Source organism: Pseudonaja textilis, chromosome 2 (assembly GCF_049901715.1).
Source record: "Pseudonaja textilis isolate UNSWEBS1 chromosome 2, rPseTex1.2, whole genome shotgun sequence".
NCBI lineage: Eukaryota > Metazoa > Chordata > Lepidosauria > Squamata > Elapidae > Pseudonaja > Pseudonaja textilis.
In genome coordinates, this window is record NC_141991.1 from 70346426 (window position 1) to 70404280 (window position 57855).

Genomic DNA, 57855 nt, shown 5'->3' on the forward strand with positions numbered 1-57855 from the left:
ATAATGGTTTCTTTGGGATTAAAGATGGACAAGAAGTAAATATACAATTCATTTTTATTAATTACATTTTAGTCTATTTCTCCAAATAAAAAACAATGATAGAATTTTTATTTGTGCCTTTAAGTAAGTCTTGATTCCTAACCACAGCCTGGACAAGTCCAACACAGTTTTCTTAGCAACATTTTCAGAAGTGTTTTGCTATTTTTTTTTTTTTCATTCTAGGGCTGACAGAAAATACTATAATTCAGTGGTTGCCGACCAGTGGGCCGGGGACCACCGGTGGTCTGCAAGAAATTTTTGGTGGTCTACAGAGAAATGTCACCCCCAAAACACCCCCCAAATCAATTAATCTAAGCTGCATGGGAACACAAGGCTGTGCCGCCCACATGGCCCGCAGCAACACAAGGCTTGTGTCACTTGCATTGTAAACAACACATAGTGAGGGGACAGGGAAAATGGCAGGAGGGGGGACCTTGCCCCACTCGCCTCGCCTGGCCACTGGGTTGCTTCTTTCCGCTTCTTTCTTCTTCTGCTTTTGGCTGCATGCAAGGAAAGTAGCAAAAGTCTTTCTTTCTCTCCGCCAGAACTGAGTGTTTGGGACCCTGCAAGGCATCCTGTTCAAAGAGGCTGCGCCGGCCCGACAAGTCTCACAAAGACTCATTTCTGGTAAAATCTGGGGGAGAGAAAGAAAGACTTTTGCTCCTTCTGCTGCATGAAGCCAAAAGTCTCTCTCCCCACCCCCCGAGAACAGAGCTAGAGACGGTACCCTGTGATCCCAAATAAAGAATGATTGATTGATAGGAAAACGGGGTGGGGAATTTTCCTGCAGACTTTTTTGGGGATTTTCCCAGGGTCTGTGCTCTACAGGATTTAAAATTATGAGTTTGGTGGTTCCTGAGGTCCAAAAGGTTGGTGACCCCTGCTATAATTGACCCAAAGTGACCCAAAGGCTGGCTTGGTGGCTAAGGTAGGACTAGTACCCACAGTCATCTTATTTTTAGCCTGGTGCCTTCAAGAATTACACTAGAGTCTTGGAATTTTATAAAACTATTTCACTGAGGAAAAATAAAAACAAGGTAATCCCATTTCAATGACTATAGGTTTTTTAAATTAGGAACTTGGTCATTTTTGCTATGCAGCTAGAAGGCAGAACATTGTTCTATTTACTTAGTAAAATACCTCCCCACCCCTTCTTTGTGGTATGCTGTTGTTTTTGCTCTCCAAAGTCAGGATTATTATTTTTACAGTGTCCCTTTGGCTCAAGTCAGCTTTTTTTAAACTGCTTTTAAATTCCTGCTGTTTGCAAAACATAGGCAGGCTGTAAATTGTTTTTGGGACTCTTTCCCAATGCAGCTACACTAAGCTTCCTCCTCCCTCATTTCTACAAGCTTGATACTTCTGAACCTTTACCCTTCTCTTGTAATTCCATCTTCACTGCAGTTTAACAGCCCTTTCTCTTTTCCCCACTGTTTGTAATTCCCTCTGTAGACAGAGAAACAAATCAGAGGTTTGCATATCTTTCCTCTGAAGGACAAAGGCAAATTAAAATAACACAAACACTCAAGCTCTGGAAACCTTGCTTTGTACTCATATTTTTTGCATCAAACTGGGTATTCTGCCTTGAGAGGATTTGCTAGAAAAACCCATTGACAGAAAAACCCATTACCATTCATTATCTTGAGACCAGTGGTGTGTGTGTGTGTGTGTGTGTGTGTGTGTGTGTGTGTGTGTGTGTGTGTGTGTGTGTCTGGTGAGGGGGATGAACCTTGTTGAGAATCACTGCATTCATTTACATGTAATTGGAGAGAAATGAGAAAAAGCTATTTGAAGGATGCATATTTGAATTCCTGTAATTTTTCAAAGAAATATGTCAATTCGTAAGAAATGGAGCCAGGATGAGCCCACATGACATTGTCATGGATCATCAATAATATGATCATCATCTTGCAGTGCTGTAGCAAGCGATAATAGAGGGAGGAAAGGGAGAGGAAGGAAGGAAGGAATAGCTATAGACCAAAAGTGATTCCTAAGTTTTGCTTTTCACAAAGACAAATGATTGACCTTAGCTTTTCGAAAGTGTTCTGTTTGGGTCACAAGACTGACTGCTCCTTGTTTAGATTGGCATCTGAAAATATGAAAGCAGCAAATATGTGTATTATTCAGGCATGCTTACTGAGAGAGGTGACTGGCTGCAGCTTCCTATTGAAATGACAATTCTAGATTTCCCTCTGCATCAGGTTATAAAGTGACATCGTTAATTTCTGGTTCAGATGCCCATATTTATGTATGCTTAATGGCTACTGAAATAGATGACTACCGGAGGACATGACTGGACAGAGGATTGCAGCCAAAGGGAACATATTCATCTTAATGTTTTGGAAATTCTAGTCATTGCACAATGGCAATTTGGTCAGAGTCTCACACAGAGGGAAATACATTGCCTAGAACTAGAAGCCAAGATTTTAATAGGAACCAAGGGGCCATTTTACTCAAGCAAGCAAACAATGTTGAGCTAATATGCTAGTTCAGTTGTTCTTAGGCAGTGGTGCTGAAATTATGTGGTTGTTGACTTATTCAACTGGCTTACCATGATACTGCAGATCCAATTACAGATCGGAAGCAGTATTATTTCTCTGCATGGATGGATGATTAAATCTAAGGCCATTTAATGCTTTCACAACTTCTGTGTTCCCATTGTGCTTTCAGAATGGCTGGCTATTCTGCATTGTATATATTCCATGCCTGTCTCACTCTGGATGTCAGCAGGTGTTTTTCAGGCATTTCTCTCTTTTTAGCCTTTATGGCCTTTGTAGTTGATATTTTATGTATAAGCCAACAGTTCTACTCACACTTGAAATGCTGCACAAATGGAAGGAGGCAGGGTGGAAGGGGAGGGAAGGCTAGCAAACAAGCCCCAAACAATGATTCCTTTTACTTTTTGAAGTGAATCCAGTGTTGTTTCCTCCAGCCTATTTATGTATGATGGAGTTTGCAGACTATCTCTTTTATGAGGGCGTTCTCAAGCTGTAAGCATTTTTGAAATCTAAGAGGGTGTCAGTCATTATACAGTATGAAGATTCTAAGAGTTGCTAATTCCCACCCTCCTGCCCACAGACCCTAGCACCCCCCAACTGTAATCAACCAAGTATTCATAATTCAGTGTGATCATACTTGGCTGATGTGGCTATTTGCTATGGTAGCTGTGAATAATGGGATTTATATTTCGGCATATTTAGAGAACACCAAATTAGAGAAGACTTTCCCACACAGGAGAGGTCTACCAATAGGTCTCTAAACCAGACTATAGTGAGTTTGACCTTTGTAGTCCAGGACATGTATCAGCCTAACATAAAACGTTTCCTTACATGCACCATCATTTACTCCCAGACCTCCTCTATACTGTAATGGTGACTTTGCCTCACTATTCTGCTTTCTCTACTTCCTTTTCCAGCTGTAAATGATATTTAACCCTTTGCTGTTGAAAGCCCCATTGACATTACCTGTGATGTCCTGCAAGTCACTTTTCCATAGGTCAACTGACAGGGCTAAAGTCACATTGAATGCTGAAGTTTTTATTCTGATTATGAGTACTGGAGTCCCAGCCAACTGGTCTAATGGTGTGAGATGCTGGGTGGCACACTTCAGCAACATCTGGAAGGTCCCCAGTTTCTCACTTCCTGCCCTTCTTTTCCCCCACATTCACCCCATGTAACATGTTTGACTTTCAACACCTGTATCACTCAAGGGTCACACAGACACTTCTGAGTTTTTTGGTTCAAGTTTTATGATAGCTCTCCCTGATGCACAGATGGTGGCATTTTGGTACCAAGGCTTTCTTTCTTTCAGAAAGAAAGGCTGTGACATTTATATCTGGATACTATAGAATGCTAATTGTATTCTCTGACCAGTAAGCAGTGGAATAACTAGGTTCCTGGTCATTATATGTAGACAGACTCTGCAGCAGAAGCAAAGCAGGCACACGTGTTAGTTGAACAGTAAATACATCTGATGTGAAGAAAACATCAATAGCAATTGATTCAGCGGCACAATGAATCCAGATTGACAATGATTGTCCATCCTCTTCCCCATCAAACTCATGTTTGGGCCATTGGCTTGCCATTTTTGGATATGTGTGTGCCCTTTTGTGCTCAGAAAACTGATGTGGCAGACTTTACATGGGAAACTTGGAAACTTAGCATGGTTCTAGCCCACACCCTATAAAATGCAAAATGACCACCACCTAACCATAATTGAGAAGTCCATTGCAATGCAATGTGTTGCAGCAGGCCAGCTTGCAGTTTCTCTACTGAGGCAGCAGCTCATTGTGGGTAGTAGAAGAGATTTAGGCCCTCAAGTCACCATGTAAGATTTAAGGCTTTCTTGGGAGTCCCTCTTGACCTTCATGATGAGTCCTCTGTGTAGGACAACTGTGCTGCCATGAGGCAGCTGATAGTCCAAAATACTCTATCACCTTCCAAGGCTAATCAGACATGAACCTGGACTTCTTTGATCAGAATACAGTCTTAATCCATATCATTATCTCCTCCTACTTCTCACCCTTTCTCTATTTGCTTTATATCTCTCTGGCAGCACTAGGATATAAAGCTAACACTTCGATTACAATGATGTGGATAAACCTGGGAGCCCAGCACACCTACAGGAAGAAGAGAGAAGGATTTGTTTTGATCTTCAACTAATTTTAGTTTCCTGTCATGTCTGAAATGAGTACTGCTGCTAATTTTATCTAGCTAAGATTATGTACATGGTTTGTTATGATATATAAAACAGTACAAAAACCAATATCAAACAAAATCATAATCTTATGAACATATGATAAACTTGAATACTTATTTGTCCAGCTAAGTAAAATAGTTCAAGGTTGCTAGTTTTTTTTTTTTAAAAAAGATATATTTTGGCTGACATGATATTGTCTCCATGTTCCTCAAAACAACAGCTGCCTCTAGCGTTAAATGCATATAATTACAATTAAAAAAAACCCTTACATTTAAGAAAGGCTGAACTGAATATAAATATATGATTACCAGCAAGGTTCCATCATTGGCTGAGTCTACAATGATTCTTTATAAGGAAATGGGTGAGCTAATCTAGCTGAAAATAAGCCCCACAAAAATAAATGAAATCCAAGTATGTTGTGTCTCCCCCAATACATATGTGCAGATAACCAACAAAAGATAGACACAAATGCTTTATACAGATATTTTTCTTAGGTTGGAAGGGTTTATATGTTTAATGGTGCTCTAAGCCCACTAAATTCTCTTTGGATTTTGCTATTATGCAAGAATTGTGAATTTACCCAATTATTTAATGATTCATATTACACATTATACATTCTACTGGCTTGTTTAGCATTGTCAACCACTATATAATTGTCTCCTTTTGAATTGTATTAGATGATCAAACAGTGTGAATGGAGTGAAAGCAGATACAGTAATAGTATTTTAAAGTACCCATATGTACTCACAGATAAGCTCCTCCTTGGATAAGCCAACCCTTGAATTTTTAACTCAGATACCGTGAAAAATGTGCCACCCACAGATAAGTCAACCGTGAAGATTAAAAGGTATATAAATGTTGAGGGTTAGGTTATCACAAGTGGCACATTTTTCACAGTATTTTGGGTTTTTTTTTAAAAAAGGTTGGCTTATCCAAGGATGGGCAATCTGTAAGTATACACAGCACTTTATCTTGATAAAGATTCCTCCAGTGAACTGTTGATTGTGCTATATCTTGATTTAGGAATGAAGAATAGATAGGAGCTTTCTGTAGTATTATATATAGTGCTTAGCAAATTTAAGCAAAGGGCTGAGTGTTGTGGATGAAAAAACGTTATGAAGCTAGGGTAAAGGCAGGATAAGATGTTGCTAAAGAAACAAATCCTAGAGAAAGAACCCATGAAAGATTTCACCTGAGAACTATATAGAAAGGCTGCCTAAAGAGTGAAGGGCTGCAAGGGCTTTCAAAACTGGAATAAGATGACAAGGAAGCAACTGTGTGCTCCTCAGTGATCAATATTCAGATACAACAGAGGAGTACCGTGTAAGAAATGAGAAAATGGAAGTTTAAAGCAGAAAAGCAGCATGGTACTTGAGGCTCCGCTGTGATCTCTGAGAAGGAGGTCATGCCATGTTTTTCTACTCAGTTATAATGGAAACTTTAGTTCAATATGTCTGGAAGATATCAGACAGAGAAACACTATGATGATATTAGACTGTGAGATAAACCAGAATGTTGGTGCTGCTATAGTTTCTATTTTTTGCAGTTCTTTCGATATGGACACACTAAAGCAAAATTCAGGCAAGCTTATTTGGTGATTATTTTTGCATTTTAAATCCCTATTGTTATAGGCATCATGTAATGCTTAGATATTTCAAAAGCAGATTTATATATAATGGTTGCTTTTCTTATTTTTCATGTAACCAGACAGAAAATCAATTAATAATGCATATCTTACAGAGGACCAACTGGCGAAAATTGCAGAAACCTACAAATACTTCTATATATAACATATGTAAATGATTGCATATGGCTGCAGGGTTTTAAGGCATAAAAATGGCATATAGGATATAGTTTACAGATAATAATACATAAAACCAGAAACACAGTTCAGGCATTTAATAGTAGATTTTATTGTTGGAAGAAAGCACCATTTTACTTTTATATAAAAGTATGAAATACAACTGTGGCAACTCCCAAGCTACAAATGTAATGCTGAAACCACATTTTGGTGAACAGAATTAAGTTTTCTAATATTTTCACAAAGCACTACAGCTAAAGAAATGAGAATACAACTTCATGTCTACTAATATAAATTAGTTTACACACAAAATGTACACAGGCAGAAACTCCAATCAATGTTCGGTAATAATACCTTTACGGCTGGGCTTTTTCCCCAATTATTCATAAAAATCTGTTGGCCATTTGAGAAGTCTTGCATTGTTTTTTTTCATAATGTTACATCAATTTTTTAAACAAGTACATACCACCCACAATAGTTATCCAAATATGTTCATAACACTACAAGAATATTTGGTAAAAATATATGCTTAAAAAAAAACTATCTACACTGCACAATATTTACCATGCATGCTTTTCACATCTAATCCATCTAAATTAATTGCTCATCTCCGTCCTGCCTTTGTTCCAGAGAAAGTGATGCAAACCAAGATCCTCTCTTTTTACAGGTTATACATAAAAATGATTTATAGGACAAAAAGAAATAGCATTCTACATTTACATATCCCTTTGCCAAGCTTAAGCCTGCACGATCTAGTTTGTTTCAGAAACAGAAACAAATATTAAGAAAATTAAGCTAAATATTGTGAGGTAAATGTTTTCTTAAACAATCTGTTAAACAGATGGGCATTACTGCCAATGACTCCAACTTCCAGGTGCCATTACTATCACTTGCCACCCACATGTGCTATAAACTTAACAGATTCCTTCAAAAATTATGTTTCTTCAACTTTTGCTAGAGCAAGAGGGATTTCATATCTATCATAAATTTAGACTTGCGCGATTTTAACTTTCTAGATTACGGGTCAAATATATTTGTCAGTTTTTTTAAAGCTAAAAAGGAAATTATGTGTTAAGGCTGTTGCCCCCATGCGAAAAAAAAGCATATATGAACTGGGTTAATTCAAATGGCTGGAAGAGAAAGGACAATCTTATTTTATTAGCAAATGTGACCTCAAAGTATAAGGAAGATCTGCTTATAGTAGATGATGATATAATGGATTGCATCACTGCAGTTATGTGAAGTAATTTTTCAGACAGCTAAAAGCTTCATACAAAGTTATGTGAGGGGAACAGCAGGCAACAATTGACCAAATGAAATCCTCAACAATTTAGTTTTGAATTTACAAGGTTTGTGTCTGTTTGTGAAATTTAACTATATTATTTCATAACTATAACCTGAAGCAGTAGCAATGGCACTTAAACCACTTCATAGTGCTTTACAGTCCTCTCGAAGCAGATTAGAGTCAACATATTGCCCCCAACAATCTGGGTCCTCATTTTACAGACCTCGAGAAGATGGAAGGCTAAATCAACCTTGAGCTGGTCAGGATTGAACTCCTGGCAGTCAGCAGAATTACTGCAGTACTGAATTCTAACTGCTGTGCCAACACAGCTCTAGTAAGCAATTACACTGCTGAACATGCGGAATCAGCCAAATGTCTGTATTAAAGTTGATTGTTGCGTAATGGTGTTGTTATTTGAGGTTTCGCCAGGATTTTTATTGGGGCCAGGCCAAATATTACTCCATAGATAACAATTCTCAGCCTACTTTTCTAACGGTGCAGCTTTTTTATCCAAATTATCATTGGCTCATGTTAACAGCTTCCCCCAGGTGATATTCATGGAACACTTAATAACTGCTATGGAATGACACTGTCTTCAACATTGGCCACTTAATATTAACAATTAAGAACACACTGCTCCCAGAAGAAAGCTGAAATTGTAAATGAGGTTGCTACAGACACTTCAAAATAGTCACCGGTACCAAAGTTGTCACTGCTTTTATCATAGTAACAGAGGGAACCTAAAGATTTTGTCATTTCACTGCAATGAAATGAAATAATATTCTAAAAGCTGATATTGTGAGTAAACCAAGAAAACAATCCTCATTTATGAAAATATTTAGCAATTGGTAAAATATTTAAGTGGTTTGTCCTTAACTGCAATGCAAAGGTTGCACTTGGGTTCTTATTTTCTAATGCAAATACTTAATAGGAACACAAATACAGACAACTAAATCTCTGGATATTTCATAAGTTTTTCACATAGTTTTCAATTGTAGCAATCAGTCTCCTTATAGCATTTTTTTTTCAAAAAGACCTATAATTTCTTATGCAATACACTTGTGAACTGTAATAAAAGAAGTTCTTTTAATAAAAGAACTGAGCACATATAAGAATTTAACTTTCTGGGTAGACATGACAAAAACGGTTTATATCAATGTATTACTTTGCTGTATCTCATGAACAGATAACTCATCAGCCTTCATTTTAGTTTTTAGGGGCAAGCAAAGGTGTGTAGCTCTTTTAGTCTTAGCTCACTGAAAAGGGCGGCGGCGGGGGAATCTCACAAAATCCCATTATTTTTCATGATATCATACCATCGGTGCCCCCTTTGCTGCAATCTTTCTCTCACAAATATAATAAACTGTACTACACCAGCCAACAAAAGTTTGTCCACTCTGTTATAACTGGAGTAATCAATAATTGATAGAAAGGATTTCTTGCTGCAAAATACTTCTAAGATTAGTTATAGTAAGAATTTTAAAATAACTTCATCTACGCTGATTTTACAGTCACCTAACAAAAGTTAAAACAAAAAACAAACAGGGATTATGCATCTGAGACTATGGTGGCATTTTCCCTTTTCTCTTTGAGAGCATTCTCCCAAATCAGAAGGAACATCATACAAGTAGCTTTGCTATTCTATTTGGATTCAGCCCTCAGACCATCCTCTGACGGCAGGGAGGGGACACTATCGTGAGAAACAGTATCAATGCTTTGTGCTTCTGACTGAAGATGGACAGATACCTCCACAGCTATTTCTTTGCAGTGGTCATTCACTGAACCATCATCTGAATCTCCTGCTGGTGAATTACTGCGCTTTATTTCTGGGTTTAAGGGATACAGTCCCTCTTGGGTACCAAGTGCTTGGGTCTGTTTCACTCCATCTCCTACTTCATCAGGGTCATCAACATGCACGGCTTCAAATATTTCTTCCATAAAGGCCCTGCAGTTAAGGATTAGAGGTGGTAGAGGGATACTTCTGGCAAGTTCTTCAATGTATCGAGCAAATTCCATGGTTTTAAACTGGGTGACTTTGGCCAGCTCTAGAGTTTTGGCAGAGGTAATAATAGGAATGCGTTTGGCTATTTCAAAAGCCTTCTGTAGTTTCTCAGCCCCTTCAGTTCTGAAGAACTCATTGATGGCTTTCTCTGTTTTACGAAGATGGCTGCTCATCATGCACAGGCGTGTAATATTTAAGATAAGGATGATGGTAAAAGCAACTAGGCAGACAATCATGTAATAAATACCCATGTCTCCAGAGGTGGAGACCACTCTGAGGGTGATTGAATAATAAGAGGTGCCATTTTCATTTGTGACACTGCAAGTATATCGTCCCCGGTCAGCAAATATTACACCTGTGATATTGAGGATATTGTCAGAAATCACCAGTCTTCCATCTAAAGACACAAATAGAATTTTTTAAAAAATATTGCAAGTTCAAGTTATGCTTTTATGTTTCTTAGAGCAGCATGCACAAAAGATGGGGCCATTTTAGTTATGGTCCCATCTCCCAATAAATATATGCCCAGAATTTCTCTCTAATTATTTATAAATTGATTTTAAGTATTCTTTTATTCTAGTCTGCCTTTAATTCTGGTAGCTGTTCTGAATTTTAAAAACTGTTGTAGAACACTTATAAATCACATGAAGCTTAGCAGGAAAACAATATTCTGTACCAGATTGTCTACAATTACTTTTTATTTTGGATTAATGTTATCCATTTATTTTCTTTTTCATCCCTATGAAAATATCCAATTATGAATATTTTCACTGCAATTGTAGTTAAATCCTATAGAGAATAACAGAAAGTGGATACTTGGATAAAATATCTTAATGCCTGCATGCAATGGGCTTTTGTCATCCAGAGTCTGTAATAGTCAAAATAATGATCTTTAAACAATACATTAAATCATTGCAGCCACTTTTATTTAAGCTTTCAATTTTCTTAAAAAACTCTTGTCTATACAATATAAACTTGATTCCTACAGATGGGATCCAAATTACTACTGTAGATTCAGTATCAGATTGGAGTTTCTTTAACTTGTTCTTTCTTAGAGAAAGAATTCTGCTGCTGCAAATCCAATCTTCCTTGCAACTGTTATAAATTCAGATGGACAATTCTTTAAAGAAGACTGTTTCAGAAAATGCTGTTGTTCAGACAGGGATTCAAAGATTTGCCTACGGATTCTGTTCACTCTAAATTCCAAATGATTTTAATGTTAAAGCAACTTGACTGAACAACCTGTTTATTAATCATTAAATTCTCTCTCTCTCTCCCTCTCTCTCTCAGCTATGCAAATAGTTGTCCACTGTTGTAATTTAAGAGATTTGTAATATATTATAATATAGATACCTTTAAGACTGTGATTGCACATCTGTTATTTTTACCCCTTTGTGCTTTTTACAGAATGTGACAAAGAAAACCTCTATGAGCATTATACATTGGGTCAAGCTTATTGTAAATTTAGACAAATATGCTCTTACCTCTTCCACCTTGCTCCAGAAGATGCCCCTTTGAGTTGTACCAGAATATGGTGTCCTCCTGGCTAATGTTCAAATTACATTCAATGAAAACACAGGTACCTTCTTTTGCTATGATATTCTGAGGAACTGGATATTTTGTCAAGACTTGAAAGATAGGGAGAACTGATATGTTGAGAGGCAGGGGCCTTGATCCCACAGTAAATGTCAAGTTGGAAGTAACATTTTCTTGAGCAAAAACACTGAGGTTAAGAACCAGAATCAACAGACAGCAGCTGAACTTCATGGAAGCTTATAAAGGGATTCTTTTGTTGAATTTAATTACTGAAGACACTGAAACAATATGCATTATCTTGATCACCAGAGAAGATATTGAGTGATGCATCAACCATTGTCTTTGAAGATGCCTAAAAAACAAGTACATGAGAAACCCAACTAAAATACTAAAAAATATGAATGCGAGTTATTAAAAATGCAAAACTATACAGGTTTGTTTAGCTTATGAAAAGGATATTAGAGTTAGAACCAGTGTAACTGCAACTAGTCTTATTTATTAGTAACCAAAAAAGACAAAAGAAAAAAATGCAAGAATATTTTTCTTACACAAGTAGCTGATTTGTAGTGGCAACATGGCCCATTTTCATTTCTATATTATAGGACTAGATACACATATACATACATATGCATACATCAATGGAACAAATACCTTCTATCTATGGAAGTTGGTATCAAAAAAGCAAGAATCTTCCCCTATTTCCCTACCTGAGCTTTCTTAGTAGTTTATTTGCCATGGATTCTTCTCTGATCAACTCCATATAACTGATTAGTTCACATTACATTTAACTGATTAGTTCACATATAACTGATTAGTTCACATAACACCTTCCTTCAACATTTTGGGGGAAAAAATAACAATACCGCTCCTATTTGTATTTTATTATTTGCTAAATGGAAATGAAAGATAAGTCAAAAGATCTAGTAACCGATCTCAAGTCTAAAATAATTTTAATACTGAAAAAACCAAAGACTTATATGATGCTTGAGTTACTAGTTTTAAGAAGTATTGGCCTTCCTCAATTTTATTTATTTTCGTAAAGCCTCATAGAATCTTATCAGAAGTGATAATTAGTCTCTTATTTCTGAGAAAATAACCAGCTTTCAGAAGCTCAAGGTAATTATATGCACCAATTGCATATGCTCTCTAAGATATGGACCAAGTTTGCATAACACACAATAGTTTTGAATGCTACTGATTTTTTTCATTGTTCCTCACTTTTTTTGCTATCTAATCTTTCCTAATCCAGTGATTGCTGTTATTTTCCATACCTTACAAACTGAATCCCTCACTACTAAATTATTTTGTACATTACCATTACATATTAACTAACAACTAATATAAAAGACAACAATTAATTAAAAATATACTTTTGAATTAATCTTTGGATTAAATAAAAAATATTTTTGAAGGCAACAAATATGTGCAGGAAGCAACAAGGAGCTGAGCTTGACATTTTACATCCAGTCCCCAAAGGTTTCTTAAGAATTATTAGCTATACTTACTAAGATTAACTGCGTCACAACACCAGCTTTCATAATAACTAACGCAATTATTCAGGCAATTCAAGATAATTGAACAACTCTGGAATCTAATTCAGCAAAGATATCACTGGGTACTCATATTTCATGTTACTGAAATAATCCAGAGGTAGGCAGACAATATTTAGGGGAAACAAGGTGTGTGGGGGTGTGTGTAGAGGGAGAGAGATCAAAATCACAATGCAGATGTTTCTGGAATCTCTGGTGTTAAATTTCTGGAATGCTTGTTGTCCAATTGTAGACTGAAGCTCTTATACACCCTTTCTTTGGATATCCTTCTGAGTTTATTGATTTATTTATTTGGGGTGACTAACCCTGGACACTGCTTGTACCTGTTCCTGCAGTTTTCTTGACAAGAAAACTTTGGAAGTGGTTGTCCTGGCCTTCTTCCCAATATTTGAGGGGCTGCCACAGAGAGGAAGGGGTCAAGCTATTTTCCAAGGCACCTGAAGGCCAGACAAGGAATAATGGATGGAAACTGAACAAGGAGACATTCAATCTGGAAATAAGGAGAAATTTTCAGGGAGAATAATCAACCAATGGAACAGAAGTTGCGGGAGCTTCATCCCTGGAGGCTTTCAAGAAGAGACTGGACTGCCATCGGATAGGAATGGTGTAGGGTCTCCTGCTTGGGCAGGGGGTTGGACTAGATGACCTACAACGTCCCTTCAACTCTGTTAATCGATCTAAGGCTGGGAGAAAGAATGACTGGCCCGAAGTCACTCAGCTGGCTACATATTTAAGCCGGAACTAAAACTGCAGGCCTCCCAGGTTCTAGCCTGGTGCCTTAACCACTATTACACCAAACCAGCTACATCCTTCTCAGGGTTTACTACTACTATGGTTATCATTACTCCATCGAGAGGCAAAGTGAGACTGCCTCGAGTTAAAGCTGCCTGAAAAATCTGTGGCCCTAGCTCATCTTGAGAAACCAGACTGAGATAGCCGCACGCAGGCTCCTTCTCCGACCTTTTTGAGTTAGGGCAGAGGTGGGAACGAGGGCCCTTTTACGACTTGTGGACTTCAACTCCCAGCATTCCTGAGCCTCCCAAGATCATGCTCAGGAATTCTGGGAGTTGAAGTCCACAAGCCATAAAAGGGCCCTCGTTCCCCACCTCAGAGTTAGAGTATCTAACCCAAATACTGTATCTGCATTACTTCTCCAATACACGGGCGAAGCAGTAACAGCATGGCCTATTCTCCGCGCAATAATCCCGCACTCCTGGCGGACAGCGATCCCACCAACAGAGCTCCGGGGGTGCAAAGACTATCAAAACCACAACGTCAATACATTTCTTCCTCCGCCCCGCCCCGCCCCGCCCCGCCCCTCTTGATTGCCGCGAGGAGCGTCGGCGGCGGATTCCCTTCTCGGGCCTTATGCCCATCTCCCCTAAGACAACCAGCCCTACCTGTCCAACTACCAGCCGGGTCGTTAATTTTTTCCTGCAAATTCGTCATATCCGGCAACAACAAAAAAAAAAAGCGAGGTCACCTGACTTCCGGTTTAGTGACGCTCTCTCCTCCTCTCCATGGTTGAGGTACAGTAATCTGGCGTGTTGGAGGCCATAGAGACGTGGCTGTTTCTGATGTGATATTTCAGTGGAGAAAAGGGGGGAAAGGCTGCAGAGTCCGGAGTGGACAGTCCCCGCGCTTCGAGTATGTTTCTATAACAAGGTGTATTTTTCTTACTTGAAAATGCCTTTTTTATGCCTTTGCTGCTTTGCTCTGGTTAGGAACATTTATTCCCATAAATTTCATTTAGTGATGATGCCAGTTAGAATCCATGCAAGCTGAGTGGAATAAATCTTCCCTTCGGGATGAGGGTCCTTCCTTCTGATTGAATATATTCCGAGACCCCCCCCCCCCTTTCCTTGCCTACAACTCCCAGTGGGCTTCTGGCTAGGGAGGGAGAATGGTAGTTGCAGTCTTCCGTGTTTTGTTTCACTGTTTCAACAGAAGGTTGATTTGCTGGAGTGCATATGCGTCAGAGTAAGAGTAATAAAAGATTTCTGTATTTACTTGTCCTGCCCACAGATTCTCAGAAGATCCTTTTGTTTTAGATTTTGATCTTTTAAATCCGACAGAAGTAACTGAGTTTGGACTGGTAATTACAATTTGGCTGGAGTCGATCTTCTAAATTCAGGTAGGTGTCTCTTCTTTCTCATACCAATGGTTGCATCCTGGAACAAAAGTGGCTTTTGTAGTTAAAACATGTTTTTACTTACTCCTACTTACATTTTGCCTATTCTTTACTATTTCCTCCTCCTCCCTCTTGATTGCTGCATTTAATAAACTTAACTTTATCCCCTTCTCCACATTGTTTTCTTCTTCTTTTTCCGCCTTATATAAACTTGTATGACTAAAGTCTTTGAACCTTATGCAATACTGATGTAATACTCTAAATATCAACAGTTGGCTGAAAGGTCATTTGGATAAGTGGGATACTCTATGAGTAAGCATGCATAATAAAAGCACGGGCCTGGAAAATAAGATAGGCATCATATGCTGCACTGGGAAGATTGTCTTAAGGAAACACAAAGAAAAGTGAGGGATGGTTACCGGTATATTAACTCTGGTTTTCTTTATAAAAGACAAAATTCTAGCATGAGTTCATATGTTAAGGGCAAGACACTAAATAGGTAATTCTCATTGTAACCAATGAGTAAAGGCAATTATTTCTCTGAAATTATGATTCATCTCTCATTTATACTCAGATATATCGGCTTATCCTACAATTAGGTTGGGGAGAAAGGGGCAAAAGCAGGAAAGAATGTAGGAATCTGATAATATAAATTACCTTGAAACACCAGTTCATTTCTATCTCTCAAAATAGACCGAGGTTTTTCACACTTTTTGATACATTAGAAGCACATTATTTTTCTAGTTAAACCAGAATACTGTTACATGCTTTTACTTTTGTATTTTTTGAAATGATAATGTGTGTTGGCCTTTGATTTCTGTTGTTCAAATGCTCATGTTTCTGACACTTTCCCACTCTTATTAAAACAACTTGGCATATCCCCTTGGGATGATATCATCATCCACATATATTAAATGAAAAGCTGCATAAAACTTGTCTCAAGAGTCATAGAGTAGCTATCTATTATGCAAATTATTCATATTCTTCCACTTTCAGATAATGAACACAAAACAAAACAACAACAGCCCAATAAGTGCAGAATATGTAACAAAAGCTCATATTAATTTAAGGTAGAAAGCTAGCAAAGAGGGAACAAAATAGATCACTTATAGTATTTTCAAAGTCTGTGTGAAGTAGAAGACAAGAACATGCTTTGTTCTATGCAAATAATTGGTTATATTTATTCTAAATGTATTTAATTAAACATTGAGTCAATAGCAGAATTTGTGTAGTCAATCTAAATAAGCAAAAAAGTGGAAAACATGAAGATACCTTGGCCCTGAATCCTATAAGGCAGGATATTATTAAATAATTAAACACATAAAAATAAACACTGTAACCTATATAAGGCCTTAAAAGAAATATGAAGCCATTGTTTTAGCAGTATAGTGATGTGTTTTTAGAATCAGATTTTGGTTTTAATAGCTTTCTTGCCATTATGGTCTGAAACCTCTGGGCATTGAAAATATTCAGCTTCATGTGAAATGACTTGAAGTGATGAAATGATCCAATTATTAATCACCATGGTCAGAAATATTTGAAACTGGTATTGTAGACTAAATTGGACAAAGACATTTCTAGCCATAGCTGCAGGATCAAAACTAGGAAGAGTAATTGTACCTATTGCGACTTAGCTGTTCACAATATTCCAGATTTAGGAGTATGTAGAGTTTAAGAATTGCTATCATGTGGGAAGCTCTATTTCATTTGAAATTATTTCTGCAAAATAAATAATGTGTTTTGTTATCTAATTGCTTTGCAATTAATTTCAAAGCCATTCTAGTTATTAATTTATATATATGCCAAACAAAGGACTTAACTATTTTTCGCCTCTGCCTGCTAGCTTAAGGGAGAGGAAAATAGCTATTTAAGTATGGAATGTTGAATCTAGAGATTCTCAGTAAAATATTTTATTTTATTATTATATTTTCTCAATGGAATTGAAATAAATAATTATTCTAATATGCCTGTTTTTGATCTTGCTCGAGTGATATCCCTATGCAAACCACTGAATCAGAGATGCTTCTGAGTAAACATGCATAGGATTGTATTATGCATGTGCTTTAATATTTATAATTGTCTTCAAAATTACCTAATGTTTAGATTGTCTGGATAATCTAGCAAATAATAAACTAGTTTCTATCAATCTCATTTTCCAGATAAATTGTGCTATAGGCTTTCTGGAAACCTTTCTGCATTCTGCAAACTCAGATCTGATTTTACATATTTAGTAGTATGTAAACTGTTTTACTGTACTGGTGTGCTTTTTTCAACTAGTCCAATGGGCTCAATTTAAGTTAAAAATACATGTTGCATTAAGCTTAAATAAATAATTATAATAATTACTTATAAAACAAGGATATGCTTTGGTCATGTCCCAAATGGAAAATGAATCACTGAGAGAAGATGTGGGTGAACCTGATGAAAACGTGCAGAAGACAGTGGATGAAGAAGTGATCAAGAATAATGGTGAGGAAGTCGAACCTACATGCATGACCCAGAAAAAACCAGAAGCCAAAATCACTGAGCTCAGCGGAGCACAAGAGCCCCAGGTGCAAAATATATTACTATTTATGCTAAAATATGTCAATAATTTTCAGTTTTATCTCAAAATATTCACTCTTTCTATCTTCCAAAGTGAAACATTTGCAGGGGGCGTGCTGCCTAAAGTAAGTTATTGTAACTCTGTAATTTAAATGGAATCTATCAATTTTAATCTGCAGTTGGATTGTATAGCAATAGCACTTAGGCTTATATACTGCTTTATAGTGCTCTACAGCCCTCTAAGTGGTTTACAGAGTCAGCATATTGCCTCCAACAATCTCGGTCCACATTTTACCTACCTCAGAAGGATGGAAGGCTGAGTCAACCGTGAGCCTGGTGGGATTTGAACTGCCAAATTGCAGGCACCTAATCGTAGAAGTGGCCTGCAGTACTGCACTCTAACCACTACGCCACCGAGGCTTTTCTTGGTGTATTGAGTATCCTTCTGAGATCTTAAGAAAGATAAATACATTATGTGCAATCAAGTTAATTACATGTTATTTTAGGAACTTAGAATAATAATTTAAATAAAATATATATCCTTACTTTTTATGGCATTAATTTGAAAGCAATTTGTAACCATTCTGTTACTGTAGGTCTGCTTGCATGGGTGACTATAACTGCTGAAACATAGAAATAAATACACAGTTTATTTATTAAGAGAATATTTTCCTATTCTTGACCAAATTGATTCACATGAGATAAAGAGTAGTATTAACACAATATAGTTAATATATCATAGTATTATACCATAGTATTGATAAATTTGAACATTAATGTTTTTAAATAATGCTTCATATTGTATTAATAAGATTAATAAGAATCCCGTTTTATTTGGAACAGAACATTATTTTTTATTTGAATGTCTATCAGCTTCCCCATTAAGCATCCAAATTTGCTAACAGAAAGAAAAGAATGTTCTGTAAAATAGTGATGTAAAAATGTACTATTTATTTTTTTCAATATATTTCCTTTGCTAGAAATTAGTTTTAATAATTTGGTTATTTAAAAAAGGAATAAATAACTGCTTACCTTGTTCTCTTTTACTTAGGTCTCAGGTCCCATTGAGAAGACTCAAACAGGATGGGGATATTGGGGAAACTGGGGGAAATCATTGCTTTCAAGTGCTTCTGCTACAATGGCCACTGTTGGTAAGGATAGCTAAAACTTAGCAGAAACAAAATAGCTTTCTTTACAAAAAAAAAAAAAAACATAGAGCAAGATCAAAATATTTTTTTTAAATATGTATTTATAGAACAATAAGTATAGCTTGGTCTTTTGATTATGCATCACTCAACCAATTCAAACCTACACAGCTTTTACAAACTCTTAAAGGTTGATATGTTATCTCTAATTGAAAATATAAAGGAACCGTATAAAATTGAGATCAAGCTAATGGCTAGACAGAACAAAACAGTAGAATACATCTTATTGACTTATTTTGCTTGCTTGGACAGTACAGACAGATTTACGAGGACCCCAGCCTTCCTATCATCAATAGATGCATCAATAGATGCATTGTCACACATTGTCACACAGCCATAGGAAACTTTGCTCTTGCCATTCTCTTCCCTTTGCAGTGTCAGATGGCAAATATAAAATAGTACAAAGTGTGGTTCAGGAGAGCTGCAATAGCAATAGCACTACTTCATAGTGCTTTTCAGGCCTCTCTAAGTGGTTTACAGAGCCAGCATATTGATCCCAACAATCTGGGTCTTCATTTTACTGACCTTAGAAGAATGGAAGGTTGAATCAACCTTGAGCCGGTCAGGATTGAACTCTTGGCAGTGGGCAGAGTTAGCCTGCAATACTGCATTCTAACCATTGCAGCACCATGGCTCTGGAAACCCTAGAACATGTTCTTCTTTGTTACTCCTTTTGAAGAGCCATTCAAACCAGATTGATTCTTCCTCTGATTAGTTAACCTGATTGTTCTGACCTGGCCTAAGCACAGATGAGCTGCCATTTATTGCAGTGCATATGGCTAAGTTTAGGTAGCAGCATGGAAGATCTGGACCTTGATAGGTCAAGCTCCTGCTCCAAAGAAGTATTTTATGTAATTTTAGATATTATCAAATTTTATACAACTTCAGATATTATCTCACTCCATGTAAATTTTAGAAATCGTAATCTTGTAATTTTACATGTTACGTTTTATGTAATTTTAGTTACTATCTCATTTATAGCTCAGGCATTGATTGTTTCTTTCAGCTCTTACTGGTGGATCCTAGTCAGGATGTTTTAATTTCATGATGTACTATATTTTAATTTTGTCTCAAATTTTATTTATTAAAGTAGTTTCTTAAGGAACTCCTTAGAGTTGTTGGTGCTAATAGATTCCTTATAGACACATTCCTTGTACTGGTCTAAGACTGTTAGAATCATCTCCGCCCCCCCCACCCCCCAAAAAAAAATTCTCTCTTTATATCCCGTTGATTTTACTTGCTTGGGCAATTTGTCTTATTTTTTTCTCCCTCAGGGTTAACATGATCTCTTCTTTCTCTAGGTCATGGAATCTCAAATGTCATTGAAAAAGCAGAAACATCCCTAGGGATTCCCAACCCTACTGACTTATCATCTGATGCCAGAGATGGAATAAAAGGTCATATCTTACCACATAAAATATTTTATGTATAATGACCCTTGTTACCTTTGAAGGGATTTATGCTCTATGGAAGATATGCTGAGCATCAGGCTGTCATATTACTGCCAAAATAACTATACTTAGAAATATTGGTGTTGCTAGTATCTTAGAAATATCCTGAAGGAAAAGCACCTGCAACTTTTTTATTGCTGTACTTTGTTCAGGATATAAAACTTACACCTGTGTTTGGATTAACTGTTGATTCTGTGCAGTGTGAAGATGGCAGAGTTTCAGTTTTTGACACCAGTCTAGATAGAAATGGATATTTATAACTGACAGCAGGAACTACTAGTTAGGTTCAGAGAATTGCTCTCTTTAGTTTTATATGCCTACAGAGGGTTTAGGATACTTTGAAATATTCAAGGGCAGTTTTAACCCTTAAATGAATGTTTTTGTTTCAGAAAGCCAGAATTCTGAAGAAGTAAGTGATGACAGAAAAGAGACTGAAAATCCCTCACCTCTCAGTGGTGCTTTTGGAATGTTTTCTACCATTTCTTCTGCTGTTCAGAGCACAGTGAGTGAGATTGAAAGGGTTATGTTAAGATATATCTTAGTTTGATCTTGCTGTGTCCTCAGTTTATGCTGTCAGCCCTTTAAAGTAGACCAGATGAGGAAATAGATGCCACCAAAAAGTAGAAGTATACATCCTGTGTTTGAGATTGGCTATAATAATAGGACCTTGCTAGTCTGCCTGTGCTTTTCCTTCTTTCCCTCTTACATCCCAGAGAGTTGGAGGTGCACACTAGTTGGTTTTCTGAACAGAAATTCTCATGAAGCAAAATATATCTTAATTTAAAATGTCAAGATATACCGAAGATGTAATAATAATAAATCATTAAAATACAGTATGGGATAAAAAACTTATTAACTTACTGTTATTTACTTATTTACTTACTGTAAATTCCACACTATAAGATGCACTCCCTCCCCGCAAAAGTGGATGGTAATGTCTGTGCATCTTAAAGCAAATTTTGCTGAAGCCCTGCCCACCCGTCGGCTCCCACCCTTTAGCCTTTGCCTCCCAGCAATTTGCCTCCTTGTAGCAAACAGTCTGGTCAGCTTCAGCACAGCCTGATTTAGCACGAGCAGTTGATTGGCGGTTTCCACATGTCCCATTTTTGGACTCCAGGCACCCCATTTGGGACTCTGCATGTTCCATTTTTGGCCCGTTCCAGGTGGCTGATCCCCGCCAATCCCTGCTGCTTGGAACGGGCTGAAAACAGGACATGCGGAGGCCAAAAATGGGACACGCAGAGGCCAAAAACACAGAGGCCAAAAATGGGATGGATGGAGGGAGTGATGGGCGGCAGTGATGGTGGTGGTGATGCAAATTTGACATTCATGATATACACTCATAGCTGAGCCTTTTTTATGTAGCCAGTTCAAGGGTTATAAAAGCATACTCTGGAAATTCATTCTGTCAACACATGTTCACTACTATTTATTTGTGCCCTGCTTTGCTACCTTGTTTCCCAAGGAAAATGATATAAATCAATCTTGTATTTTGAACATTTGGCTTCTGGAAGTTCAAATGTGCACTTACAGTATATCTATCATAAAACAAAAAAATTCTTTCTTTCAAAGCTATATCTTAAAAAGTGCAAATCTCTCTCTCTCTCTCTCTCTCTCTCTCTCTCTCTCTCTCTTTTAGGGGAAAACAGTGATAAGTGGAAGTCTGGATGCATTAGAATACATTGGTAAAAAGACTATGGACGTGATAGCTGAAGGTGATCCTGGATTTAAGAAAACAAAAGGCTTGATGAACAGAAATTCCACACTATCTCAGGTATGGATTTCCCTTAGGAAACCTGGGAGCGATTAATTTCTGATCCTCTTATTAATAAATTATCAATGAACAGAATAGTTCACGACCTAATTTATAGCTGCAACATTTTCTCTCTCCATGCCATTTTTTTAATGCTGCTGTTGTCACACTTCTTTATTTGTAGGTCTTGCGAGAGGCCAAGGAAAGAGAACAACAGAGGACAGCTGCTGAGGTTTCCATGACTACAGAGAAGAAAGCACATTATGGATTGCTTTTTGATGAGTTTCAGGGGCTTTCTCATTTGGAAGCCTTAGAGATGCTTTCCAGAGAGAGTGAATCAAAGGTAAATGACTTTAAGCAATTTTTTTTTTATGATCAAGGAAGAATAAGAATAGGGATCCATATAAACTCTGGGAGGTGAATCCATTTACAGATTCTTTGCAGTACCAGTAAATAAAAGCCAATCAAAGCAGGAGAAAGGGACTTCCCATGCTCACCTATTTCTTCTCTGCTTTAGGTAAGTCAGTGTGTTTTTAAATAAGAAGCCTAAAAAGGTTTGTTATTCCCAGATGTTGTAATCTGACTGGGATGGGCCAAAGAAAATCAATTCCATTGTATAATGCGGAAACACAAGTATATGGAAAGTCTTTTTGTTTTTTGCTCCCATTTTCCAAAAAGCATTTTTTGTTACTCAAGTCTTTTTTTTTTAATACTTCTGCTGTATTTGTCATATCAGATATGAAACTCCCGGATCCAAGTTCTTATTGTATCTTTCAAACAGGTGAAATCTGTTACAAGTACACTTTCTGGTGAGGAGCTTGCTACTTTAAAGGAAGAGCTGGAAAAGCTGAAAGAAGCATTTTCATTAGCTGAATTTGATGACGATGAAGAGGACGATGAAGAAAAAATAGGTAATTTGGTGGATCCAACACTTGCATACGGGCTGTGCAACAGTATATAAAGACCTCTTGATGTGGGTTGAGGTAGCTTTCTAACATTCTGTAGCATTCAGTCATTAATGCTTATATTTTAGAGGCTCTAGCTTTTCATTAATCAAGTGAAATAAATAATAGATATTAAAAGCTTCCACATACAGGTAGGCCTTGACTTATGACCACAATGGAGCCCCAAATTTCTGTGGCTAAGCAAGACAGTTTTGCCTCATTTTATGACCTTTCTTGTCACAGTTCTTAAGTGAATCACTGCAGTTGCTAGTAAGGCGGTTGTTGAGTAAATCTGGCTTTCGTCATTGACTTTGCTTGTCAGAAGGTTGCAAATGTGATCCCATGATCCTGCAACCGTCATAAATACCTGCCTGTTGCCATCCATCCAAATTTTTATCATGTGACTGTGGGAATGCTTAGTGGGTTCATGTGAAAAACGGTCGTAAGTTGCTTTTTTCAGTGCTGCTGTGATTTCAAATGGTCACTAAATGAATAGTTGTAAGTCGAGGACTACCTGTATTTTAAGGCTCTGTTTTTCTGAGCCTTAATTACCTGTACATTTAAATGAATGATCAAATGACAGCATGGGTTTCCCTAATTAACATAATGCTTGTTTTATATATTTTTTTATATTTTATATTTTTTAAAGGAGCCTCTGTGGCGCAGTGGTTAGAGTGCAGTACTGCAAGCTACTTCTGCAGCCAGCTGCCTACAATTTGGCAATTCAAATCCCACCAGGCTCAAGGTTGACTCAGCCTTCCATCCTTCCGAGGTGGGTAAAATGAGGACCCAAATTGTTGGGGGCAATATGCTGACTCTGTAAACCGCTTAGAGAGGGCTGTAAAGCACTATAAAGCGGTATATAAGTCTAAGTGCTATTGCTATAATTTAAAGACAAACCTGGTGGTCACAATGGCTGATTGGAACCTTAGGGAGGAGATTTATAATGGCTCCTGTATCTATAGATCAGGCAACTTATATGTGAAAAAGAAGACGACAAAAAACACTCATGCTTGTTCCATTAGATTGCTAGTATTATGTTGGTTGCACAGCTGTTGGCATGTACCTATTACCTTTAGAAAGCATCTAGAGATCCCTATCTTTCGATCACAAAGATGATTAAAAAGAGTGCTCATATTCTGAAGAACAGAGATATGCCCCACCTAGGTAATGAAAAACAACAAACAAGCCCTATATGTAATTATAATGAAAATACACAATCTACATCCTGTTGTTTTTAGAAGATGAAGATTTCACAATTGAAGTGGGCATACTCTTTTCACAGCTGCGCATCTCTCTAAAACCAGCTAAATTGCTCCAAGTGAGTAAATGCTTGTTTTTAGCTTTTAAGATTATGTATAGAGTTATTCTGGATGTAGTTTGGACTTCTGAAATTTGTAGTAACTTGTACTAACTAGATTAACTTTAAATTTTTATTTTTATTAGTGTATATTAAATTGATTAATAATTAGTTATATGTAACAGCAACTGAAGGAATTTTATAACTTAGAGACTTTCCACCTGAGAAAGCCAAGGGAAATCATCAAAACCATAAAAAAGCGAAAGTTAGAATATTTTGGACATGTGATGTGGCACCTGGAAAATACGGCATACTTCACTTAATCCACCAGGAAAAGATTGAAGGTAAATGAGGTCCAGGCAAAAGAAGAACATCATGGCTTCAAAATCTAAGGGACTGGTTTGGACAAAAATCAGCAACACTTATTCATGCAGTTGTTGATAAAAAAATAGGATTGCCAACATGATTGCTAACATCCAATGACGGAAATGGGACAAGAAGAAGAAGAGTGACTATCAAATATTAGAAGTGCTTTTCAGTAATGGACATCTTTTTCCAATACCTTTAGGCGAGATGGGTGGCATGCATGCATGCATGCATGCATAAATAAATAAATAAATAAAAAACATAATAAATAAATCCTTCAAGATGGCTCTGTTAGTGGTCATATTGTTGCAGTTCTTTAAAATATCCAGAATCTAAGCTAACTAAACTTGATTTCTGGATATTAGCTTGTTATCTTTTATATGCTAAAGTTTAAAAAGTAGCTTAAGGCAATAATCAAAGTATTTTTGTTTAAGAAGATTTTAATAGAAATAGAATGAAACAGAAAATACATTTTGTTTTGAATTTCAAATAAAACAGCTGTCGCTGAACTTTCATACGAATATTCTGCTCTATTCTGTCCTGCAATATAAGTCAGAATTGTTTAAATGTTCTAAAAAAAACCCGGAAATATTTTGATTTCACCCATAGGAAACAATGCTGAGGGCTGGCTTCTGCTCCCTTGTGTTTTACAAGCGGGCCAGAGAAATAAGGGGGATTGTAGTTCATGCATCTGTCACCTTAAGCACAAAACAGAAGTACTGTTGTAGTGCTTGAAATATTTCAAATAGCACAATTCAAAATGACCAGATTTTATTCAGTTTTAAAATTCTTGAAAAGTAGACTTTTTTCCAGTCAGAATATTTCAAAATTCAGACGCACTTCCTTGTAGTAATATGTACAAACAGTAAGCGGCGCTGTTTTCCAGGAGAGAATGACAAACCTCCAATTTAAGTCCGGGATGTGAGGAGTCTGTAGGCAGAGCAAGAAAAATGGGACTGAGCTGTTTCAGTCTTGAATGGGAAACATTACAGACTTCAGCATTATGCTTCAGCATTTACACATCTATTTTCCAACGCTTCATTCTATACCACTATGACTAAAGAACCATAATGGCATTGTACAGATACAAGCAGTTTTGATTTCCAGTGGCTAGAATTGGGAAGGTAGGGAGCAATTCATGTAATCTATGAATAGTGACTAATTACTTATAGGGAGATGTGTTGTGGTATAAATACACTGTTTGCATTCTCCTCAAAATCTCATTGAAATTTTGCTGAAAATTGGGAGTGGAGAACATAAAGCCTTATAGATATTATTTTCTCTGGCATCTATTGTCACTGGTCATATTGGCTGGGGGATGCTGGTAATTCAGCTGCATCTGGATGGCTAAACATTCCCCATTCCTCTGTAAGGAAAATGATGTATTTCTTTAAAGAAATCAGTTTCCTTGCCACGTAGCAGGCCTTTGACATTTTGTTATCACCATCATTTGAGAACAATTAAAAACTGGGATCTTGTACTTTTTCTCTGCTGAGCCTGGATATGGGCATTCTTCTGATCAGCAATTTGTTGATGTATCTCTTTTTTTTTTCTCTTGGGCAGGCAAGGAACTCTGCTCATGAATTAGTTAAAAACCTCAGCGTGCAAGTGGTCAAAGAAGCAGAACAGCATGAAGGAGAAGGAGACCAGGAAGTGGGCTCAGGAGATACTGAACAAGAGAATAAAAAGTCAGTGGAGGTAATAATTTTAATCAAAAGAATGCTGCACTACAGTTTAAATGTATGCATCCATTGAAGAGCTATTTCCGTATCCATCCTCAAGCTATGAGCTCTGCATTAGTTTGTGGGGTGGGGTGGGGGTGGAATTGGATGTGAAACTAATATCATGGCTTCCTCTTTTAAAGAAAATAGAATAATATCCATTTCTAACTTTGCAGGATATTCACATGGTTGCAATCAGAAGCCTGGCTGAATTGACAGCTTATTCCATTGAAATGTTCCACAAAACTGCAGCACTCGTTCTTCATGGACAAAAAGATGATGTGTTGGCTATAAACCGAGCTAAAACCCTTTCCCAGTAAGATTAATCATGCCTGTCTTCTCTATTTCTTTCCCTTCTTCTCAAAAATGTAAAAAGGTAACAAATACCTGGTACCTGCTAGCCAGTCTTGTTTAGGGCAGTGGAATAAAAGTCCAAAGAATCTCCTTCACTATTCTTTACTTCTGTTTGTCCATATCTAGTATATATAACACAATACCATGGGCTAATCCAGTACTTGCTATAGGAATTGTTCTTACTACCATGTTTACAGGCCTTCTCGTGCTTGCTTGTGTCTCTAAGAGGTTATAGAGTTCTTTCAAGGCACAGTTTGAAGGGTTTCCTTCAGTTCAACCTTCTTCTTGCTGTTTAGTAATGGAAGTGATCAGTCAAAATAATGGATGAATGAGATGAGGAAGGGGCCTCAGTGAAATGGTTGCTAGATGAACATGAGAGAGGGATGCTACAAAGATCACTGGCTGCTATGTGATTCAGATACAGTTATATTGTACAGTGTCCTGTGCCTGACCCATTTCCCCCTTTTTTTGCCTCCTCCAGAGGCAGAGAGATTGCTAAGCTGCTTTTCTTCAGAGCTCAGTGCTTCCCCGAAATTTGGTAACCCAAATTAGCCAATTCACCATTGGTGAAACTGACCAGACCTTAATCAGTTTTACACTGAAGACTTTTCTTGTCAGATGCCCAAAATTTGGTCTTAAATGAGTGCATTGGTTAGAAAATGAATTTTTAATTACCATTTATTGCTGTCATATTTATGAATGATCACTGATGTAATTGCTAAATGAGAAGTGGCAGTATATTGTTGGAAATCTACTAGGTATAGGGCTTAAATGCAAAATAAAAAGCAATATACTCTATAATTTTGCTTGATACCAACAATAGGAGAATCATGGGTGAGCAGCTTTCAAGGAAACACCCTCTCAGGTTTCATAGGCATCAGTATTTTTAAAAAAATATTCTTCGTTCTAGGAAAAAAAAGTAATAAAGAACACTAATTGATAAAGAATATTTGTAGCTGTGGGTTTAAATGAGAGGTCCTTGGTACTCTCTGAGCTTGGTTGTTTTCTTGCAGACATTTCAATACTCAAACTAGGTAACATAGCACAACATAGCATTGATTGTGTTAGCTAGTTTGGGTAATGAAATGTTTGCAAGAAAACAACCAAGATCAGAGATTACCAAGGAACCCTCGGAGAGCATTAAATAAGGCAGGAATCTTGTACCATCCTTTTTTCAACATCTCTCCCGGAAAGTATATCAATTCGATAACCTTGCTGAAAGAATTTACTGTGATTAGAAGCTAAACCTGTCCTCAGCACCTTTTTTCCCTTCTTTTTTCCACACAGAGCTAAAGGAACTATTTGCAAGTTAATTGGAATCTGTGTTTTCATATCCCTTCAAACCACCCAAGAACCTGCTTTAGAAAGGCTTGATTTTCTATTCATGTATTTTTCAAATCAGCTCATTATAGCAGACAAACCAGAGCATACCCCTAGTAGGTTCCCAGGCATACTAGTTGCCAATTATGCAGGATATTTAGAGACTGCCTGACTGAAAGCTTGTAGATCATCCTTAGTGCTATACATGGTAAAATAAATAAAAAAGATATATATTTTATTTATGATGTATTGTTCTTTTGTTTTAGAATGACCATTATGCTGTGCAAAGAACTATCATCTCTCTCTAAAGAATTTGCCACATGCTTAACAACTGCAGGGGTAAGATGATCTATGATGTCTAGTGGTAAAAAGCTTTTCATGAGAAAATAGAAAGATTCAACCTACAGGACACATATTACTGTTTTTGTTTTATGCTATTTTTAAAGAAGGGTGTCCTGCCATTTTCTGTAACTGCTACTATCAGCAAAGTATTTTACTTCGCTTTACTAGTAAGATATTAGAGTTTACCATTTTTAAAGGATTTTTCCCCGCCAGATAAATCGGAAATGGTTACTAAGGTTGGACTTTTTCATAGATTTCTTCATATCAGTTGTTTCCTCTATTTTGATTTAGATGCTCACATTACTAATATGAGAGGATCCATGCCAGATATTTAGCATCATTTCTACCTTGGCTCTGAATGCTATGCATAGTCATTTCAGTAGCATGGGGAATAAATAATCTAACTGATCAAAAATCAAAGGTTTTGGTATAGTTTTAGATATACGCAGCCTGTATTCTCTTTAAAAATTTTCTTTTTTTCTGGCTTGGTTTTTAAATGCAACTTAATAATATGTCCAATTTTTTCAGGTGGAAGAGAAGGCTGATGTGCTCAACCCTTTAATCACAGGAGTGTTTTTGGAGGTCAGTTAAATGCACAAATGCTTGCAAGGGATGGATTCTGAAAAAAACATTTTCACAACTGGCCTAATATACCTGTGAAACTAATACAGGTAGTCCTTGACTTGTAACTACAATTGAGCCCAAAATATCTGTTGCTAAGCAAGATAGTTGTTAAGTAAGCCATGCCATATTTTATGACATTTTTTGCTACAATTATAAAGCAAATTGGGCTTCTCCAATTAAATTTGCTTGTCGGAAGCCAGCTAAGAAGGTTATAAATACTGATCACGTGGTCCCGGGACAGAGTAATTGCCATAAATACATGCCAGTAGCCAAGCACCCAAATTTTGATCAGGTGACCATGGGGATGCTGCAATGGTTGTAAGTGTGAAAACTGGTCATAAATAACATTTTTTTCACTGCCATTGTTACTTCATATGGTCACTAAATAAAAGATGGTTAGCTGGGGACTGCCTGTATTTGGTTCATAGTACTTTTTTCTGAACTTTTATTGTGTAGAGAGAAGGAGAGTACATAAAATGGCCGATGTTTTGGGATGTTCTTTTTCTCAGGACAAAAACAATCCTATCCAACTTGAGATGAACAAATTGAAGAAATAAAACATTTGAAACATCACATTTCGTTCTGAGTTTATAACACAGTTTAGGTTAGAACTGATCCACTTCAGAATTCTCTTCTGTGATTGGAACAATTCGTTTTTGCTGCTTAAAACAATCACATTTTATTTTGAACTCAGACAAATGTCCATGTGATTTGGACTTTGTGCTCAAACATTCAAAATGGCAGTTCAGAGTTGAAACACTTTGCAAATTCCTATTAAAATATGATAGTGTCACATGTTTTACTGCCCTAGATACTAAGGATTATGAGCAATATAGAGATTTTATGCAAAGGGCTTTGGCTAGGGTTTCAAAACACTTCCTTCATACCATAACCTTATTCAGATTAAATATGTAACAATGAAGATTAATATTCCATTCTGCAATATCTATCCAACTGACAAAATATATAATTAATTCCCATAGATTAGAACAAAACTGAAATAATGTAAAAACAGATGGATGGCTTTTAAGTGAATATGGAACAACTTGTTCATGTAATATGCCCAGGTCCTAATCAAATTACTTATATATCTATTCTTCACTATTTATTTTATTAAAGCAATTAATTAGAGACTTATGCCAATCAAACTCTGATCTTTAGAATGTATGAATGTTCTTTATTCATATGACAAACCTTTTCATTCTCTTTTAAAGGCTTCCAACAGTGCCTCTTATATCCAAGATGCCTTCCAACTACTTTTGCCAGTGCTGCAGATCTCGCATATCCAGACTCAGAAAGAATTATCTCAGCAATAAATCAAAGTCTGACTGACTTGGAACATCACTTCCAATGGACCTGAATGGAAGTTCCAGAAGAAAATGAGAAAGCATCTTAATATAAATTAAGACAGATGTGATTTACCACTGACCAGAATAAGATGCTGAAAGGCCATGATGCACCTCGGTAGACAAGACCTATAGGCAGCATAGGAAGTTTGTAAAGCAATTTATTTGTGTCATTTTGCTGGTTAATGTTCTGTCTGCTTCTGCTCTTTAGACCCTCTGCATTATGTTCCTTGAGATTAGAGCATTATGAAGGAAAGACTTTTAGTGCAAGGGACACATAGCATAACAACTCATGGCATGAGACCTTAGATTATTGGAGTCAGTAACTGCTGCAAAATTGCATTAGGCTCACATTGAAATACTATTTTAAGTAAAATGCCTAGCACTCCAAATACTGAGAAAATTTGTTTCAGGACATGTGAGTGTTTTTTCAGCTGACTATTCTAGGATCTGGAGATCCCAAAGGGAAAAAAAAACCCCCGCTAAGGTTGCAGCTAAAGTTATTTGAAAGGAGAAAAGGGGCATTTACATTTATATATCTTGACTTGCTCCCCAGTAAGCATGATTATGTTTCAGGTGTGAAAAGGTTTTAGACAAATCTGATCTTTTATTGTTGTACACTCTCTACTAGTGCTACTTTAGAGATTTGGGTTGTTGTATTTTAAAAGAAAAACTTTTACATAATAGCATTTGACGTTTAAATAAACACATTTTGCTAGACCTCATTTAGTCAATAGATTTTCAGTGTCCTACTTCCTTAGCAGTAAATAAAAGGAGCCAGAAGGAGTTGACACGATTTGAAGAAAAGTAAGGCTTTTGGCAAATGCTCTGAGATAAGATGGCCAACCTATAAATTTTATAAATAAATAAAATGAAGCTGTCAAGGGAAGCTTACAACTTGGATGCAGCATCTTTTCCCCCTTTAGCCCTATTTCATGACTGGATACTTCTATGAAAATAATTTTTGAGGTTCTGGAACTTTGCCCGAATTCCCAAATTGTGATTTAATTCTTCATTTCATAACTCCAAAGACTTTAGAATACAGTTTCCTCTTGTCTTTTTTGTCCAATTGTTACTTGTACAATTTTGTCTTGTTCCATAATTGTATTTGTTTACTTGTTCCTTCCTAGAATCTGCTCAGGGAAATTCTACCAACTTTTATGTTTTGAACAAGCAGCTTGCTATGATTATAGTGACTCAATATCACTTCAGCAAAGAAAAAAAAGATGAATTGCAACTTGTTTTACTTTAGTGAATGCCCTTGCTTTTGCCTTTATTAGCATGTCTTTGTTCTAATTCCGATTCTGAATTTCCATCTGGTTGCTTGATGGTCTTAGAGTTACTAAATTACGTTATTACCATATTATAGCATTAGCAAGGCATATTGAAATAATGCATCACATATACATACATGTATGTATGGGTTTATAAGTGTGCATATGTGTGTGTGTGTATTTATAAATATATAAACATATATACATACACAAACGCACACATACACGGTAAAAATACCCAGTAACACTACAAACATTAGGTTTTTTAGATAGTTTAATTTCTAGCAAAAAATCTATTTTATTCTAAATATGAATATGCACTATTGTATACAGAGAATAAATGTCTTATGATGAAATAAGGAAATGGCTGCTTTATTAAATAGGTTGCCCATTGAATACATATAGTTATTAATGTTCAGGTGAACAAATCAATGTTTTGCCATGTGCTGCTTTCATTTTTTGCTTATTCTTGTATAGAAGAAATCTGCATTGTTTCAAAATAGTGGGAGCGATAGCATACTTGGTGAATATACAGTATATTGCGAAGAATACATGCATTTTCTTTGTCTATCTGTAAAGTTTATGCTTAAACTTAATATGCAGATTCCATCATATTGTTTTACTGTAATAGAAGAGAATAGCTATCTGTTCAAATGGAAAAATTGTGCATTTTCTCATACATGATATTCTTCCGACTAAAATCGGAATTCCGATTTTTCATCGCCCCCCACCCTTTCTCGCCCTTCTCCTCCTTCCCCTCCCCTCGGAGGCCCCCTGAGTCAGGAGCAGGGAAGCAGCTGCCCAGCTCCAGAGCTGATCCACACCACTGGCTGGAAAGGAAGGGTGTGTTTGTGTATGTGTATGTGTATGTGTTGGTGTTGTGTGTGCGATTTCTTGGCGCGCGGTGCGGGGTCTCTTTTGGCCGGCCCCGAAAGAGCGCGCATGGGGCGGGCAGTGGAGACGCAGGAGTGAATGTGGGAAGGAAGCGAACCTTGTTGCAAAGTTTTGCCTCTTTCCCTTTCTTTTTCTTCTAATGGAGTGTGCCCCCCCAGATAAGTGTGACTTCATTGTGAATGGTCAGAGCTGTTCAGCTAAGGTGCAAGGATGACTGTATGTTGCCACCCAATCCCCATTCTTTCCCCCTGGACATTCCCGCTGGGTCTCCGCGTTTATCCCTCGAGATTTATTTAACTGGGAGGGAGGCGCTGGATTACCCGGCGTCCTTTGGCTTCGGGAGATAAGCGCTACAAGGAGGCGAGAGCTCAGGACCTCGTGCTCCTCTTTGGCGGGAAGCGACGATGGTGCTTCTGTCCGGGGTTAGGAAAGCGGACGAGCCGAACAGCGGCTTGGCTACCTACCTTGCGAGGCAGGGGAAGGCGGGAGAAGGGAAGAAGACGGAGGTGGCATGGGGCGGGGAGGGAGGTTTCCCGGGGATGCGGAGGTGTGGAAAGAGCCAGATGGCTGAAGCTCCCTCCGGAGAGTGAAAGCAATGTTCATTTACCGGAAAATTCCCCTGCCAGAAGTCGCGTGGAGGGGAAAAAAAAAAAAAAGAGCTTGGAGCGGCGACTGGAATCGGAGCTCCCTTGATTAACAATTCTGATTTTTTTTCCCTTTCTTTTTTTACTCCTTTCCCGCCGTTGATAATTAGAATCCGGTGCCTCCAGGGTCCTGTCAGCGGGGGGAGGGGGGATGATTAGATTTGGGGAGGAGGGCGAGGTCGGAAGGAAAAGGCACCCCTGGCTACTTTTCAGATTTTCTTTTCGGAGGGGAATATCATGCCTGATTTTCTTCAATAGTTGCCCAGCCTTTGTTTCATTTTTAGATCTTTTCAAATGAGTCATAGACTTTGTGAAATACTTTGTATTTGCTTATAGAATTGCAGTCATGTTATAGACTACAAAGAAATGGCACTTTCAATTAATAAAAATGGTCTGAAGGTAACATTAGAAATGTAGTGGATTTGTAGGACAGTATGTGAATGAACAAACCAAGACCATAAGTTGAAGTCTTCAAACAAAATGGCTACAGGTTTGGATTTTAAGAATGTTGAGATTAAACTTAAATTGCAAAGGAAAACAAAGCTGGAACAATGTTATCCATCCCTCTGCCCTGTTTTTGTTTTAGGAATCAAGTTCCAAATGTACTCGCAAGTAAGCACACTTACTTGGAATATAAATGTTTAAATGCTTACAATTAAATTTAATTGGCTTATGCCTTCAATACCTATGCCTAGCTTAATCTCTTGACATTTTTATTCCCCTGTATTGTTTTTGTTTTGCACTATTTTTCCATAATATAAGGCTTTGGAGCATGATGGATGAGGAATTCTGGAAGTTGAAATCCACATCTCTTTAGAAGTTTCCATGCTTGAAAAATATTGCTTTAAAACCCATCGATCATCTTCCACTGGGTTATTTTAGAAAGGGATGAGATTAGTGATAGTTACATTCTCATAGTTATCTGTCAGTACAAATAACATTAACAAGTTTGGATTATACAGAATAAAAACAACTCTAAGGAAATAGTGCAAGCCAAATTCTCAACTCTAAGCCAATTGTTAGGGATCCTGTGGTTGCAACACAAGTAAGGATTGAACTGAGTGAACTTTTAAGTCTTTTTTTTTAAAAAAAGTTGAATAATTCTGTATCAAAAAATGAAGAAAACTCATCAGTTATTTAAATAACTGCTCAAAAACAATATAATTAAATTGGTTTTATGAAGTAGACTTGAGCAAGCAGAACAAAATGTAGCAGGAGAAGCCAATTGCACAAATTATTATAGCAATAATTGCAAGGCCAAAAGAGGCACAATTTGCCCGCTTTAAACATATGCTAACAGCATGATCATCGGTCTCTATCTTGGCTTCTGGCAACACTTGTTCATGGCTGAAAATGGGCAGCAATCTTTTCAAACCTGGTCTTTGGCATATTGGATATGTAAATTTTACTACTAAAAATGAAGGCCAACTGTGACCCATGATTATTCTTTTTAAAAAATGGAAAGCAGCTCTGGGATATGTTCCAAATATGCTTTTTAAGAGGCAAGTGTTCTGAGTGTCCCAAAGGTGCTTTTCAACAGGCAACTGGAATTTCTTGGGGTTTTTTTTTCCCTTGAAAATGTTTTACTGCTCATCCAAGAAGTTTCTTCAGTTCTCAAGAAGCTTCTTGGATGAGAAGAGAAACTTTTTCAAGGAAAAACCCCCCAATAAAATCCAGTTACCTTTTGAAAAGCACCTTTGGGGCAACCATGACCTGAATGATTAAGAATCTTCATGGATGCTCTGGGAAATTGATGGATAAATGCTCATAAAACAACATAATTCTAATATCATTGGGCTTTTACTATTTATACTTTTATTTTCACCTTATTCATTCTACAAAAGTATACACTGGATCTCAGTTATTATACTATTCTTTATTTATACTAAGAATCGAACACTTCAAGCATGGCTTAATTTGGAATACTAATATGATCAATCATGTAGTTATGTCGGTGGGATTCTAATTTTTGTACTGCTGATTCTGTGGGTGTGGCTTGGTGGGTGTGGCAGGGGAAGGATACTGTAAAATCTCCAGTCAGAGGTGGTATTTGTTGGTTCTCAGAACTACTCAAAATTTCCTCTACTGGTTCTCCAGAACTGGTAAGAACCTGCTGAATGTCACATCTGAGTTATATAAGACATTGATTATTATTCACTCCAGAAAGCCTACTCTGCTCTCAATGTGATATGTAACTTTGCACATGTATATATTCCTGTAGATATCTTCAAGACACTTCTTCAGGACTGACTCAACTCAGTGGAATTCTTATCTCTGTGGAAGAATCTCAGTTACAAAATCAATTGTTTTCAAGATATGTGTGTAGAAATGTTTTACTTGTTAAGTCTTGCTGACATTTTGAATGATTGCTGAAATTAATATATCCTCATCACTTGACCAATCAAGTAACCTCTCTTGTTTTCTTTCTTGTCTGGTCAAATCTCTTGAAGAAGAAAAAGGAAGGTAAAATTAGAATAGTGAATGAGACATTTGGGAAAATACTGCTACTTCTCAAATCAATCTATATTCAGTTTTGAGTGAAAACTATTTTGGTCACATTGTAAAAAGCAAATAAGGTGTGACTTTAGGTGTTATGAAGGAACATTATAAATCAGGGGTGGGCAAACTACGGCCCGCGGGCCACATCCGGCCCGTTGGTCTGTCCAATCCGGCCTGCCCCTGAAAAAAAATCGCTGGGCGTGGCGTATTGCCCTGTGCCGCGTGGCCCCCAAAGCTGCGAAACAGTGCGGAGCGCTCTCGGGGTAGGAAAGAAAAGAAGAACTTTGCAAAGGCCTCATCTGGGAGTTCGAAATCACCTTCGAGTGCGACCTCTCCGAAGGTGAGTCCCCGCCGATCCCCCCTTTTTTTCCGGGGCTTCCACGCTTAAACTTTGCAAAGGCAAAGTTTGCAGGCGGGAGCCTCTTCCTGCCGAGGAGCAGGAAGGGTTCGGCCCGGCGGGTGGGTGGGCTACTTGGAGCGGGCTGCTTGGAGCCACCTAAAGCTAGGCCGCTGCTGGTGGAGCCTTGCCCTGCCTTGGTGCCCCGTTTCCCGGCTCGGCGGTCCTGCTCGGGCGGCACTTTAAAAGCCTGCTCCCAGCACCCGAGCAACTTCCCAGCAACTTGCAGCTTCCTTTTTCCTCGCGGGCGCTCATGCCTGGCCCCGAGCCGCACAGCGGAGGGGAAGCCCGGAGTGCCGCCGGGTCGCCTCCTCCAAGCAGCCCGCCCGCCCGCCAGGCGGAACCCTTCCCGTTCCTTGGCGGGAAGACTCTCCCGCCTGCAAACTTTGCCTGTGCAAACTTTAAGCCTGGAAGCCCCGGAAACCCGAGCAACTTCCCAGCAACTTGCGGCTTCCTTTTTCTTCATGGGCGCTCGCGCCTGGCCCCGAGCCGTGTGGCATTCTTATATATAATTTGCTGCATTTTATAATGGGCCCTTTATAAAATTGGTTTGGCCCTCGAACGCAGATCTGATTTTCCATGTGGCCCCCGACAGAAATTAATTGCCCACCCCTGTTATAAATCATAACTGAAGTTGTGATTATGAATATTATTATATATTAGTCCAAAAGAGGCATTGCTGGATTTTTTTTCCTTAGATGTTAAAATAATTTAGGGAATTTTTAATATAATGCACTTGATAAGTTCTTGATCAACTTATTGTGCTTCACTGTAAATTCTACACTGAATTATTCTCAATGAGATTATACAATTTAATAGCCATTTGTGAAGTAAGTTGGTCAAATAAAGACAACCTGTTGGACAATCAGGCCTGACAAAACTGGCTGGAATAATCAGGATTTAAGAATGAAGTTAGTCTGAGCAACTGTATACATACTGCCCATTCATTTTATGTGGGACGTATAACCCCAGTGCTGGCTGGAACCAGTTTTTCTTCTTTCCCAGATCATAAAAGGGAAGGAATCTCCGTGACAGGAGCTACACTTCTGCTAATGAAGTCTGCATTGAAAGGTTTGCTTCTCTTTCCATTTCCTCAGGTGAGAGAGCTTTCATGTATACTGTACCTTTCTGTCTTTTCTGTGAATGATTTTTTTTCAACCCAGCTGGCTTTATAGATAGAAGGCACTTTAGAAGACTGCATCTTGATTGGGACTGGATTCTTCATGAATCAGAGTGAAAATATTTTGTTCTGATGTTTAATCTCTTCAGCTTTCAGGAGAGCAAGCAATGATTTCAGTAATGCTTAAAACTCAGGAAGAGCAAGACCATAGGAGAAATCCATGTTATGGCTTGCCAAATTTTATTTGGTACATGAATAGTGGTTATGAAAACTCATGCAGTTTATAAATCTAGTAGCGGTATGAGTGCTTATTTGCTCCACAATTAAGGAAGATAAATAAGGAACCAAACTCTTCCCATTAATGTCTCATAATTAGAGAATCTTATTTATCATATTTGAATTTTATGCGTAAAGAACCTAAGCATAGAGAACCTATACAAATTCTCTGTATTGTTTGTAATGGGGCTGAAAATGGGTGAGGTCAAAGAAACCGGTGAAACCAGATTCTTAAACAGAGGTTTTGAAATCTGATAGTTTTGTTTATCTAGTCTTCTAAAGCAAGACTTGTGAGTTTTTTTTTAAAGTCACTCTATGTTTACTTCATGTCAAGAATTTTGGTATCTTCTTTAGAGACAAAAAATAAGTCCATAACCATTTTTACTCCTTTTATCCTAGGTATCTTCCCGTTCTTCTTAGATACATCTTAATTTAATACTGATCTGACCTAAGAAACTTAGTGTCAAGCCTTGACAAATTAATTGTATATTTTGTAATAACTGTACTTTTACCGAACAATGTCTTCAATTTTAAAAGGTAGGTTCCCTTTTTTTCATTTGGAAAAAGAAAATGAAAGAAAACAAATCAATATAGGTGTCTATTTGTGTCATATGAGATGTAAATAAACAATCCTTTTATTTCTTAGCACTGATACTGAATTTTATTGTGTTTTTGTCTTCCCTTGCATTCTGTATATGTAACTATGCATGAACTACTATATGATATGCTGAAAATGGGCAGTAGTTAATGTGAATGTTTCTAAAGAATAAAAATAGCATCATTATTCAGTGGGAGTTTTCAGTTTTGAATTCCTCAGTTCCTTCCTATCTCACTTGAGCTAGTTCTATATCTTATAATCTTTGGAGACCCACATAATTTAATTAATTTAGATTTGGAACTCATCTTCTATTTTCTTGTCTTATTCAGAGGGTAATTTTTTTTCTTTGTTTTAGTTTTGTGTTTCATTTTGTTGTATCTCTATTTTTCTACTGATAAGCTGGTTTCAACATTCTTCCCAAATCATTAGCAAAAGACACTACATTCAGTAGACATTTAGTCTCCATCAGAATACTGTAATTCCTTTGCAGATGAAAAAACAAAGTTAATCATTAAACTGGACTTCAGCAATTAACAGATAATAGAGCAATAGTAGTAAAGGTTAAACAGTAGTCACCTTAGTTTTATTCACTGATTTCGTAGTCCAGTGATATAAATCCTATGTTTTTCCATCATTTCATCAATTTTTGTTCTTTCCCAAGGAAGGATTGTGGAAATTTCAAGGATAAAATATGGGTGTCTTTTACGTGTCTAGAAAGTCCCATAAATATACAAAGTAATACTTTGCCGCACCTTTTTTGAGGTTCTGTTCCTTTATTTTTTTAATTTAATTTTTGTTACTATAATATCTCAGAATGCACAGACTTCTAAGCACAAGTTCTTAGAGAAAGCGAGGTTCTTAGCGAAAACGAGATTCTTAGAGAAAGTGAGGTGTAATCTATTCTATATGAAATAAGCTTAATCCTCAGTATAAAAAAGTAATGAGGTTCACAAACCCAACCCACCAATCAACCAACAAAATGTGCTGGAGACAAAGATACAGTTACATTTGACTTTTTGGAGCCTCTGGTAATTTACTTCTTATAACAGATTAACTTCTGTTCCACTAGTTTTTTTTTTGCTTTTAATCTAGATCCTTATAGAAAAACAAAACGAAGAATGGAATTTGTCCCTGTTAACATTTTAGTTTTTATATTATTTATTCATTTAACTTACATGCCACTCCATTAACACTAAGTGTCTTACAAGTTTAATATAATAGGATTAAAAACCTAAACCAATTAATACAACAATAGCCAATCAATCTGATGAGCCACCATGACTTGGGGGCCTTTGCGCACATTTGTCTTATGCACCAATTTTGCTCTTTCCCTCCTGGGCTGGGAAGCTTTGATCATAGTAACTCTGCACCACGGACACTTGTCATTTGGATTCTTGCCATCTGCTTATCTAGGGCTGCCCCAGAATTTACAGTTGGTTCTGAATGCAGCAGTATACAGTGTTGGGCATCTCTAAGTTTGCTCATATTATACACCTGTTACACCGGTTACCCTGCATTGGTTCCTAGTTATCTTCTGTGTACAATTCAAAGTGCTGGTTATTATGTTCAAAGCGCTGTATGGCATGGGACCAGGATATCTTTGGGCATGCTTCCCTTAAACATTGCCATCTTGTGCCTTTTCTGTGGCAGCCTCTGCATGTGGAACACCCCTCACTGAGATTTGAAAGGCCCCTATTCTTCCATCTTTTTGGAGAACACTTAAAACCTGGCTCTTGCCTCAGGCATCGGGGTGGAATAAGAATACAGGTGCCTTCAAGAAGTTTGGTTATGGTGCCAGGTTTTTCTGTTTTAGTTTTATTGCTATTGGTTGTTACTGTTTGTATTATTTAATTGTTTTTAGTTAACAAATAATCGGAATTGGAAGGGACCTTGTAGGTCATCTAGTCCAACCCCCTGCCCAAGCGGGAAACCCTACACCATTTCTGACAGATGGCAGTCCAATCTCTTCTTGAAAGTCTCAAGTGATGGCGCTCCCAGAACTTCCGAGGGCAAGGTGTTCCATTGGTTGATTGTTCTCACTGTCAGAAAGTTTTTCCTTATTTCCAGGTCAAATCTGCCCTTGTTCAGTTTCCATCCATTATTCCTTGTCTGGCCTACAGGCGCTTTAGAAGATAGCTTGACCCCTTCCTCTCTGTGGCAGCCCCTCAGATATTGGAAGACTGCTATCATGTCTCCCATGGTCCTTCTCTTTACTAAACTAGCCAAGCCCAGTTCTTCCAGTCCCCTAATCATCCTGGTTGCTCTTCTCTGTACTTTTTCTAGAGTCTCAACATTTTTATAGTGTGGTGACCAAAACTGGATGCAGTACTTTAGGTGTGGTCTTATTAAGGCTTTATAGAGTGGTATTAGTACCTCCCTTGATCTTGATTATATCCCTTCGTTAATATAATTTAGGATTGCATTAGCTTTTTTGGCTGCTGCTGTACACTGCTGGCTCATGTTTAGCTGGTTCTACTAAGACTCCAAGATCCCTCTCACAGTTACTGCTATTGAGCCTGGTTTCACCCAGTCTATATGTGTACTTTTGGTTTTTCTTGCCTAAGTGTAGGACTGTTGTTTCAAGATGAGCACAAATATGTACAAATATTTTATACAATATATACAAACATTTCAAATACATACATAAATTTGCAGTAGGTTAATGGAGTACCTTTCTGTAGAGCTATGTTATTACACTCTATGCTCTCTTTCTTGGAGAGAGGCCACTGAATATCCAGGAAGTAAATAATTCTAATGAGAAGGATCTCATTAGAGGTAGCCTTCCTTTAGTACTGGGACCTTCAGCAAACTCTCTTTCTTGCCAGTTGAGTATATTCTACTCAGGATAAGGGTACTCAGAGATATTCAGAGTCTGACCATAAAGCCATATGCTGCTTTCATGCTGAATATACAGTAGCTTAGCCAAACTTGGCCAAGTTCTTGCTTGCTCCTCTTTCATGGTTCAGCAGGGTTACTTAACGTTGACATTTGGAATAGGAGTCATTCTAGAAGGTAAGGACTTTTGAGATAAGTTCAGCTACATAGTTAATAATACTGAATGCCTTTCATACACCAGTTTCAGGGCTGTGTCTTTATTAGGTAGAATGACTTATGCCATATTTTCCACCTAGACTAGTCTCCAATGTAGTGTAAATTTCCCATTTATAAGTCCATGGAAATAGGGACTGTGGCCCTTTAAAAACCTATCTGTATGTACTTTAAAGCTATTTTAATGCATGAGATTATATTGTACATGGAGAAAGCATTGTCCTTCAATATAATAATGATTTTGTGCAATGCTGGGCCTAACTAGAGATCTTAGATAAAACTTATTTTTCCATTAAAGAGTAATCTTTTTTTCATTTCAATTGCCACTAACCTGTTTCCCACAAGCAATAGTTACATCTACCAAATCAATCATAGTTGTTGGTCTTCTGTCTTCAAAGCTTTCCCTTGAGCTGTATCTGTCCTATGAAGTGTGAATAGCTGTTCACCATTACAACACATAGCGTGCAGTAAAATGTTGGCTTGCACTGAAAAAGTCTTTGAAAATGTCCTTGTTAGGAAATCAAAGTACATGATAGATTATTCCCTTAGTTCTCTGTATTTCTGATCTGCGAATGTCCCAGCTGATTTCCCTATATTCTGAAATCTCATTGCCAGCATTTGGGAGAGAAGACAAAGACAAGAAGGATGAAAAAGATAAAGGAAAAGAACATAAAGACCATAAAGATGGAGACAAAAAGGACAAGAAAAAGAAAAAAGAGAAAAAGGAGAAAAAGGTAAGATGAGAATGGAGGAATAGAAATGGCTCCAGGTAAAAAAAATATGTCCATGCCTTCCATTACTTTTTGAGGGTGACCTTTTAATGCATAACATTTTCTGTAGACCTCATTCAGCTCTTTATCTCCTTTCATTATAATGCAATGTATAGGTGAAGGTGTTGTATTAAGAATGAAAATGTAAATTAAAATTTTGTATTGTTCAAAGTCACTATTATGCAAACTCCCTGGTTACAGGTAGTTCTCAACTTACAAAAATTTATTCAGTGACCATTTGTAATTACAGAGGCACTGAAAAAAAGTAACTTATGACTGGTTTTCACACTTATGACCATTGCAGCAGCCCCATGGCCACATGATACACATTTGGATGGTTAGCAATTGGCATTTATTCATGACAGTTGCAGTATCCCATGGTCATATAAGACCTTCTAACAAACAAATTCAAAGGGAAGCCAGTTAGTAACTTAACAAATAGAGTGATTCATTTAAAAACTTTGGCAGACAAGGTCGTAAAAAGGGGCAAAATTCACTTAATGACTGCCTTGCTTAACAACAGAAATTTTGGGCTCAATTGTTGTCATAGGTCAAGGACTGCCTTTTGATCTAGCCATCAACTCTGACCTCAGCTTACATAATTTCCTTCTTGTAGAAAAGACTGAAGGAAGGAATGTTGCCCCGAGGATATACCGTATATCAAACAAAACAAATTACATGACATGTCTTAAAACTACAATATTGGTAGTTTTCACAAATATCTTAAGGACTGGAAGGGATTTTATGGGTTCACGGGCCATGTTTAATTCATTTGTGTTCAAATGAATGTGAATTTTGTTAAATCATGGTTACACTCCTCACTGTTAGCTGATTTCCTCTGGTGAAGTAGAAGACAGTATAAAAGCATACCATGTTACAAATACAAATACATATAGAAGTGGCAGGAAAATCTTTTGTCTTTAATTCACTTTTTTGTTGTCTGTTTTCCTCCTATCTGGCTCTTAGCCATGTTAAATTGTCAACTTGATAAAGCTGACCATTTGTTCAAAAGAATCAGCAGCACCACAAAGGTAGAGTTGCATCATAAGTTATATATATATATATATATATATATATATATATATATATATATATATTATATATATATATATATATACACACACACACACACACACACACACACACACACACACACACACAGACAGACAGACAGACAGAAAAATAGCAGCCATCCTAAGAAACCCCAAAGATAAAATTGACCTGGAAAACCAAGGCATATATGAAGTCCCCTGTGCATCATGCCCTGCCATATACATTGGACAGACCAATAGAAGAACAAGTACCCGCCTGGATGAACACAAAAATGCAGTAAAAAAGATGGAACACACTTCCTCACTAGTCCAACACATGAAAGCCATAGGTCATAGCATCAACTTCAGTGGCACCAAAACCCTAGCCACTATAGAAAACTCCAGCAACAGAATTATCAGAGAAGCCATTGAGATTGAAAAAAGACCTGAAAGCATGAATAGAAGAGATGATTCCACCAGACTGTCAATCATTTGGAAGCCTGCACTCACAAACAAAAAAATCTCCACACCACAAGCCAGACAAACACTTGGACACAAACAGATCCCCCCTGATACCTCCAGGTCAAACACACCCCAGCCAGGCACCCAGATGAAACCTAGCTTCCTAACAAATGATAGCCGTCCATTTACTCCGAGCCAAGCTGCACTAAAAGCCTCCAATACAGGAACACAATGTTGCCAGCCAATCAAGGCAAAAAAAAAAGGCCACAAAACAGATATTAGATATTAGATAAAGATATTAGAAACACCAATCAAGCAGAACACAGCAAACTCCAAGACCAATAAACACAGACCAAGACTCCCAACCAATCAGGATGAAGAAAAAACCATTCTGGCACAGCAGTGGGCTAGCCCCAAATTTAAAACTGAAACAACTGTAAAAGTCTGACTCACAGACGAACCCAATACAGAAGCCTGATGATGGCAGATGAGATTCTGCTGAAATGTTGCTACAACTTTAAAAGCACAACTACAATGATGTGGGAAAATACCAAGGATGAGCTAATTTGGCAATGCTGCAGAGAACACCTGGGTTAAAATGAATGGAAGGACAAGTAAAGGCAACACTGTTGTTATGTCTATCTAGCCAACCAAGAAGGTAATATTGATGATGTCTTCCTAAAAAAAAATGTTCAGAGAGACCTGAAGTTAGTAATGATGGGGAAATTGCTTTGGCATCTGTTGGGAAAAAAACCCTGCTAAGCATGGGCACTTTCCCTTTTGTCTTCTCCTTGACAGAGTAAAAAGAGAATAAACTATCTTTGTTTTGATCTAATCAATAGAAAATAATTAGTTGGGTAGTGGAAGTAGGAGGAACATTGGAGGAAAACAGTGATGTAATGCTTGTAGTTCTTGGTTTTAAAGGAAACTCCAAGTGAAGTCCACAGTAATATAGACTTCAGAAAAAAGGAATAAACTGATGTCAAGAAAGAGAAATGGGCTGGTAGAAAAATAAGAATTAGTGAAGAAGCAGATAAAAAGCAGGTAAAAAGCAAGAAGTAGTAATAAGGATAAAAAATAGAAAGCTGCAAACAAAGACAAGTGCAAAGTTTAGAACAAATGCATAAATATACCTATCACAATAACAGTGCTTGCAGAAAAGATTTGGGAATTACAGTTGGATGCAAACTGAATATGAGACCTGCAAAGAGAAGAAAATTCAATTTTTTGACTGCTTCAACGAAAGTATAAATTTCCATTCCAAGTACTCATTTTAATCTATGCTGCTTTAGCCCATTTTTATTGCCTTGGTTCTGGACATTATGCCTGTAGAATTCAGAAAATGGAATGGGATAAATGAAGGGTAACAAAGGTGATTGGAGTAGAAATTAAAACTAGTGAAGAGAGATTGGAGCTGGCTTTATGTAATCCTGAACTAAGGGAGATAAAATAGTATTCTTCAAATACTTGAAGAAATATCTCATAGCAAAAGATCAAAACTTGCTCTCCCTCATTCCAGACTGTAGGAGACAGAATAATGAATTTCAGTTAGTAGAAGACAGATTCTGGTTGAATGTTAGATGGGTGGGGGACCCATTCCTAACAGTAAGAGCATTCTGACAGGTGAACCAATTGCCCAGAGAGATGATGGATACCTCTTCACTGGATGTTGTCAAGTGGAAGTTTAGACAACCATTTGTCTGGGAAACTAATATTTTGCATTCCTACACTGAGCGGGGAAAGTTGGGCTCAATCTGAAGGACCTCTTCCAGCCCAATAATTACATTCTACATCAGCCACAGTGGCAAGGTTTTACTGAAATCTTCACTTAATCTTCATGCCTCCAGAACTTTCATATTTGAGGCAGCAAGTGTCTTCTACAAGGAGTAAATATATGGAGATAAATATGTCTGAGAGCAATGCCGTCAATGCAGCGGTTTCTCTCTGAGACAGTTTAATATTTCTTACTCAAAATTGTCCTGAGTGGCAAGGAGAAAGGATTGAAAGGTGAAAAATCAGTGAAAGTTTAAGATAAATGAAGATGACTAGAGACCTTGAGAAAAAGGCAGATCATCAGCAAGGGTGCTTCAAAACATCAGAAACATCAATATCTTTTTTAAAAGTATACTTTCCATGCTTTTTCATGTTTAGATCAAGGTAGAGTTTCTCTTCTATTTCTCCTGATTGTCTCAGTTCTCCTCAATGTTTTCATGAAATCTGTGACGCTCAGGAATATGTTTTTGGGGCTAAACATTAGACATGTTCTGAATTGTGGAGAACTAAAACTTCTGTGTTTTCAATATGTATGGAAGGAATACACTGTGGGAATTGAAACAATGGAAAGTGTGTGCAGTGTGATAGTTGCGGTCAGCAAATTTTCCCCAGTTGTCACATATCATTTTCCAAAAACGTGGAAGACTGCACTGGTAAGCAGATTTAATAACTAATGTGCGGATCAACCTCTCATATTCAATTCACATTAATGCTTGGGCATTATGGTGGAAGAGAACGTGCAAGACAAACTGCCTCCGATATTGACTGATTCACTCAAATAGTAGAACTTCCCTCTTCTTTCCACCTGCCCTCCACCCATGAATCCCCCCAAAATCTTTCCATAGGATCTTTTAACTTTCCAGATCCGGTTCTGGCAGGAAGAAAGCTCAACAGGCAAATGCCTTTCCATCAACAGACAAGCACATCTGGATCTGTTTCCTACTGTGATCCCTTTTGTGTGCATATTTGAGGGTATATGAAACATGCCTCGGATATTAGAATAGGAGGAAAACTGCCCAAAATTGTCTAAGTGCAGTAGGCATCATGCAGAAACCTTTTTAGAATAATGCATCTAAAATCAGTTAGTGAAGACAGATTCTTGGCAGGGGTGGAGAAGAAGTGTGTGCTAATCTAATCCGAAGCCTGACTTTTGTATTGAGTTTTTATGTACTGTGGTAACAAGCCAAGCATTAATCTTAGCCATGACTCAGCACTGAATTGTTTTAAATCTTGTATGAACAATTCAAGTTCAGTTGGCTCTTTCTTCTCTGTTATGAATATGAGTCAGCCTGGACCCAGCCAAGTTAACTAAAACAAAAAGTTACATAAGAAGAGGCAATGTAAGAATTTCCTTTGCAAAACATGGATTAAAGAAAGAAGTCATTCAAAGGATACATTGTAAATGAGCTTTCGGAGAAGAGTAAGAGTGAGATAGAAAATTTGCCTTTTAAACGTTCGCCTTCTTATACCACAGCATTTTATGGCCTAGGGCATGCTAATATGTATTGAAGGTATGGGGAAAAAAGGTACTGGATGGCTTGCTTCAGTTCCTTTTTTTCCTCTGAAGGGGTGTGGCAACTTTGGTTTATTCATAACAAATGCTCAGTGAGATATATTCATTAGTCACTGCATTTAATAACTGTCACATAACTTTCTATTTATTGTACATGAAGTACATGGAAAAATGCTGAGAAAAGGATCACACCCATTTAACAACTAAGTAGTGATAAATTCTAGCATACAGGAGCTCTTCATGATAGCCAGCATCATCCTGTCACAAGGAAAGTCCCATAATTACATCTCTCCACAGGTACCCCTCCCTTTAAATTAGCTAATTCCTATAATAGTGTGAGCTGGCGAAAAGGGACATTGTGATTAGAGTTTGAACTTTGGCTGGGGAGTCCTAGATTAACTTCTATAATCACACAGGGTCAGTACATGTGGGCGTGGGTAGGTCATTGTCTGGCAGGTTTGCATGACATGCTCAGCAGTGTTAAGTGCTCTAGGTAATTTCTGATTTTGCTTTTTCAGGAATCCAGTTATTGTTTTAACAATTTGTGTGAACAACTAGGCCCTCACATTAAGCCATGATGTGATTTGTTTCTTTGGATACAACTTGTGCTATGTATGCAGTCATTGTAGTTTATTAACCCAGACTTAAAGTTTAGGAGCCGTGTGAATCCAGTCAACGAGTCTAGATCAGCTTATAAACTTGTTCTGAAGGTAAAGTTGGGTAACCCATGCCTATGTTCACTCTGGGATTCAAAATATGGATAATATCTGAGTATTATTTAATACAGAAAGATGCCATCCAAAGTCCATGGACCACTTTTGCTCCTCCCAAAGTGCTAATAAAGAATTTGAGGGCTGTAACTGGAATTGCATTGCTTTCTATAGCAAGAGGTTGGGACAGCTGTATTCCAAGATTAATACCAAGAGCTTTGGCTTCTTGTACAATAGTAATTTGAGACCTTAAACACAAAACCAAGTAGTAAAAGAGTCATTTAAGCAGCTTCAGTAATCAGCTCACACTTATTTCATCACACATTCAAACTTTCACGCCATCCCACTACTAGGTTGGCCAAGCTTTAGTCTTGGGGAGACAGATGCAGAACCTCACATGTGTTCCAGCAAGCTTCTTGATTCTATTTTTAATAACATTCTTGTTTCCTTTAGCACAGGATGCACTGTTTATAGGTTTGTCTCTGCCATTAAGTTATTTCCAGAGTTGGATGTTAAGCCTTTCCATTCTCTGTTCTCTGTTGCACTACCAACTTTTCTGCTGACAATTACTTAAGAGTTCATTGTGGTTCTACTTTAGTTCTTACTTGTTTTTCTAACCATGCAGCTCCCTAATTCCCTTCCCCAGCTTCTGCTAAAGTAGCACAGTATGACATTGTTTTTCCAACCTGGCATAACCATTTCTCTGACCTGTATCTTTCTTTTTTCTTTGCCATCTGCTCCATGTTATCCTATGTAAGAGCCGTGATGGCGCAGTGGTTAGAGTGCAGTACTGCAGGCTACTTCTGCTGACTGCCAGCTGACTACAGTTTGACAGTTCGATTCTTACCGACTCAAGGTTGACTCAGCCTTCCATCCTTCTGAGGTCGGTAAAATGAGGACCCAGATTGTTGGGAGCAGTATGCTGACTCTGCAAACTGTTTAGAGAGGGCTGTAAAACACTGTGAAGTGGTATATAAGTCAAAGTGCTATTGCTATTGCTATCCTATATTTTTGCTGCCATCACCTCATTCTACCCTTCCCTAAACCAGCTGCATACTGGGCTAGAGAACAAAATTGGGTAAGTCAAACATGGGACAGGATGAGCCACCTTCTAAACCTGACTGTGTGTCCTGTCCTACAATATCTGCCAACAGGCACGAGCAATTTCCTCTGGTGAACTATATTTATTTATTTATTAAATGTTTATGCCTCTTTTCTCACTGATACCAGTGATAGTCCTGGTTCCCCTTCTCACCTCTGTTGATTCATATCTACTCATTTGGCTCATCTCCATTTGTCCCTATTTTGCTTCCTCCTGCTGCTGTTGCCATCTATACCAGGCTCCCTTCTTCTCAATTTTTATTGCATTTGTGGCTCTGGCGCCATTTTCTACCTATTCTACACCAGCCACTCCTGTCTCTCATCCAATCTTTATCCCCTTCTACTGCTTTTATCTTCCCTCGCTCTACTTTTTCTTTCCCTACTTACTTTTCCACTCCAGCACTGTTCCCCCGGCTCCAGTCTCCATCTTGTCTACCCATCCACCTGACTTAAGGATGGGTAAAGCAAATGCAACCAGAAAAACAAAACAAAACAACAAAACAGGGACAATACACTGAGATGGTTTTATTTTTAAATGAGGTGGGGAACAAACATAGAGCTTGTTATAACAGGGATTGTCTCTGTCTCCTCCCTATATTTTTTTACTGTTTATGTGTATGAAATATTTATTTCATAAATAGTTGCTCATTGCCCAGTGTTCTTTCAAAGGTAGGGAATTGTGGGAAGAGGTCCATGTGATTCATTTGAAACTCAGGGTTACTAAGTGGAGCTGGGGAACAGAGAGTACCTTTTAGGAAAGGAGCAAACTGGGCTTCTTAACCTTCATCCTTACACGTACAAATCCCTAATTTCTTATTGTGGGAACAAGAAAACTATAAGCAGTTTGCCAGTAGATCGATGTATTTCTTACTATACATACTGTGACTCTCTCTGTGGTGTGAATTGTACTGTCCCACAAACTGAATTTTAAGCCTTCCATGAGAAAGCAAGGATTACACAGATTTTATTTGAGGGATTCTGCTTTGGAATAGACTTTCAAATATAATTGTAAGAATATATAATCTGTGTGTCGCATTTATCTTTATTAGACATGACTTGAACAGATTTTATGAATTATGTACAATATTTTATTGTATTGTGACATAAATGTTAGTTCCAATATACAGTATAAGAGAACTGATTTCCTTTAAAAGTTTGATTGATTTAGTCTTGTAGATAGGTTTAACAGATTTTATGTTCTGCTCATTTTTATAGATTAAAAGGCTTTTACAGAACTAGAAACCTGGGCATGTGGCTTAGTTTTATACATTTTAGTTAGAATTTATTTCTTTTTTTTTTTGTAAATTTTATTTGAGTTTTCACAAAAAAATACAAATAAAACATCTTTTTTGAAAGTAGCATAATCCCGGGTTACATTTCTTCATACAGACACAAATTCAACTTCATGCTCATTTTTATGTTCTATTCCATATCTTATTACTGTTTTACATTTTCTACATAGCTTCTCCCCTCTTTTAATTTTCTCAATTTTATTTTAATTATCTCATAATTATCTCATCTCAATTCAAATCATTATGTTTATATTTTTTGTCTGTCCTGTTTCAATTATCTATTATCTTTTCTCATTAAACAAAATTTCTCCTGTAGTTACTGATTGGAGTATGATGCCTTTATATCTTTTAAGTTTATCCATTTAACTCTTATTTAGGCTTCAATATATACCCTAAAGTTATAACATTCAATATAATACATAACTTCCATTCGGATTCTGCTTGGTACGTTCTTAAAATACACACTATATTCTTAAAAAAAGAAAAATATATAAATATATGTAATTAAAACAACACATTCCATTCCAATTCAATTCAATATCAATGTTAATATTCATTAAAATCTTAACTTCTTTAACAATACTTTTCAATTAAATATCATACTTCTGTGGGTACAATTATAAGCTTTCCATAATTAATCCCCCCCTCTTCACTTATATTTTATAATCATTAACTAATTAAGATGTTCCCATTCTTTCCTAGTTCAATTTTCTCATTTATTTTATTTCACTTATTTTATTCACAAACATTTCACTAAATTACACTAACTATTTTATCCCTCATTTTAATCATACGTTGTTTCCAATTTTCTAAAGTTATTTCTATTACTAATATAACAATACAATCTTATGTACCTTTACAGAATCCCTTTTTCAGTGAAATTTTCACCCATTATCTCTAAATAGGTCCTGTTTCTCTATATCTTGCTCCAGTCCTTTGTAACTTCTTTTCCTTTCCTTCTTCCCTCTCTTCTTCTCTCTCCCCTTTTTACCTCCTTGTCTCTCTACCTCTATTTCTCTCTTCTGTATTCCCCTCTTCTGTTGCTTTCCAGTATTATACTTATTTTTTGAATTATTTTTCTTTTCTTTGGTTGTTTTTTAAGTCTTAAATTCTCCGTTCTCTTTCCCCACTTTCCTTTTTCTTCCCCACATAAAATTACTTGTTCATTAAAGATGGCTTCTTCTTTGTCCCAGTCTTCTTGTTTTGCAGACGTTTCTTGTTGTTTCTCATAGTTCCAAATCTCCATTTCTAAGAATTGAAAAATGAAGCCAAAAGAACCTCTCCCTTCTTGTGCATCTTCTTTGTACTTTTTAAGTTCCATTTTCAATTCATCCAGAAGTAGTGCCATTGTATAAATTTTTAAACAACCACCCATTTAATTTTAGTCATTCAAATGTAATAACCAAGAATCCAAAGATCACCAAGTAATCCAAATACACGCAAGCTGTTTCTTTTTGCTCTTTTTTTTCCCCACTTTCTCTTCCTGGGGTTACTGTTTAGTTACAAAGTTTCAGTTAAAATGTATCTTTTAGAAGTCTTGTTGAAGTTTTACTGTAGATTCTTTTTAATTCCAGGCAGTCTCCTCCCTCTTCCAGATCCTGCCCTTATTCTTTTTCTCTCCCTTCCTGCTTATGAAAAAAAAAATTTAGTGTCCAGAAATCTTTATTATCCCTTTGACATTTTGTTTTATTTTCAGCTTAATTGCCTGTTGATGTCAAAGCGGATTTTTCCGATTTCTTATTTAAGTCTCTTAGTTGTCAGTATAGGGAAGGGGAGAGAAGAAAAAAAAAACCTTTCCCTTTTCATTTTCCTTCGCTGCTTCCAACTCTTCTTTGGGAGCAATGTTATTTTTTGTAAGTTTAAATCCCAGGGTACCTTAGTTGTTGCTTTTACAATTTAACCCGGTCAGCCAAAACTTTCACTTCTTATCTTCCTCCTGCACATTCTTTTCCAGTCGAGTTCTTCTTTGAGGTGCCCATTTCTGACCACCACTGCAACCGCCTTCGGGTAAGGGAGTAAGGGCCAACTGAGGAGGAGAGATGCGGCTCTCCTCAACCATGCTGGCAGTTTCCCCCCTCTTCACCACCTCTATGGGGTGGCTTAGCCCCGAAACCAGCCAGCTCAGGGCATTCCAGTGACGAGCCCAGACTGAAACCACGCACGATCGCGTATTTCTGTCTGTTGCCAAAGAAACTTCAAACCGGAAGCCGTTATAATTTTTTTCTATTTGCCTATTTTATTATACTGTATTATACATATGCAAATCATTAACTAAAAAAAATTCTCTTTCTTTAGTGTTTCAAGAAACTAACACAATTCTTTTACATTCTATAGATTTATTTGTCTCCATCTCTTTTTAAATTATTTCTGATCTAATGGGCTGAAGGGCTAATGCAGTTTGTATCTTTCAGTTGAACTCAAATAGCATGCCATGATTCAACCCAACAGTCAGTACTTCTCTGGTTGTTTTGTGACAAATTGGTAAGGACTTCTCACTCTTAATTACTTCATAATTCCAAAAACAGTATTAATTAATGATTAATATCAATATATTATCTTGATATATAATTCAACAACCAATCATTATCATTGTCAACTTGGATAACCAGACTCTTTGATGGATCTTAAGAGGGTCACTAGATACACATACATGTAATAGCTTCTATAAATGTGACATCTGCCCTCTCTTAATTTATTGCACTTCACAGTTCAATAGCGAGACTTACTCTGAATGATTATGGGATATTTAAGGCTACAGTCTAATAGATCTTTAATATAAAGAGCAGAGACAGGATATTTTTCTTTTTTTATAACTATCTGACAAGAAGAGTGTCATTGCTTTCCCTCTTAAAAGAAAGGAAGATCCATTATAGCACTTCAAAAAAAAACCCAAAGAAAAAAACTTTTTTGTCCTTTATTCGTCTTGCCTGATGACTGAGATGATATACTGGGCTAAAATTTAGCATTTCCCCATGTAAAAAGTAAAATACATGTAGGCTGATAATAGAATGGCTTACAGCAAAATATAACATCATAGAACAAGAACAGAAGAGCCATAGGAAAATTATAATATATTCAAAGTTTAGCTACATCAATGTTGTTCTGTGAAAAGATTACAGTGTGTTGGCCTCACCTAAGGTCTAATTTGGACAGAAGATTGCCAATTCTGTGACTGAAAATCAAGGGAATTATATTCTCTCTCTCTCTCTCGTATGAGTTCATCATGGAAACATTGCATATTACATGTTCACATAGTTGTTATTATGACATCTCTTTCTATTATTAGGTTGTATCATCTGCATAATGCCGTAATGTTCCCCTTGCCTTCTTTTAATGCTCATGAATGTTAAATGGATACAAAAGGTAAAGATAAAGGTTTCCCTTGTCCAGTTGTGTCCAATTCAAAGGGGTGGTGATCATCTCTGTTTCTTAGGAGAAGGATCCAGCATTGTTCAAAGATGCTTCTGTGGTCATGTAGCCAGCATGGCTGTATGCCAAAGCACACGGAAGGCTGTTATCTTCTGACCAAATTGGTACCTGTTTATCTACTTGCATTTGCATGCTTTTGAACTGCTAGGTTGGCAGTTGGGTCTCAAACTATCAATCTTCTCATTGACAAGCCCAGCATCTCTCTCTCTCTGTGTGTGTGTGTGTGTGTGTGTGTTCAAATTCTGAAGGAATGTTAATTGTTCCTTATCAAACTGAAAGGCTGTTTGGCAGAGTGTCACCAGATCATCAGATTACCCAAACCTTCAAATGTTCCACATTTTTCTGAACTTCTTAATAAAATAGTTTCTTGAGTTCGTCATTTAGGAGTCAGAATGAAATGCACAAATATAGAAGAGGTGTGCCTAGCTTAGCCATACTAGAAAAAGATCTTGGAAAAGTAACTGGTTACAAACTGAATGTGAGTTGTGTGGGTGCTGAAAAACAATTCATAGCAATTTTAGGTTGCTGCAGAGTATAGCTGTCCTATTGGAGGCAGTAATTATCTTACTTTATCCTTCTATGAAATGTTGGTTCCAGTGTTAAGCAGTTTAAGATGACTCAGATAAATCAGGACAGGCTTAGAGAAGGGTATAATCTGGGGCCTGGAAATTAAGTTCTATCCCAAGAGACAGAAGTAACTGAAAATGTTTAAGAAAAACTGAACATGGTATAACAGCATTCTTCAAGTATCTTAAATTTAATCAAGGCATGGTTTGTACTGACCCCCAAAGCATAAGAAACTGAATAATAGATCTGTATTAGCAGAGAGCAATTTCTGATTTATTTCAAGAGACAAAGTAATCTCAGCAGAAAGAGTAGTTTTACAGTTGGAAGAGAACATGAGTTTTCTTTCACTAGATATATTCAGGTAGTGACTGAAAATCAGGGATGTTTTCATATGGATCCCTGTACTGAATAGGGGTTGGACTAGATGACCTAAATGACCCCTTCCAGCTCTCTGATTCTCTCTCCACCAAGCTCATTACTGCCAGTTTTACTGTGATCAACCCTCTAAATTTGTAAGGAGGATTATTTTCCCATCATAAGTGTAGATGGCAGTGCCTGAATATCTGACTTTCTGTGTGAAAAATAAGGACTCTACCATTTAGGCACAGGCTGCTACATACAGTGTAAGCTGACATGCAAATTCCATGTTTTATCCTGTTGCTGGCCTAATCTCTTGAGTTTCGTTTTCTAGCATGGGCAAGATGATGACAGCTCCAGCAGCAGCAGCTCTGACAGTGATTCTGGCAAGGTAAACAAATTTGAATAGGTACTTGATAGATCGAAGAGAAATATATAAATAATTAGAATTGCCAATTATTTTCACCAGCTTGGTATTCCCAGAGATGTGGGATTTCATCAACTCCCAGACAGCAAGGATGGGCGATTTGTGGAATTATTAGAGTTGAAGATGGGTTATCAATATAAAATGTTGTCTGTTGAAAAAGGCTGTTTTTAGCTACCACTATTAATAGCCTTTCAGCAGTCCTGCTAGAAAACAACTTTCCTCTAGCGGTGTAGAAACATTTGAAGTTGCAAAAGTCCCAACTCTGAAACGTCTCTCATTCCAAAATCCAGATTCTCACTTTCAGGGAGTCATCCGATTAGTAATCAAAGTAATCTAAATTGAAGTGAGCCATTCTCACTAAAGCAGAGTCAGGGCTGTTTTGCTTTTATGCTTCCCTCCCTCCATCCCTGCAGGAGTATCATATTGAAAGGATAAATGGTTTAAGGTCAAATGATGCTTTTCTTTTAATCATATAGACTCACAGTGGTGATAAGAAGAAAAAGGAAAAGAAATGACTTTGAGGCAGCCCACACCTTCTAACTGAATTGAAGTTCAACTAGTGAAGGGAATTTGATGGAGAAACAACAATTATGTTCATTTTCTTCAAAATAAAATGTCTTTATTTTGGTTTACCTTAACATGAGGTGCTTGTTTTATTTTTACTTTTTCATTTTTGCTCGTTTGACTGAGGCTTTGTGTTAGGAATGATCAATAAATGAATGGAACCTATAATGAAAGATACACACTTATGCTCTTGTTCAAGGTACTACTGTAATAGGTTAGCCAACTAATCTTGTCTTCATATAGGTTATTGCATTCCAATTCCATATTTACTTTTTCATTCTCTACCCAATAAACATATACCATCAGAAATAGTATAGGGTTTCTTGCTTCAGCAGGAGGTTGGGCTAGAACAGGGGTGTCAAACTGAATTTCATTGAGGGGTGCATCAGAGCTGTGGTTGACCTCAGGGAGCCAGGTGGGTGTGACCAACAGGATAGGTGTGGCCAGCTTGATGCCACTCTGCAAACTGCTGGTATGTTTCCTCTTTGCGTTGGATAGACCAGGCTGAAGCCACACTGACCTGATGTTTCCTCTTTGCATTGGGCAGACCGGGCCAAAGCCATGCTGGCCCAACATTGACTGTTCGCATTGGGTAGACAGGGCCAAAGTGATGCGGGCTGGCCTCTTACATTTTCCAGGACGCCCTGCAGACTGGATACAACCATATCGCAGGCCGCAGGCCTTGCGTTTGACACCCATAGACTAGAAGATCTCCAAGGTCCCTTCCAAATCAGTTATTCTATCATTTAATAATAGTCTGTCATTAATGATCATATTCAGTCTGCTCTACTCTAAGAATAGTTCATCTGCAGGACATGACCTCTGAGGATGACTTTATTCAGGGGCAGGACATTACATTTACTTAAAATAAAAACTCGGTGTTGAATGAACCAGTGATGTCATTATTTATGAAGAGAAGTTTACGTAAGGAACTGAAATAGTAATTGCAGTTGGCTGTATTAAACCTGGTGATTACATGAACAAGTAATCTTACGTGGGGACTGGGTGCTACAAAATCTGGTGGCAGCCATTTAAATGCCTTTAAAATCAGATCAGTGGAAGCTCATATAACCAGTGTGAACAGTGTATTGATGGCAATATGGTAGGTCCATGATCAAATAAGTATATGAAGTCGTGGTTAAAATCAGCCTTCTAAGATAGGCCAGACTAAGAAATCAAAGCCATATAAGTATGAAACTGCTTTTATTGGAATGGCAATTAGGACCGGAATTACCATCGTTAAGTGACATAGTTATACAGCATGGTTCATGTGGCAGTGTTGTTTAGTGAGAGCAGTCCTGGCAGTCCTGGTTGCTGTTGTTGTTAAGCAGGGACATCACATGATTGATGGACTTCCATTTTCCTGTCAGCTTCACCATTGTTTTTGCTTGCGGGAAGCTGGCAAAGAACATGGGAAATCTTGTTCACATAATTGCTGTTTGTTGCAATATTGTAATTGCCAGCTAGGCACCAAACATGATGAGTGATCATCTGAATGTAGGGATGCTGCAATGGCCAGAACTCCAAGGACTGGTCATAAGTTCCCCCTGATTCAGAACCATCATAAGTCATTGCTGAACAAGTAGCTGTAACCTGAAGAATACCTGCATTATCAGAACCTTGCAAGTTTGGATGTGTTTCCCTCCTTCTCCCTTGTGTGAATTTAGGACTCAAGCTGTGCTTATCTCATCATTGCCTTGGTAGTGGCTCTTTCTCCTTCTAGGCCAGGCTTGTCAAACTCAAGACCCTATGCATCACATGCTGACCACACCCATGCCCGGTTTAGCAAAGGGGAAAAAAGTCCCAATACATCACATGACGGTGCTGTGATGACATGAGTTTGACAGCCTTGTTCTAGGCCATTCCCTACATCCTTTACAGTTAACACCATTAATTCAATTGCTTTATGTAGTACACTGTGCAGTAAAGTAATCGCATTGACTGGATTTGCAAACTCATATTAACTACCTAATTCTGCTTCAGAGTATGCAAACTTAGCTAAAACCTGCTGGTGGAGGACAGATGCAGGAAAAGACTATTTTTCTCTATTCTTTGCTATATGGTACCACTCTGTCACTCTCACTGAACTAATGATATACTATTTGTTTTCTTTCTATTTTTGATTAAGAAGCATTCTTCTTAGCATTCTTCACTTATCTCATCTTATTTTAAACTTTATCTGTCTTAACCTTATATTTAACAATCAAGGGTACCAGTCCACCTTATCAACACATAAATACACACATAGATACACACACAGAGAATTTTGCCCAAGCAAGGTGAAATAAATAAAAAGACACTGCCATGATAATGTGAGTAGAATTGTCCAATGGTTGGCAGATATCTCCTCAAGTAAAAGTAACCCTATGACATGGCTGTGATTGGCCATGTCAACAACAACAACGCTTGGTACTCATTTTGATTTACACATTTTTCAAACAGCTATCATAGCAGATTGTTCTGCCGTAGGGACTTTCTGCCTTTAAACCATATACAGTACTATTTATCAATTGCCCTTTTAAAAGATTCCTGTCCACCATATGGAATAAAAATCACAAATTAACAAAATCAGTAGCATACAAAGAAAATGCATACAAAATGTTCTATAGGTGGCACTTACCCCCTTTGAGATTAGTGAAAATGTATCCCAAAATGAGTCCCATGTGCTGGAAATGCAAAAAAAAAAAGAAAAGAGGGAACATATTACCGTATGTGGTGGTCTTGCCCAGAGGCTCGAAAATACTGGCTTAAAATCAAAGATTGGCTAGAGGAAATTACTAATGAACAACTAGAACCAGAA

The 57855-nt window shown here is 37.4% G+C and overlaps 2 protein-coding genes across 7 annotated transcripts; one reads left to right on the plus strand and one right to left on the minus strand.

The window, feature by feature from the left end:
- Positions 1-6627: 6627 nt before the first annotated feature.
- On the minus strand, positions 6628-14370 carry MFAP3 (microfibril associated protein 3). 3 transcript variants are annotated; one of them, XM_026696650.2, is made up of 3 exons: positions 14309-14370; positions 11307-11710; positions 6628-10219 (listed from the first exon to the last, which is right to left on the minus strand). In XM_026696650.2, the coding sequence occupies exons 2-3, from the start codon at positions 11587-11589 to the stop codon at positions 9462-9464; spliced, it is 1041 nt and encodes a 346-aa protein (XP_026552435.1). In that variant the 5' UTR covers positions 11590-11710; positions 14309-14370; the 3' UTR covers positions 6628-9461. The 3 variants fall into 3 exon arrangements, with proteins under 3 accessions (XP_026552435.1, XP_087780378.1, XP_087780379.1); XM_087924252.1 differs by lacking the exon at positions 14309-14370 and adding an exon at positions 13232-13406; XM_087924253.1 differs by lacking the exon at positions 14309-14370 and adding an exon at positions 12864-13139.
- A 69-nt stretch (positions 14371-14439) lies between these two features.
- On the plus strand, positions 14440-55129 carry FAM114A2 (family with sequence similarity 114 member A2). 4 transcript variants are annotated; one of them, XM_087924251.1, is made up of 22 exons: positions 14440-14573; positions 14934-15042; positions 17398-17591; positions 18635-18734; positions 20090-20185; positions 20629-20741; positions 21879-22013; positions 22177-22335; positions 22774-22903; positions 24178-24257; positions 26166-26300; positions 26500-26639; positions 28264-28336; positions 28868-28921; positions 30178-32426; positions 33708-33733; positions 35343-35439; positions 37023-37114; positions 37813-37950; positions 41675-41793; positions 54399-54455; positions 54968-55129. In XM_087924251.1, exons 3-15 carry the CDS (start codon positions 17412-17414, stop codon positions 30277-30279), a joined length of 1497 nt encoding a protein of 498 aa, XP_087780377.1. In that variant the 5' UTR covers positions 14440-14573; positions 14934-15042; positions 17398-17411; the 3' UTR covers positions 30280-32426; positions 33708-33733; positions 35343-35439; positions 37023-37114; positions 37813-37950; positions 41675-41793; positions 54399-54455; positions 54968-55129. The 4 variants fall into 4 exon arrangements, with proteins under 4 accessions (XP_087780377.1, XP_087780376.1, XP_026552431.2 ...); XM_087924250.1 differs by lacking the exon at positions 33708-33733; XM_026696646.2 differs by lacking the exons at positions 33708-33733; positions 35343-35439.
- The last annotated feature ends 2726 nt before the right edge of the window (positions 55130-57855 follow it).

What these genes read in the sequence shown, in the direction of transcription:
- MFAP3 (XM_026696650.2), bottom strand. Translation starts at nt 11,589, where the DNA reads ATGAAGTTCAGCTGCTGTCTGTTGATTCTGGTTCTTAACCTCAGTGTT. An exon ending in TCTGGAGCAAGGTGGAAGAG is followed by an intron (nt 10,220 to 11,306) that starts GTAAGAGCATAT and finishes TTGTGTCTTTAG; the next exon opens with ATGGAAGACTGGTGATTTCT.
- FAM114A2 (XM_087924251.1), top strand. Translation starts at nt 17,412, where the DNA reads ATGTCCCAAATGGAAAATGAATCACTGAGAGAAGATGTGGGTGAACCT. An exon ending in GCGGAGCACAAGAGCCCCAG is followed by an intron (nt 17,592 to 18,634) that starts GTGCAAAATATA and finishes TCTTTTACTTAG; the next exon opens with GTCTCAGGTCCCATTGAGAA. An exon ending in CGAGCTAAAACCCTTTCCCA is followed by an intron (nt 26,640 to 28,263) that starts GTAAGATTAATC and finishes CTTTTGTTTTAG; the next exon opens with AATGACCATTATGCTGTGCA.